At 38.0% G+C, this 72,089-nt stretch overlaps 1 protein-coding gene across 1 annotated transcript; it reads left to right on the forward strand.

The window, feature by feature from the left end:
- Window positions 1-8,967: 8,967 nt before the first annotated feature.
- On the forward strand, window positions 8,968-25,734 carry MCHR2 (melanin concentrating hormone receptor 2; the record flags this gene model as incomplete). Its single annotated transcript, XM_027726109.2, is given in 6 exon segments — window positions 8,968-9,146; window positions 13,850-14,066; window positions 17,480-17,539; window positions 21,981-22,022; window positions 22,025-22,102; window positions 23,154-25,734. Coding segments are annotated over 6 exon segments (945 nt in total), but the record flags the coding sequence as incomplete, so codon positions are not given.
- Window positions 25,735-72,089: the final 46,355 nt, after the last annotated feature.

The raw sequence follows: 72,089 nt of genomic DNA on the forward strand, positions 1-72,089 counted from the left end.
TAAAAGCATCTCACTTAATGTCTCTGAAGCCTTTCTCTGAGAAAAGATGTCTAGAAACAGACCTGTTTCTTTTGCATAATGTGCCATTTCTCCTAGACAATGGTAATATGAAAAATATACACTCAAGCAATCAACAGCTGCCTTGCCGTGAAAACTTTACCTCAAGAAATGTACAAATGAGCCAATACATTTTGAAGTACTAAAACGTTAATTCAAAAAAACCCAGGTAAGGGCACAGAAGAATTCATTAACATTTTGTACTGTGTTTTCGAAAAATATTTCTCCTCACATAGGATACTAGCACACACTTCAGAACGAATGATAGCTCCTTCAAATTAGATATTTAGAAGATATAAAGAGCCTTAGGAGTAAATTGGATATTTATTATGTAATACTGAGATTATATTGCTTTTTAACTCAGGCATTGGAACAGCAGGAGTATCTAAAAGAATCACGTAAGAATTCAGTCAAAAAAGTTCAATATATGTTTTCTCTAGAGTTGGCAACTCTTTTCTTTGTTCCCTTTAAATCATATCTACCTGGAGCACTGCCATCGGGGTAGGGTAAACTATTAACAAATATTTTATTTTATTATCCTTTTTTCCAAAATTGGGATTCAAACTCATTGTTATCCCTCCCTCTCTGTCCAAGAGAAAGTAGTGCCTGGACCCTGCACACTGTCTTGCCTTGGTAGAAGTAGTTGTAAAAATCATTCACTTTGTCTGTGAGAGTAGCGGTTATAATTTTTCTTTTCAAAAATGCTGACATACCAGGGAATTTGTCTCAGGCATTGATTCTTCTCAGGTACCCAGGCACAGAGGATGCTCTCCTGTTCTCCCCTCTCCAAAGAGAATGGCTGCTTTATAAAACTGAGCAAGCTTAAAGCAGTTGTTGGGTAGATCTCCTTAAGACTATTATACTCACACAGGCAATAAAGGGATGTGAAAAACTGTGTTTAGCAGCACCACCTGGTGGTAATGACTTCTCGTAGTTATTTGGTGTAGTCTTGTTATTTTGGTGAAGCATTCTGCCTGCGTGGCAGAGGCAAGAGAATTGTGCCAGGACAGTAGATGGAAACAATTTGGAGCTGTATTACTGCTTTAGTAGTCCATTTTCGTGGGGAAATGGGAAAGCAGACTACTGGCATTTGAAACTTTGTACTGAATGTCCTATGAAACAACAGAGCCTCCTTCTGTGTAAAAATGTGACTGCAAAGAAACAGGGTGTCAAGCATGTCATTCGTTAGGGAAAAGTAGATGTTTCAGCCCTATTCTCCAATCTGATAAAGAAATCTTAGTCAAGAAGATTATGCTATTTTCAGAGAAGTAAAATTTGGTGCTTTCAGTACCTTAAGAGAAAAAAAAAAAGAAAAAAAAAGGCAAGCTAAACTTCTGTGAATTATACATGATGTTTGCTATTGATTTCTAAAACATCAGTAAGTGAGAACTAGAGGCTAGAACCAAAACCCTAGATTATCCACTTTTCTTTCAAATAAAAGGTTTTTAACAAGAACTCAAGCTAATATGAATCTGTTAAAGCACTATTCTGATAGATAACCTTAGAGAAAGTAGAAATATTTAGCTGGACTTCAGCCATCAGGAAAATTCTGAACGAAACTGGGTTTTTCTCTTTTTTTTTTTTTTATTTTTTAATTGACTTCTTTCTTAGCCACTTCTCAAGTTAATATATTCCGAAAAATGAATTATTCACAAAAAGACACAATCCCCCTCCAACACTATTGCACACTATTTACATGCACCACATGAGGAAAGCTCTGTGCCAAACTCCTGAAAATGCAGAAGTCAGAAATGCAAAGAGAAGGGTTTATCATCTACTTCTCCAAGCGAATGAGTATCTCAGCATCCAAGGGAAGCAGCACCCTCCCACCAAGAAGCATACCTCTAATGCCATCTGTTCCTCTCCCTGCACCCTACTTCTGCAGTAATTTCTGGCTTAATTGCCTTTCTTGGAAAGCAAAGATAATGACCATGAAATTACTTCCATGATCATAGAGATGCTGTGGATTTAGTAGACTTGGAATAAACTAATTTGTGTTGCCCAAGTGAGTTTGTGATAAATGTGGGCACTCTACTATTTCCTGCTTGTGCTCTTCCATTTCTCATAAAGTAAAATTCACTGTACCAAAAGGAAAGCAAAAGAGAAAATAAGTACACAGAGTCCAGAGTACCAATCTCTGCTCTGGTTAAGTGTTAATTCAAAATACTTCCATCTCTTATGCTGTGTTCCATTTAAGTATCCCCCTAATCATCTGAAAGCCATTCTTTTTCACTGCTTGTCCCAAACCAGATACAACATTTTGTGTGCAGCTTAGATCAGTGAAGGGTTTGGTAACTTGCAAAATGTCACCACTTTTGAGTCAAAGATGTTATGAATCAATAGTAACTGGCAATTTTCTCTATGAAAGATTAAGAATAAAAAGAAATGAAGTAATGTATGGGCACATAATGGTTAAGACAAAAAAAAATAAAATCTTTCACAACCAAAAATAAATTCCCAGATTTTGAGCTTTATTTTGGTAAGTGATGAACAGGGTGTTTACTACCTTTACAGACTGACAGATATTAATTTTACCTTGGAGGAATTTGATAGAGATTTAAGGTTCCTTTTGAAAAGAAAAAATCTTTTTCAAATTGCTCTAGCTATACCATGTCTGGAGAAAAGAGTAAAGCAGTAATAGCTTCCAGTAAGACACAGAAATTGTTTGGTAGCCTGGTCTCAATTTACCTCTCAGTAGGTACTTCGATATTTTACTATTTTACTTGCTTTAAGGTACTCAGCATCACAAATTACCAGAAATCCAAGATTTCCATTCTGCCACTATCTTCAAAATCAGAACCCATGAATCCATATGCAAAGCTTCATCCAAAGCTGTAAATACCACACTTCCTAACTACTGCATAAGGTTTTTCATGGATTAGAAATCTAGTGCAGAAACTGTGAGCACTTGTCTGTCATCTTGCAAAATATTGCAAAATATGCAATTTACAATTAATAGCCATTTGAGCAAGAGCATATACAGCAGAATAATACCTGAACTGCTTTAAGAATTGTTTCAGTGTTGCAGAACCTGCCTTTCAACCTAGTGAGTTGTTCCAATGACTAAGTACCAAGCTCTTAGCTACAAATTGAAGTCCTATTTCCATCGCGGTTTTTCTCTAATTCCCTGTTCAGATTTTCACTTTAATTGTATTACCATGTCATGATTTAAGCCCAGCTGGCAACTTAACACCATACAGCTGCTTGCTGATCTCCCTCCCTCCATCCCCACCTCAGTGGAATGGTGAGGAGAATCAAAAGTAAAACTTGTAGGTTGAGATAAGAACAGTTTATTAATCAAAAACAAAGTTGTTGATAATGATAATGATGATAATGATAATGATAATAATAGAAAGACACCTACACTCCCTAAATGTGAACTATATATAGTCCTTGTCTTTGGCTGACTGACTACATTTGCCCAGTTTATCTGGACTTCTCCTCACAGAGGACTGACTTTTTTCCCTCCAGTGCACCTGAAGGAGAAAGTACCTTGATACTTTCCCCTTGAGCAGTTACCACTTCGACTGCCCATCACCTCCCTCCTGCCACAGATCACTTTTCTCACAGAACTGCGACTGTTATGTGTTTAATTACTTCTGTTGGCTAATTCTGTTGGAGTAACAGGCATTCATGTAAATTCTTCTAATAGCAAACTTTACTAATCCTGACTTTTGACAAGAAGCAGGTAAAGGAGGAATGAAAACTGCATTTACATTGGCACATTTGAGGAGGCAGAAATCTCTAGAAGGATTATCAGGAACAGTAAAGGTAAGTGGGCTGGTTCAGCCACAGGCAAGGGAAGGCAGCAGGCTGAGAAACTTTCTTTTTGAGACCACAGGGCTGGAAAGGGGTATATCACTGAGAAATATACCACTGAGGCTTTCTCTTTTCTTTGGATGTAAAACTTCTTTCACAAATTGATTATTTTTTCCTCGTAGCCTTTCTCATGTACCCAGTCTACTGAAACTGTTTCTGTTTCTCATGCTTCTATGTGTGTTGCAATTCTATCAGAGGGTATGGTGGGAGTGTTCCATTTTTAGAGACAATTCAGCATTTTGGAATAAGATATTTTTATTACAGGAGTTAAAATGGTAATGTTGATTCTGAATTTAGTCAACTGAGATGTGTCTTTAAGATGAGATAAATCAGGAATGTTTCAGAAAAAAATAGATTTCCACCACATTTGAAATATTTTTGCCAAAAATTCAGTTTGAAAGGTGGTTGTGACAATAGTCTTCAGTTAACATTACAGTACTGGGTTTTTTTGGCTTCAGAAGTCTTCCATTACAGTATTTATTTATGAAAATTTACTACCAAAAAATGGACTAACTCCACTGTTAAAAAAACCCCTATGAATTCCTGTACTTACATGAGAGAAGGAATTAAAAAAAAATATTTAGACATTAACCTTTGCATATCAGAACCAGAAACAGGTGTTATAATTTGAATAGCCTGAACCAGAGGTGTCCAATCATCTCTGCTTAAATACAGTTCAGCAATTACCAGGGTTCTTTGACAATTATTGTGATGTTGTGCAGATACTGCCATTTCCCTCTGTTCTTTCGTATTTCATAAGAAGGATTCCCTGAAACACCAAGGAGGTTTCAAACTGTGAAGATGTAAGTGTTGTGGAACTCAGGCAGTAAAATAGATGTCATAATTTTCTGTGATTTTTAATCTCCTTACAAAGATTGAGGGTTTGTTTATTTGTTTATTTGTTTTCTCCAGGGTAACTACCATACTGGGTCTTTGTATTTAATGTTTGTGTGTTTAGGAATGGGCACAGCAGCAGGTGTGCTGGGTGTGCCTCGCTGTTCCCTCCTGTTCCGCCGAAGATCGCTCGCCAAAGCGGCAGGTCCAGTTTCAGTAGGGGATGGGAGCGGAGCACGGTTGCAGATGCACTCTTACAGAGGGGTAAGCAGCACTTACCCCTCCGCTGTAGCAGGGGGAGCTTTCGGGACACCTCGGCGGGGGATCTCCTTCGGCGTACGGGCAGTGGGGCTCCGCGGGAGCGGGACGGGGAGATGCAGAGGGAGCGGGACGGGGAGATGCAGAGGGAGCGGGACGGCAGGATGCAGAGGGAGCGGGAAGGCTCCCGCGTCCCCGGGGACAAGTGGCGTGGAGGGTCGGCAGGTGCATCCGGAAGAGGGAAGGTTGACCGAGGATGCTGCAATTTTCTGAATTTTTGTGCTCTGTGATCAGCCATGAGGGATTTTTTTTTTCTGCTTTGTTTTTTGTTCGTTTGTTTTCGTTTGTTTGTCGGTGTGGGGGGGTTAACGATAAAAAAGAAAAATAATCTACTTTTGGATTGATGTTTGCCTTTAGTGGAAATGTATGTGTGTGACTTCAATTAATGCTGATGAAGGTTAGTTGCCTGGGGGAACGGTGAGAGTCAGTATCTCTCCAACCTGTCTTGGGGAGAGTGATGCTGTGGCACTATTTTAGACAAAGTGCTTTGGATTGTGTCTATAGAAAGAAGCAAGTAGAAAGACTAAAGAAATATTTGTGTGATACGACAGCTATGTTTTAAGTCATTAATTCAACTTTTTGAAAGAATTATAATTTTCTGATATTTTCTACTCATTGGAATGAGACAGGATGATAATTTTTGCTGGTCATTCATTGCCTCACATTTACTGAAGAAGACACAGATATCTTTGTGTCAGAAACTGAGAAAAAAAATGGAATATAAATGGGATTTTTTTTTAAATGCTGTTGTGCAGCCGAACCATCAAGCATTAACATAAGGTTTAAAAATTTTTTTGCACTTTAATATCAGACTCATGTGAAGTCAAGTCATACCATGTGAAGAAAAACGTCTTCCATTAATAGTTTAACTCAGGTTCAATAAATATCTGCTTTATAGTAGCAGCTAAGGAGTAGTTAAGGTTTTTACAGAAAAAAAATCTGTGAAAGCATTACTGTTATTGAATTTGCATTGGTCTTACATAGAAATCTCCAAGCAAATCTTCTGTTATGATGTCATTAAAATTCAATGACTTAATGAAAATGTCATATATTGAGGAAAATTTTCAGTATTTTCCAGGTTTCTGTCATTATATTCCATCACTAACCCACCCTCACCTCATCCTCCACCTTCCCAAAGAAAAGGATCTATCAAAAGGATAGATGTTTGTCTATACAACCATGGTTTGTTAATTCAAGGTTATTATTTTGGATAGGAGGTCTTATTAAGAACATGAAAATTTTAATGGTTGTTTTTGAAAGCTACAGTTGTTTTCTTAGATGAGTATTTGCAAAAAGTGTAAACCCAGATTACCTGCCATTGTCTCTAATACAACCATGTAGGCATAGACTACAAATAAAGTCAAGGAAGGCAAAAAGAATCTGTTGTGAGCAAAGGAGGAATAGCCAGAAAGTTTCATACCTCTCCTGGGGGTAGGCAGTGCGTCACACAGAAAGGAAAAAAAAAGGAAGATTATACTTGACAAGTAAATGTGATATCACTTAGCTATGACTTGGTCTTGAAGATTTGTCCATCAGGTTGCACAGGGGTGTAGCCTGCCTCTCCATAGTCTACACCATGGGCTGCAGGGGAATCTTTGCTCTGGTGCCTGTAGCACCTCCTTTTCCTCCTTTTCCACTGACCTTGGCATCTGCAGATCTGTTTCTCTCACATATTTTCACTCCTCTTGGCTGCAGTTGCTGTTGCACAGTAACTCTTTTCCCCCTTCTTAAATCTGTTATCCTAGAGGTGCTACCACTGCTACTGACAGGCTCAACCTTGGCCAGTGGCAGGTCCATATTGGAGGTGGCTGGCATTAGCTCTGTAGGACATAGCAGAAGCTTCTGTCAGCTTCCCACAGAGACCACCCCTGTAACAACCCCCACACTACCAAAGCCTTACCATGCAAACTCAATACAAGAAGCATAAGCAGCAATTATCCCAGTTCTGTGATAACATCCCAGTGAGTTAAAATACTAGGACAGACCCTAAGCAAGCCAAAGATTAACTAGACTTGGTGTCCAGTTACTGTTTGGTCTGAAATTTAGCACTATGTCCAAGTGGGACAGTGGGACAATGGTAAGTATCCAACATCCACCCTTATAAAAAGTCATGTCAACTGTTAAAGATATATGTGCTGCATCAAGGCCTTCAGGCTCAATGGATATAAGTGGATGACTTCAACAGTTACATTTACCTTACTCACCTTTCCAGCATCTTGTCATCATGGTGCAGATGGCCTTGTTGCTTGATGGTGAAAAGTCTGTATTAGTGACCATTTACAGAACTGAGGCAGGTATTCTGCAGTTCAAATTTCTTCTTCAGTTCTTTGGCCAAGTAGGTAAACCTCTGCTTAATTACTTTCCTTTTCCTCTTCTCTTCTTTTGAACAGAGCTGCCCTCACCCAATTGTTAATACATCCGCTTATGAACAATCTCATACATTAAATTTTATTTTATTTATTTTATTTTTTATTATTTTTTTTTCTTCCTAGAAATAAGAAACAAAATTTCATCACTTTCAAGAAAGGTGCAGTTGATACACAGGTAAACTTCTATTTCTCTCACACTCGTATCAGCAAATTAAATTGACCCATTCCACAGCTGCTATTCATTTTGGCTGCTTAAACAATAACCCAAGGAGTTACACGTCATGCTGCTTACAGCAAACAAGCTGTAAATTTTCCAAGAGAAACACAGAAACATGGTCAGGACACTTGCTAGCAAAGCATCCCAGCATCACCAGAGTTCTAGCATACCCATTCAAACTGATTTATGATACAAGATAACAGTTTTGTTTGTGTGTAAAATGACTGAGTTAGACAGTGCTCAGAGCACACCTATTTTAAGTAACTTGTAGGCAGATTTTTTTTAAGGAGCTTTAACAGTGAAATCTTTACATTGTTTCAAGAACCTTAGACAAATAACCAGTTAACACTTTTCCATCTTTATTGCCACATCAACAAAAAGGGAAAGATAGCTCTTGGCCTTTGTAAAGTTAGGGTTTAGCAATGAATCTCAGGAAGCTCAACAAGGCCAAGTGCAAGGTCCTGCACCTAGGTCTAGACAATCCCAAGCACAAGTACAGGCTGGGCAAAGTGATTGAGAGCTGCCCTGGGGAGAAGGGCTCGGGGGTGTTTGTGGACAAAAAGCTCGACATGACCCAGCGCTCTGTGCACTCACAGCTCAGAAGGCCAGCCGTGTCCTGGGCTGCATGAAAAGATGCATGGCCAAGAGGTCAAGGGAGATGATTCTGCCCCTCTCCTCTGCTTTTCTGAGACTCCACCTGGAGTACTGCATCCAGCTCTGGGGCTCCAAACACTAGAAAGATGTTGATCTGTTGGAACGAGACCAACAGGAGGAGGGTCACTAAGTTGATCAGAGGGCTGAAGCACCTCTCCTACAGAAACAGACTGAGAGAGTTGGGGTTGCTCATCCTGGACAAGAGAATGCCCTGGGGAGACATTATAGCAGCCTTCCTCCTAAAGGAGGCTTACAAGGAGGCTGGAGAGGGATTTTTCACAAGGACATGTAGAGATAGGACAAGGAAGAATGCTCTTAAACTGAAGAAGGATTCGATTAGAGGGTTTGATTGGAAAATTGATTTGGATCACCCTAGCCAAGAGAAGTTGCCACAGCACTTTCCGAGAGTAGAGTAAACACTCTGTTACTAAAAGGTGTATCTTGGATGATTACATGTTTGTTTAAATTGTAATGGAGTTATTACATAACAGATTTCATTTTGAAAATAACATAATCCAATTCTTTCATGTACAATCTTGAATATACAAAATCTTTCTGTGAAAATTTTTACAAAATTCAGATAATCATTAAACAGTAGTACACACTGAGATGTGAGACTTAACTATTGAGATCCAAATTATTATCCATCAATAATTAATTTTCTCTTGCTACTACAGAACTAAATGCTAAAATCACTGAAAAACGAGTGAATTTCAGCCTTTCTGTCAGAATGGTACACAAGGCTTGACTGAGAGATCTTGGAGTGGATGGCACAAGGTGATCAGTGCTGCAGAGAAAATCATCCTTCCTTCTCTGATTGGGATTATCTCTTCAACAGACTTAGTTGGAAATATCCTCATTGTGTTCACAATAATAAGGTATGGAATGGAATACATTTTCCCATAAGACTTATTGCATAAATAGGGAAATAGATTGCCCATCAAAGACAAGGCTAGCAAGTTTTTCATGTTCCTTTTATTCATTGACATTTACTTCTTATTTAAAAAAATAAAAGTTAAATCATGATTATAGATAGCAGTAATTTATGCCTGCTTACCCTTTTCAGCTATAAGAAAGGACTGAAGTGCATGACTGACTTCAAACATATTCAAGAAAACTGAAATACATGCCTTCTTCCTGGGTTTCCATTAGAATTGGCAGAAATCTTCCCTCTAGCACATGTAAAAGTTAGACTAAACTTTAAACTTTAGTTATGGTAATAACAAGGGATTATAATGTTCTACAGAATTCTTTTAAGATCAGTTGAAATATAGTCTCCTTTGAAAACTGTACTTCTGCCCCAGACTCTTTTAGTAACAGAGCTTTATCTGACTTCTGCCGATTTACGGCAACTTCCTAGAACTCATTGCTGTTTTCCAGCATCACCTTACTTCTGGAAATGGGTCTTAGTGCTAGTTGAGGTTTCTCTCATGGCAGGAATTAATACCTCAAGATATTTTTGTTGTATGCTGAGAAAGTGAAATTGCTGAACTTGTTTATTTTTGAGGAGTCATAAAATCTGACCCAACCATCCTTTATGGAAAAAAAAATACTTTCTAATATCTTAATTTTAACAGAAGGAGAAAAAAATGCCACAAACCACACTTACTCTCAACAGGCTGATGCTACCACAAACTCTAAATCCATAAGCATGCATCTTGCAAAAGTGGCTTTTATCTGTGGTGCAAATTTAACATGAAGAAATATGGCACATAAGGCTACCAATCATCACACTCTGCAAGGACTAATAGATGGACTCCACCTCAACATACCGTGCTTTCATAGGAAAGGTTTGCAAAGGCCAATGGAGGGCTAAGTGTCTGGGCTTTAGTATACCTCCCTTGAAACTAATAGAAATTCAGTGCCTGGTGCACTCAAGAACACTGTAGTTCATAATTTGAATGCAGAAGGGAACAAATGTGAAAACAGTATGTCTGAAGTGAACATAATGGCAATATGACTTTTGAAATGTACGAATGAATAGAAAGGGGGAAAAAATTAGTTGTAGTGTCTCTAAAATAATAGAATAGAAGGAAAATAACAAGGAACAAAAATTATTATTTTCCCTTGGTGAAAAGCCTTTGTCTAACTTAAATAAAAATATGAGAGGCAGAGAGAAAAGACACAGACAATGACTTGAAATAAAAGGAATATAATTTAAACCATATTTGCTTGAGAAAATTACAAGCATTCAAATGTATGGGCATGAACATTTATATTCAGGAAAAGAATTTGGAAATAGTGTGTTAAAAAGTTAATGTGGTATTTACCAACACCACAAAAGAAACAAACCTCAGATGCTGTAGATGAAGGTACATTTAAATTTTAGCTACATTTTGAAACTTAATAGTGTCGATAATCTTCTCATCTTCCACTAAACAGATCTGATTGTACTCAGTGGCTCTGCTTCAAAGTTGTCTTTTTTCTCTCTTTATTGAACACATTTTTTCATGCCAACATTTTACTTTTGTTAACATTACAGAGACAATTCTTTTAAGAGAAAAGGAAGCTAGATTATTTCTCTAATAAAGTAGAAAGTTATTTACTTTCTGGTAGCAAAAGCTTTATTGACTGTAGAAAACGATAAAGAAAAGACCTTGGAATTTCAGCTCCCCAATTTCATTTGCAAGTCTGCCAGCTAGGGACAGACATTTTTAAGTGTAAATTAAAGTTATATCATCTGCAACTTACTGGGAGGAAATAGCTGAAAGTCCTAGTGAATCTTGCATGTAATATATGCTTATGCAGTGAGATTTAATTTAAAAATTACTAGCTCAGTGGCTTTTGGCTGGCCCTCCTTGTGTAAATTACTTTCATCCCTTGGGAATAATACAGGGAATTGAGATATGCTACTATTAAGTAAAAAGAAAATGATGAAAAAAATGCTGCAAGGGTTCTGTGTTAGCCCAAAAGATGAAATAATCTTCATCCCAACAATCTAGAAAAGCTGGTCCTTAGACCTGCAATTCTGTTAGCAAGATTTTTATGTAAACCCACTGACTTTGGTGGAGTGGCTGCTGGGAGAACAACTGTGGCTTTGTACGGAGGAGGAAAATATAATCCAGACCACCCATTAGTCTGACTTCATATCTTTAAGAAAAAGTATGGAACAGAAGAGTAAAGGGAATCAAAAAAAATTTCAATTATCTGAAAGTACTCCTTTTCAGATTAACTTGATTTTGAATAAGATAACATAATAGTGAGTGGTAAAATAACATTTCCTAAAATGCAGAGATTGCAAATGAGAGTCAAGGCACTTATTGCATTCTTCAGCTGGAGAAGGTGTATTTGAAACCGAATGTAGAGTCACTGGCATAAAATTTTTGAAACCTCTACATAGAGCTAGATTTTGTGTTAGAAGATTTTTCATGTTATCATGTTGGAAATATTAACTCAGCTAAAGAACAATTTCATGAGTAGAACTACAACATAAGAAAAAATAGCTCAAGTGTGGAGGGTACTAGGAAATATTGATAAAAAAAACAAGTTTCATGAAAAAATTTTCAGGAGAAAATCAGTTAATATGTAATTTTCGGGGACTGGTTGTGGGGCTAGGCAGATACCATATTTTCCCTCAGAGACCTGAGGCAAAGTATAGGAGTGGGTCAATAGTATTCCTAGTGACATTCACTAGGGAGATGTGTCTGATGTGAAGCAGTGTAAGATTATCAAACAGAAAGAACCAGATAAAGAATAGAGGAGAGGCTAGAGCAATAGAAATGTTTTCAGACCTATAGAATCTTTTTCATACCAATATTCTTTTTTAAATAGGAAGCACTCTTTCCAGAAAACAACAGAAGAAAAGCTCCTAAGATTGCTACGGGCTGTTATTAAGCTAAAGCTGTGTGAGAAGCACACACAGCTGTAATACATGTAAGGCTTTGCCTTTCCAGGGGAAAGAGGAAAATGCTAATGCTATTTTCCAGGCTCATAGCAAGGTCTGAAATACAATTCTCACCAGCTGTTTCCAGGAAAAATAAGATATTAAGACTGCAATAAGAACAGGAAAACAAACAAACAAACAAAAAACCAACCAACCAACCAACCAAAACACAAAACAAACAAAAAAAGAACAAACAGAAAATAACCTAACAGAACCAGAAGAAGGGAGAACTATCCAAATTCACCTAAATTTGTTTACATGCAGAAGGAAAGGGGACTGCGATTAACATCAGAGCTGGAAATTTAAAATCACTTTCTCCTAGTTAGGCTGGTTTGCTGATAACAGATTTTGTAGAGGTAGATGGGCCTAGGTGGGAGGATGACTTTTGTGGCTGCAGGGATTCCATTTTCACCCTTCCCATGGGAAGAAAGGGTATATACTTATGATTTTAAATGTGTGATCCATACAAATTATCTTGTCTTTGACCTGAAAGATTGATTCCAAATTAATATTTAAGCTTCAAGTTAATGAAGACCTTTCTGTCCAGGAGGATCTCTATAAATTCTGATGACGGCACACAGTGCAGTCAGAGGGGATAAATACTGACTAATGGCAACACATTATGCACCTGTCATGTTTCTTGAATTTGTTACTGAAGAGACAGTCAGTATATGGATTATTATATTGTCATGTGTGCTCAATACTTCTTTTTATTATGGATTGGCAACATTCAGATCCATTTTTAATGCGTTTAATCTGTAGAAGTAGAGTTGAAGAGGAGGTAGAACAGATTTGACATATTCTCAGATTTTACAGAACAGCAGTTGTGCTTTTGTGCATTTTTCATAGGGTGTTTCAGAGACGAAAATTAACCTGGCATGGGTGGAAGGATAAGAAACTACTGAGATCTTTGAAGTCTGTGATGAGAGGGTAGAAAAAACCTGAAAGGATAAAGAGAAAGAAGTTTGAAATAGAGGCTCTAACTATTATTTTCAGGAGGGGAGAGAGGGCGTGAAGGTGTGGGTTACCTGGGGGTTATTCTTATTTGATTTTTTTGTTTTTCTAAAGTGATCATTTTAGCAGAAGACAAGCGTAACTGTCTTAATAAAAGCAAAACAGTTTTAAATTATAAAAGGTAGCAAATTTTTTTTGTGAATTATAAAGTTTACTTCATAAGTTACCATTTAAATATTGTGGCTCTGAGACACCACAGGCAACTGTACAAAAATCTGTATGAAAGTACAGATTCTTTTTTTACATTGAGCAGTCAAGAATGTCTGCATTTTTAAGCAGGATTTAGCCCCGGCCAACTGCATTACAGGAAGGCTCAGATATCTTCTATTTATGCTAGGCTGATATTCCTAGAGTTCAGATGCCCACCACACCTGTGTTTATTTTGAACACTTTATAGTTTTCAAAGGCGAACATGGATAATTTTGCTGATGTCAATAAATTAAGTAGCCTATTCAGCTTCACTGGAAAGCAAAATTATGAACAATATATTTTTGTTGAGCTTAAAATGTTTAGTTTGGGATATCTTTGGGTTGATAAACTTCCCTGACCCTAAAACAGTGGTTCCGATGGTGTTTTTATTTGTCTGAAGTTCAGTTTTGAGGTCTGTTCTATTGATAGTCTAGTTGAAAAACAATACAGTTACTATGTCAAGTAATCATCTTCATGTCTTCCAATTTATTACAGAACCCAGAAAAAAACTATCCCAAATATCTACATCTGCAATCTGGCTATAGCAGATTTGGTTCATATCATTGGCATGCCTTTTCTCATACCCCGGTGGGTATGTGGAGGCGAGTGGGTTTTTGGTAGCCCTCTTTGCACCATCACTACCTCCCTGGACACATGCAACCAGTTTACATGCAGTGCCATTATGACTGCAATGAGTTTGGACAGGTACCTAGTTTCCCATTTTCATTCTATGCCTCAGGACAATAATACCTGATTGTGTTTATGCAAAGCTGTTGTAATTCAAGAATGAGAATGCCATCAGGCATGGTTAATGATTTTTTGAAAACTGTACGAATTATTTCTGATGTTTGTGGGGGTGGCAGACAAATTGTAAGTCTCAACACAACATCATTCTTTGTACAAGGCCTTAAGTGATTCTAATCCAGTGTTACTCTTCTGGGGCTCATCTTCAGAGGTGCAGCTTCTAGTAAGGGTTTAATGTCACTAAAAAAACTTGTTTTCACCATTCTTGTTTAAGATAAAAAAATTGGCTTTTAGGCAGACTGAAGAAATCTTTTATATTTGTTATTTTTTAAAACCTTTATTAAAATGCCACAGGAGTACAACAAGAATTTTTTTTTTGTTGTTATTATTAACTAGAAAGTTCAAAAACAGCTTCTGCATTATTGATCTTAAGGAAAAAACTAACAAAATTCAGGAAAGAAAAGTCTACTTTGGACCAAAGTTATCTCCTTCCATATGTCAGAGTGAGCATAAAGGAAAACAGAAAGACAAACTTTCTTGCATAGCATGATGCACTGATCAATTGATAAGAAGACATGGGGATAAACAAACAGTGTCAATTGGAAGGACAGTTACTATTGAATTTGTAGCATAAAAGACAGCATGCTTCCATGGTAGTGAAACGTAGTTGGTAAAGAGAGGGAGAGAAAAATTACTAGAAAACAGAAAGAAGTAGAAAATTTAAAGTTATCCATAATTTTGAAATGGAAAAAGTATGGTTATCATAAAGTGGCTACACTGATGCATATTAGAAATCTAATTTGGCTGACATACAGTTAAAAAAGACTCAAGAAATTATCAATTCCTTTGCAGTTCATTTTTAAAAGCTTTGTTCTTATATATTCTTGTATTCTTGTATGAGTAATGTGACAAATGACATATATTTCTAAAGAATTTACATATAGCAGTATCTTTAATCTTTTTGTTTAGAGAAAAAAATTATGCAAAAGATAGTAAGTATTAAGGCAGGAATAAGACGTGAGGTCCTAATGAGAAAAGACAGAATATCAAAATCTGGTATGAAAAATAATTTATGTCCCAAGTAAAGCCATGTCTTAAAACAAATTTGTGGTTTTTCCAGAAAGAAAGCTTGTGCTTTCTTTTTTGTTTTGAGGCAGATTTTTCCATCTTATATACACTTGCCTAGGGAAAACTGTTCAAATTATTTCTCTCTCCTTAGTTTTATCACTCCTAATAACAATTATGACATTATAGCCAAGAGAAACAAAAGTTTTTCAGATAACAACCTCCCAAACTGTTTAGTCCTTGACAGTTTCAGTAAAGCACTTCTGAATCCACCGAGGAGCCTTTATTAAGTGAAAATATTAAACTAGCATTTTTGCCAAAAAATCAGCAATTTATCAGACTGTTTGACTGCAAAATCATCCTACGTTCACAATAAAAGACACATAATTTACATAATTTATATTAGTAAATGATGAGTAACATAACTATGACTAATGCAGCATTGAACATTTTCATGTGCTCTTTCATATTTCTCAAAAATAAAAAAACTTAGAATGGAAGACAGGAGCAGGTCAGACCTGAGAAGGCAGGTTCCAGAAGAAGCCTGAGCTAAATAAAATGAGTACCATATGCAAATTAATATCAGTCACATTGCTGGATAATGGTTTTATTCTCATAAAGCCTCTTCTTCATAATAGGAGTTCACAATGATCCAACAGAGACTTTAGTATTTCAACATTTCTTTTTGCAAATAAAATGTCTTTATAAGGTCTTAAGAAGTGGCAAAACCAGCTGTTCTCTCCATGGAGCTTTAGGGGTCAGTTTTGGAGGGATACAATGTATAAAAGTTTGCTTTCCATTACTCACTTTAATATGCAATAAAAAGCATTAAGGAAAGCTGTAAAAATTATGCAAGTCAAGTATGCATACTAAAATTTATGAGAAAGTTTCCTAAATTGACATCAAACACATTTTTTTAATACAGATTTATATTTATGCCACAGACAGACATAACATAAATTAAACCTGGATGAAACTTTGGTAGCACAACTTTTACTTATGGGTTAAAAGAAAATTTTGTAAGAAACAACTCACAGCATCTGTTCTCTGGACAAGGATTCATGTAGTCATGCATAGACAACAATCCTAATATAAATTACCCCCATGTACATGAAGAGTAAATCTGACTATTCAACAAAAATACCACTATGCAAATCTGGCCTGGGTGAAATCAGAACTGTGTGTGCTGCAGACATCATCTCCTCAAGCTCAAATATTGACATACTCTTATGTTGCTGTCTCTGGTGAAACAGGAGGAATGATAAGACGGGTGAAAAGATCCAGTATGATGTCCTAAAGTCTTCACTTTGCAAATTCCAATATGCCACTTGAATTTAATTGAAGATGAACACTGCAATCAGCAATGTTAGTGACTTTAAAATGACAAAGGAATTCTTTGGCCAATGAAATTTTTTAAAAAGAACCAAGACTTACACGTTCAAAATTACTGATGTAAGAAGCCATAGCATTCCTCGTTCCTTCATGGCACACAAGATGCAACTGGTAAAGCTTATACTGGACTTTCTTTCTATGACAGGAGGCTGCAAGGCACATCTCATTCCCTGTGGCATGAATCTACTGGAGCATGTCACAGGAAAATACCACCATTTGGGTCCCTTCTTACAGAGTTCAGCTGCTTCTGACTAATTTTAATACAAACTTTGGTTATAGGAAAAGGTGTAATCCCTTCATAGGTGTTCAGTTGCCTGTAATTTAAAGTGTACTTTTGGTATGGCCCAGCTATATAACCTTAGAATCCTGAGAAAGTTGCTAAACCCTAAGCTGTGCAGAAGAACCTAGAGCAGACCCATGTGTGCTAAGGTGAGATAGACTGAAACCCAAGACGAGATTGTTGAGGTGGAGACAGCCCCTCACAGGTTCAAGAAGATAAACACTGGCACAAAGAAGTATAAATATTAACAAAAATGAGGGAGTCTTAAATTGCCCCTTCGTTCCCATTGACATCTGCCCAGCAAAGAACCAAGAGTGCCATACTGGGGTGGTAAGAGCACTAACACTTATCCTAGGAGCTTGGTAGCTCTAAGTGTCTGCTGTCTACTGAAATAGACAATAAACAATTGCTTTTTGAGAATATCCTGTTTGCAAAGCATCTCTGTGCAGTGGAAAAGTTTCCTGAACAAGTTCCTGAAATATAAGAGTTACATGAGTACCAATAAATTTTGAGAGTTGCATAAACATTTATTTAGCCCGTACCCTTACGGCTGCAGACACATTAATGGAGAAGTGAGACTGGGAAGATAAATCTGGAGTAAGTAGCTCTGTGACAGCTGAAAAGAAGCAGACAGGTGTTCTAAGCATTTGGAGCAGCCGAGACTGACAAGCATGAGAAAATGTATTACTGGTTTGCCCATTGCTGCAATATTACTCTAAGAAATATTTACCAAGGCAGTATCACCGGTAGGGTGGAGCTGTAACCCTATAAAAGTCATGGGCTTTCAGTCATTTAGAACCAGAACCACTTGATTTGGCATGGACTAATCCATTTACTCATTCTTCACATGCCATTTTCAGTCGCTCCTTGCTTCACTTCAGTTACACACACCCCAGCCAGAGGAAAAGGTAAAAGCCTTTTAAAAGTTCAAACTCCTGAGCAGCCCATTTGCCCTTGAGTGTAATACATCCTGCTGTCTCTTGGGCAAGCCTAGCAGCAGTACATTTTAAGCCAATTCAGACAACATATTAACGTTTAAAATAATAATATTTCTGCAAATTTGTGATGATAATAATAATAGTGTCAGTATAAGATATTGTGACAATACGCAATACATAATAATAATGTTAGGCCCTAGGATAGGTTAAGATACATCCAGAGGCAGGAAGAAAAAAGTGAGGGAAAAATCTAATCTCTAAGACACATTTTTCCTCTCCATTTCCTATATGCATAACAGAAATATGAGCACGTTTGTGGCTTTGCTACAAATCAGACAAGATGATTTGTAATTAGCTAAAACATTAACTAGGATCACGTGCTCTTATGAAATATTTCCTCTTTCCAAGTCTTGCCTTGGCTTTCACAATCATGTACTTTGGTGGTGGCTGGTCTCATAGATGTTCCTCCAGGCAGCATTGTAACAGGAGGTTTGGCAGAAAGGCCACAAAGAACGCAGTAATAGGCACGGCTAACAAGCACCACATACCTGGTGCCTTGTACTTTTTGAGATCTCGGCAGGCTCCATCGCTGCCTCCTTCTCCCATTTTCTATGTCAGAGACACTTCTCAGACAATCCCCTTATTGCTTGTCTCAGACAAACACATTCTTCAGTGTTTTCCCAACAAAAGACTTTTATTACTGATAACTATTTCTTCAGATGAGGACACACCTACCTTTAAGTTCCACTCTCTGCTTGAAGGGGAAATTAGCCCTTACTTTCAAAACACATTTTCCCAAATGGAGTACTCATCCTTCATTTCAAAAATTTATCATCAGAAAACAGGCAAGATTAAAATTACATCCAAAATGAAACAACAAATAGAATCCCGCTGCTACAAAAGAATGGAGACAAAAGCTGCTTGATAAGCATTTAGGATGAGATTGATTTCTTGTTGTCTGAGGAAGGGTAAGTTGGAAAAACTGGAATAAGTTTTAGTTCTATCAAGAAAAAGAATAATGTACTTTCACATTGAATTGAATTTATGGTGTTGTTTTCATTCCATTTGGCCTAATGATTTCCTTTTCATCTTTCAGTTCATTAAATCATGTTTTCCTTTGGTCAGATGAATATTAAAAGTGAGAATTAGGAACCCAGGTAAATTTTCCTTTATAGACACATATTAGTATATGAAAATAATTGATCCAGAAAGTGTGAAAAGTCATCTTACAATACTTAGGGAAATACACATTTATGCAGACTAGATTTGAAGACATTGTTGTAACCTGCCCTTTACTTTTGTGACAATCCTTTGAAAATTCAGCACTGTATCCAGGAAAACTACGTCCACACAGTAAAAGCCAGGACCACCCAACAGATAGGTAGTGATGGGCATTCCTGGAGCAGGAAGATGTGGATTCAGCACCCATCCCAGGCTAGAGGGTTCCTTTGCATGTTCTGTTCCTTCCCTTAATGATCTTCTGTGCTCATTTGCACACTTTATTTTATCACAAACTGCATTAGTCTGATAACTTCTAGACTGCAGCTGCCTCTGAAAAGAGTTACGTTCACTGTTGCTAAGTTTTGGGCTGCACTGGGCTCTGGTCCTTTGAGCAAAGGCGATATCATCCGTTAAGCCACACGTCACATGGTGCCTTAAGAGCCTCACAGCCCTCTCTCTGTAGCTGAGTAGCCAGCTTTCTGCTAGCAGCTCTGGTCATCCAAGCCACCGTGGCAGCCTTTCCCAGAGTCTCTAGGGCAGCACTTTCCCCTTGTTCCCACGCTGCGGATCTTGCACTATTATCCTCCCGGCCCTGCACCTGCAAACCCCACAGCACTGTTACAGGGGGTTCTCATGGGAAGTGACTGCCACCAGCGTGAGAATCACCCCTGCTTCCCCTCCCTCTTCCTACTCTGTGATCGAAGCTTCTGGTTGACATTAGTGGACCCAAAAACATGCATGCCCAAAACTTAGCAGGTCAGCGCGCAGCCTCAGCAAAACACACTCTCAGCAACACCAACAGCTTCGTTGACAGGAGCAACTGGTAAGAAGCGAGTCCTGACAAAAAATGCATTGATACTATGGCAAAAGCATTACAGGGAAAACCATGTACTGCACTCTAGCAGAGACACAGAGGAGAATCCTTGCCTGAAGCAACCCCTATTGTTTCTCTTCCACTCTCTCTCCTTTAGTTTATATTTTTCCCCTAAAGTAAATATATGACATCAGCTATAGACTCTGCTAGTAAATCTATTTGCATATGAACCTGTCTTGAAAACATTTGTGCGCATAGTATGCACAGGTATATTTTTATATATATATATATATATATATATACGTGTGTGTGTATATATATATTCTGAGCCTGAACAAGTTGAAACAAAATGGAGATCTCATTGAAATCTTCCTACTATGGGAAGCATATGAAAGCAGTAACGAGTTTTTTTATCACCCAGCTGTAGGCACCAGATAAAGTTCAGTCTCTCATTAATGACAGGCAGTAGGCATGACTGAGAGGTGATTCACAGGGTGTACAGAGTGCACAGCACAGGATGGAATATCCTGACTCCTTCCTTGAAGCCAGTGGGAAGAGTGGGGGCTGACTCAGGACACTTCTTACCCCATGTCAGAGACTAATATCACTTTTCTGTGCCTCCCCCATGCATCCTATTTCCATCTTACACACCTTCATTTTCTCACAAATACTTCCTTTGACTTACAGTTTATTTCCTGATTATTTTTTTTTTTTGTAACCTCCTTGTAACTTTCTTCAGCATTCATTCTTTGGAAACAGCTCTGTTGACAATTTGAAAAATAGTTATCGTATTGTTCTGTTACTTTGCATAGAGATGTTATTGCTTGCACCACTTAAAAAACGAAAGCAAGCTGAAAGCTTGCTTACACTGTGCTTACATGGAGACTAAGAGGTGAAATATTGTGCAGAAGAGGAGCAATCACAAGTTTTAAGAATCTGAGAAGCCTGTAAATTACTCTCAATTACACAGATCATGTAAGCAGTATCAGTGTCAGAAGCTATTTCCGTGAAACAGCCAGTGAAACCAGAGAGCTAGCTGTACCAAGAATGGTACAAAGTAGTTCTGCCATGACAAATGTAGAGGATTTCTGTTATTTCTTGTCACCATCATGAGGACTGAGAATACTGCATGAAATCAGACATAGCTTTTTAAGATACCATATGCCAGAGCAGCTTTTTGCTGATTCTAGAAATGATGACCATTACTTTAACCTCATTTAGTGAAAGAACTTGATTGTTACAAAGCTTGAATAATGGGGGGAAAAAATCTATTTCATACTCGCACTCAGGCAAGACTGAAATACCAATCTTTCTTCATCTTATGTAATGGCTCCTAATCTTCATTGTTTTAAGAGCAATGATAACAAGCAACTAAGGTGCTGCAAGCCCTCTGTTCTGGCAGGCTGGTGAATCTATCCATGAAAAGCAAAGTACAGGACCTTGAGCAACGACCCAAGGTCTTGCAGGCAACATGTTGCCAGCACCTACAGACAAGGATCTTCTGATTTGTGTCAGATATTTGCATTGTAAGTCGTGGCAGCTGGCCTGTGCAGCACCAAAGTGAGGTCGGCTGGTTATTGTTCCTGGTTGCCTCGTGTGATTATATCAACTCAAAGCTGTCACAAGGCAGTGCTGCAGCTCCCTTCAAACCACTTTACAGAGCACAGTGATTTTAACAGCCACAAAGCAATACCAAGATCCAGGACAATTGAAATCCTCAGCCTCTGTCACATACTGTCTGCACCCAGTACCTTTTGGCCAGGACTATGACTGGTCCCAGAATGCCAGATTCAAAAATGTTTGAAAAAGCTCTGCTCAGAAGGTGGTCATCACTGATCTACTGTCAGACTAGAAAAATATTAAGGGGCTAATCAGACTGTGCCCTGCATAAATGCTTGCAAGAATTTTCACTAATTATACAAGTGCTGGAAAAAGCACACACATACAGAATTTGGAAAACTGAGAGGTATAATCTTGTAGTCAGCCATATTCCTAGAAGTGAAGACTTTAATCCTTAGAAGTACTTGCAATTCTAGGTACTTGCTGTTACCACATATCTCTAATCAAGAATCACAACTTTATGGAAAATGTTGTTTATAAATTTTCACATTTATGAGGTGGTCTTTGTCTAACAACTTTGTTTATTCTTTTTGTGTTTCGTTTTACAGGTAGACACTTTATCTTACCATAACTTTCTTTTTTCCTTTACCATTGATATATTTATTTGCTATATTTTAGTTTTATATTACACATGGAAGATGTATCAGCAAAACAAGAAAGCAGGAAGGTAAAGTATTATTCATGCCTCTCTCATACTGCTCAGACTGTAAAGGCTTTATATGTAACAGAGCAAAAGGAACAGTCCTAAAAGAATATTTAGGCACTGCATCATGTAACTTTTAGTCCTCCAGACACTGCATTAGGCTCCCAGGAAACAGACTAGGATTCAAGGAAGGAGCCGAGATAAATCATTTAGAAGGAAACACTGTGGAGAAAGTTACACCTGGAGTCCTCAATTCAGGTCAACAAAAAGGCACAACTCAACCCTGCACTTCTAGCTGCAGGAGGAAACCTGCCTATATCATGGCTCCAAGCTCTCAGTTCAGGGATTAGGAAACTCTGGGAGAATGTGGCTGCCGCGTCTGGTATCAGCTGCAGTGCCCCAAGGAGCTGCAGGTCATCCAAGTTGTATTGCCCCTTCTGTGGGAAGGGGACTCCAAGCCCCACACTAATCTCTAGCTGCTGTTCACAGTCTGAGAAAGTCTAGGCAATAAAAGAAAATTGACGCTTGAAACAGATGAAACATAATTCCCAGTTTCAGTCAGAGCAGCTCCTGGCCATGATGTTTTAGATTTAGGACAACATACTTTGGATTTTGGCTCATACCAATTTTTTACAGAAAGGAAGTTGATTTCCATTTGAGTGTGGGTTTTAATTCTTTAGGCAGGAGAATAGTTTTCTTCTTTGCTCGAAGTCTTCTGTAAGCTCCTAATAGTCATGTTTTAATTGGATATTTCTCTTCTAGTTGACAGCAAAAAAATGCACTCAGATGAAAAGGGAATCAAAGCAATGTAGCTCACATGAAAGAGATTAAGAATTTTTAATTAAAATATTTGTCAGTATTTCATCAAATACACATGAACAATTCTCAGGGTCTCCTATGTGTGGCATAGGATCATAGCAGAAGAAAAAATAATGTATAAACAGCAAAAAAAATTAAGCCCTTGAGAGGTCACCTTTGCTTGCACTGCTTGGTCTCAAATAACTGCCGTTCATTACCACACTCAATCCATGCCATCAGTTTCTCACCTTGACTAAGAATTCTTATTTGTTTTACAGTTACACCACCATATCCCCAGGCAGAGAGTTATGAAGCTCACTAAGATGGTGCTTGCTCTGATCAGCACTACCCCCTTCCATGTGATCCAGCTCATGAATCTTCAGGTTTCTCAGCCGACCCTGACCTTCTATATGAGCTACTACATCTCCGTGTGCCTCAGCTATGCCAGCAGCAGCATTAATCCCTTTTTATACATCCTGCTTAGTGGGAACTTCCAGAAGCATCTCCAGCGATGCACAGATATGGAATTCAGGATGGCAGAAGGGATGACAACATCATTGAAAACACCCTCGAGTCAAGTTTTCAAAAGGAGGTTCTTCTCCCAAGAAAAAATACCATGTCTATATGTAGATTTTATTTGTTGCAATAGATAGGCCTGATTTCACTTTCTTCATGAAAGTGAAACTCAGAAGTGACTTTATTGCTGGAAACACCTCAGTGTTAAGCTGATGGAAGGGGGTCTGCACCACTGTTTTCAAGGTAAGAGCTCCTAGAAGAGGGATTCTCTGCAAAAATATTCTTTGTTATTGTGACATTGTCTTTTTTATGATTTGTACATAGATTGGCTTTGAATGGATGGAGACAAAAGTAGGTTTTAAAAACTGTAGTCCTCTGGTAATAAGATAGAATGACAGCAGGAGGCATTTCAGATCTGGCAGTGTGTGAAGTCATAGAAACTGTCAGTTATTCACAAAGAAGAGAATCAGTTACTGATGACTCAGAAGGGGGTAACTATTGATTTTTATCCTATCTACAACTGTCTCATCTGGCACTCACTTATGCAGCAATCAGAATCAGGGGAGAGACACGAAAGGCTCTTTTGGAGGAAAGCTACTTTTGAATTAACCTTTGCACATAATCTTGCAAACAAAGAAGTGAATTCACAGTGTGTGTCATTGGAAATTATTAAACATGAGTTTTGAAAATAACTGTATGTGTCAGGGATATGTCTTTGCTTCTCTTTTCTCAAAATCCCTGTTTCTGAGACAACCTGGAGAAGGGTGTTCAGTCCCGAAAGAGTTCAGTGCTGGTCTCACTACAAGGGCCAAGAGGAACTTGGTGCTTGCCCAGGATGCACTCTTCCTCATCTCAAGATGGGTAGAAGAATGCCTGCTTGTTGTCAACACTTAATCAACAAGTTTTCTAATAGTAGGATGTAACGAGGCAACCTTATTAGGATCTTGACAGCTAATAGAAAAAAATTGGGGAAAGAAAATTCTGTTGAAAAATCTAGTGTTCTTGAGAGTTGTTCATGTTTTTGGCAATCACTACATTGTGGGTTCATCTGCATCATGTACTCTTCTCAGTCCACTTTCTCTTGTCTGAGGACTTCACTTATCACTCTATTGGGTGAAGAAAATATGTCACTAGGATCAGAGGTTTTATGGCTACAGTATTATTGTTATTCAGAGACCTGATGAATCTGAAAGATTCAGGATACACCTCCCCACACTTACAGTTAGCTTCCCTCTTGTTGATACATCCCAAATGAGCCTTTTACTCAGTTATTTGCAGCATTGTGGAGGTCACAGTTAGTGATTATACTCCGTGATCTGCCAACCCACTGCAGGATTCATGACACAGGAAAGAAGAAAATGTTTTCACAAGAGTAAGTCTGAACTCCACATTCCCAAGCTGAGAACTGAGGTATTGGTCTGTCTTCTCCTGCTATCATATGAAATCTGCAAGTCCCATAGAGTCTGACACTGAAAGAGGACATATTAAAATTAGATACAGAAAAAGAGATTAAGGGGTCTGAAATCACTATTAATAGTTTAAAGCCAAAGCTTTACATAGCAAATGCATCACAAAACATTTGTGATGGTGTTATTGTACCCATAGGAGTCTAAGGGAATGCTCAAGATAAACTTTCTGAGTGAAAGAAATATCTTAATTAAACTCTGAAGGATAGCCGCATATAAAGGTTCGTTCAGATCTAAAAAGTTTATCTACTTTTCCCAGCTGTACAAATTTGTCTATTAGAAGCCTGATCTCTACCTACAGGCCTTGTCATTTAAAATAAATTATTTAATTAACAGTTTACACAAAAGGTGGCTTATCAAGTATTACCAAACTATGGCTGTGCCAAGTGCAAGTTTGTTAGTTCACTGTTCCAGTCAGTGCCTGCATGTGTCACCTTTTCTTCTGAGTTACAACTGTTGTCTTCTTCTTTTCCTTTTTTCTATTTGCCTGGCCTTTTGAATGAGAACAGATCAATAATGATATGATATTTAACACTTATAACAATAGTAAAATAGTCTTTTATAACAGCCTTGGTGTTTTTCTCTTTTGTCTGTCACACCACCATTTTAAAGTCACTCTGCTTCCGAGGTCATAGCAATGCAATGGAACCACAGAAGCATAACTTCATTAAATTTTCCCAACAGCAAGGACTACAGGGCATTGAATGTCCTCTTCTGTGAGACACCAATAAAGTAGTTTATAGTTCTGCATTTTTTTCATCCTGTCCATATTGTTTTAATCTTCTGTATCTAAAAATAAAATTGATGTATTTCAGAGAAATTTGTGTAAATATTAAAACTTTTTATTTACCAGTTACTAAATTGTCTATGTGAATGGAAGTCCATAAGGGAATATGATAGAAATAAATATTTTCCTTTAATGTTTTGAAGCATCTGATCTTGTTTATATTGTTTCCAACACAAACAGAATAAGCAGGTCATTGGAAAATAAAAACAGCCTACAGATGGGGAGGAAAGGGAAGATATTGCAATCCTGTTGGATTTTAAATAGCTCTAAAAGCTGAATAGCAGGTGAATTAGTATATCTTTCAGTTGAAATCAGTACTGATGAAGAAAATCTGGATCTGAAAGAAGAATGTTATTGTGTGTCTAGGGGAAAGTGTAGAAGGCTATGTAAAGGCAAAAGAGTGTTGAAATCAAACTGGAATATTCCCTAGTGATGATATGTATTTTCTGTGTTGTTTCGCCACTACATCATCACATATAAGCTACACAAAACCATAATTTCAAAAAGGTTCTTTCAAGATACTTACTTGTAATCTGGTGAGTAGTGTCTGTGTACAGGTAAGGTGTACACCCATACCTTCAGATAATTATTTTTTATTATTTATTTTGCATGAAATGCAGCATTTCTGATCAGGATTGTCAAGGCTGTGCTGCAACTATTATTCGGTCCAGCATTTCAAGTTTTTATTGCATTTAAACTTATGATAATAGGTTGAAAGGGAAAATATTTAGTCATTAAATCAAGAGTATTCTAGCTGAAAGTTTCCAAACCATCAGGAAACCAGCCCTGACTGTACTCCAGGGCACTGGGGAGCTGAAACTGATTCCAGAAAATTAAATGTCAAAGCTTTGGGATTTAATATCATATCACCTGTTACATACATTTTAATGACTATTTAATCCCATCATCCAGTTAAAACACTGACTGCATGAGCAAGCTGGATGCCTGAGCGAAACTGGATACCTTAAGAGTTGGTAATGATATGATATATGCAGTATTCCCTATCCAGTAAAAGCACTTAACAGACTTATTGCATTTTAAGCATGTAGATAGTCTAACAAAAGTCAATGTAGAACATGTAACTACATGATTTGCCATACTGGGACCCAAACCTTCTGTCCAAATGCCAGTACCACCTGTAGATGAATTTACAGGGCATAGTTGACTTAAAGGTATGTGCAGAGGTGGAAAAGAGAGAGGGTATGTGTGTGCACAGTTCCTAGCAGGTAAGTGTTAGGAAATGATTGCAGACGTAATTAGCACTTCAGAGGTGATCTTGCTGAGATATATGGTAAGAAACTATTCTTGCCTTTGGAAATACTTCCTGGAGCTGGATTTCAAAGGGCTGAGTTTATACCCATGTATATATTTGGCCACGATCCCCTACCATGGCCATGATCCTGTAATGTGGTGATTTCCTGTTTGTCAGTGCATACAACACATTTGCACATGGATATTTGCAGGGAAACTTTCCACACAGTTGAATGTATCATGTAAAGCTAAAAGTGTGCTTACTGCTTAGTATGAAAGAAGCTCCAGTTTTGTCCTTATGCAGAATGACTTCATACTGCTAAATCTTTACCATGTTACTAACAGTGATCCAGGCCTGTTCCTGATCCTAAATAAAAAAGTAATAGCTTTTTTTTCTCTGACTGGTTCAATTGAGATAATAAAATATGTTTCTTAATTGGGTATCCTACCATAAAAATTGAAAAGAAACACCACTGAAAGTAACATCAGAACCATATGAACTGTTTGGGCCAATAGCTTCAGTCTCAGCTTAAACTTTAAACTTCAAACTTCATCAACTTGACTTTTTTGTACAATGTTTCACATAACAGGAGGGATATAAAGGCTAACATGCTTTTGTTTTGTTTAGGTCATTTGCACTGAAAAGTAAAATATACTAAAAGTCCTATTAAAAGAATTTTTCATAAGGTCTTTAAAACAAAAATTATGGTTTCTTCTCTTTTATCTATTCTAAATATACTGTACTTGCAGTTCTGATTCAGCAGATTCTGATTCTGACTATTCAGCTCCTCTGGATTTAGGAGTATGCTCGAATATTTTGAAAGGCTTATTTTCTGATCTCTTGTAGAGAAAAGAGGATACCAGAACTATTTCCCTCACTATTTTGTAAATCACTCCTTGAAGACAATGAAAATTTATCTCGGCTTTGTGATATGATGCACTGCTTTGTCTCCTGCAAGGTTTGAGATTTAGAGGGGCTTTGGCCAGCTTTGCAGCCTCATGCTAAGAGAAAAGAATGAGGACACTTAAACCTGCACCCATCAGTTCAGCAAATTAGTTGGATAAAGCTGAAATTTGAGCAAAGACGCACCTCACCAGATTTCAAGTCATTTGTCTGACTTAAGATGTAAGATCAAAGTAGAAACCTCATGTGTGAGCCTGGATTTCCAAATTCCTTCACATACAAACACCTTGGAGAATGGTAATTTAGAAATAGGGCCCGTTGTCAAGAAATTAAAAGCAATGTCACTGTGGTGTAGGGAAAGGAGCACAAGTGAGGACCAACAATATTAAGTATCCCAGGAGGACAATCCTTCCTAGTGCTTCCTCCAACCACCGAGGGGTGGTGAAGTTTTTCAGGACTGGGAATAGGGCCGTGGGCAGCAGCACCAGTATTTGGCAAAGAAGGAGCTGGGGGCTGGCACCTTTCCCTGGGCTCTGGGAAGGGAGAAGTGAGAAATGACTTCACATTCTGTTCATCCATCACCTTTTAAGCTTCAGCTCCCAAAATTTATCTTCCTCTCCATTTCTGTGATTCAGAAATCATGGCAAGGGACAAGAGGGAGCAGATAAGACAAAGTAGAAAAATGCAATTCTTCAGTATTGGGAGAACCAGAGCATGGTTTTCTTGAAAGCATCCTCGCTAAGGAAGAGGGAAAATACAGAGAGAAAATAATTAATAACAAATGTATTCATTTAAACTTGAGGAGGCTTTTTTTCCATTTTTTTCATTAGTGGTCTTTTAACTGCTGCCATTCATTACACGAGCAGCAAAAGAGAACAAAAGTAACTTGAATAGTCTCATAATCTGCTCTATTTAAATAATTTGGGGTAAAGTCTTACCAAAAAAAAGAAAGAAAAAGAAAAGAAAAAAATTTATACCCTTAGTTTTAGCTGGAGAGAGAATTGCATTCCTGGGACATAAGCCATTTTCTCTGAAGTTTATATGTATACTCTAAAAACTCAGTAAGCATTAGTGGCATAAAGAAAATTGAGAGGAGGGGAAGGCCTGACTTTTGTCAGCACCTTCTATTTCATTCTACACCTTCTGATTTGTATGGACATAAAGTAGCAATACAACTAGTGAAATAGAGATATAGTAGAGCTATACAAGCAGAAAGAGAAATTAATTTACTTTTTTCCAATGATATCTCATACAACAACTAAGGGTTTGGACTTAAAGGTCTAACACTTAGAAATTTACAGTTACATCAATGAAGTATTGCAGTTTTTCCACCTGATTTTAGAAGAGAAATGAAAATTAACTGCTGAATTGTAATCCAAGATTAAAAAAAAAATGTACATGCTGCTTGATGTTTGCTCATATGTTCTTATGAAGATATATTTGCTTGAGTTTATCCATATTTTGACTTGTAGTACAAGAAGAGATAACTGGACCAATGTGAGTGCCAGTCAGCTCTAGTCTAGCAGCATGGACTGCACTCTTCGGCCATATTTACTATGCCTTTTGGCCCTCTGCACTACTTTAACAAGGTCTCTGATAGAACATATTGGGGAAAATTCAGATGACTTTTCCGTTGTAACAGGAGCTCCTCCTTTTCACTGTCATTTTACAGCATAGGGTAGCTTTGTGTATTTACCCACATCCTTCAGCACAAAGTACTAATAAAAATGTTCTAGCAAACCTTTTTCTAAATTTCAATATTTCACTTGTGAATTTTGAAATACGAGTTTTTTAAATAAAACAGTCTGGAAGCATATTTAATTCACCTTTAGTAAGATAAGCAGCCACTTATCATTTCAAGAAATATTTTCAATGAGTCTGCTCAAAACTCCAATAAAGCAAAACATTCCTGTAGCTTGAGGAACTGCTCTGCTTTCCTAGAACAGGTTCCAAATTTTTTATAATTTTTTAGTGTTGAAAAATACCATCTGTTTCTTAGAAAAGAAACAAATTGTGATGAAATTCACTGCAAGTGCAAGCTGCAAGCAACAATAATGAACAGTCTGGTGAAAAGCAACCAGTAGGTCTGTGAAAACCTTGGTGCAACCCCAGTCTTCAAGATCTGTTGTGACGGACACAAGTTATTAAGCAAGGGAGTCTGTGTTTTCTATTTCATGTTTAAATACTCTTTGAACACTTAATTTCCTCCAAGGAGACCTGAATTTGTAGTTCAATACCTAAGATTCCCCTGGATGTATGGGCAAACCATCCTTAACTTGTGACCACTGCTACACAGAAAACTTAAACCAGGGTGTCATGCCCAATAAAAAGGGTGACTAAACCAACAATAATGAGTACCAGTATGTAGCTTATTCTCAACTGCAGATCAGCAGCATTTTGTGAGTAACCTAATATACCTGTCCATAAGTTAATTAATACTATATTGCTTGAATGATCTTATTTACATTAAAAGGTCTGTTCAAACTACTACTCAAAAGCAGTAACACTGGCAAATAATTACTTGCTCCTAGAAAAGCAGCAGTGCATTTTGAATCAAGCCACTATTTGTTATTTCACATCTCACCAGCATGTAATTTAACATATATTAGATTTGTGGTGAAATAGGCAATAAGGTTCTGCTAACCCTTAAAAGCTAGGGGGAAAATCTATGTCTGGGACAATTAATGTGATTTACTGTAGGCATCTGTATTAGAGCGAAATGAATCATACCCATTTACTGTGTTTTCCATTGATTATAGGCAAAGGGATCCGTTCAGATTAGACACATCCATCACAAATGCAGCATTTTGTTAGATAAATCACATCTAGTATGTCAATTTATTAGTAGAATATGTATAAACTACCCATATGTACTAAATATTATGCCATTTACTGCACTGTTAGCATTCAGATACTACCTTGATGACATTAAAATCTAAATAGAATAAAATGCAATTGATGATTTATACTAGTTATGCAGTTGTGCTAATAAAATGATTATGGTGATTCAATTTTTTTAAGCAAATTTTGGGTCCTGAAAACAAAAATTGACTGTTTATCTGTTTGAAATATATGATCCTTAAAGGCTGGGATTGGAATTAAGCCTGAGAAAGCAGATCTTGTAACATCACATGTCACTTTGTGAAATGCATTTCTTCATGCACATAAAAAAGACCATGTAAAAAGTTTTGACTAACTTACACAATACAATATGCAGTGGTTCAAATGGACTCCTGTACTGGCTAGCATAAAATAATTGGCTTTAAATGAGAAACTGGATTGAATGAAATGCAAATTTAGGAAGTTCATTTAAAATCTTTTGTATGTTATTACAAGTTTGGATGAAGTTCATGAAAGTGTAACAGAAGAGAGGACATATGTCAGTCCTTTTCACCTGGACACCTAGAAATAGACAGGTCCTTTTTAATTGGTTATCTAATTAAAAAATAGATTGATTTTTAAAAGCTGATATTTTATACCAATTTTAAACGCTTCCATCAACGCTGCCTCCATACAATCTTAAACATCCACTGGTCAGATTTTGTGACCAATACATCTGTTCTAGAGCAAGAAGCAGTCACAAGTATTGAGGCCATGTTGATGAGAACACAGCTGCGATGGGCAGGGCATGTCTCCAGGATGAAGGACCACCGCCTCCCTAAGATCTTGCTTTACGGTGAACTTGCCACCGGCTGCCGCATGAGAGGAGCCCCGAAGAGAAGATACAAGGACTCCCTGAAACAACATCTCAACCTTGGCCATATTGATCAACATAACTGGTCTACTCTGGCCTCAAATCGGGAGGCCTGGAGACACACCATCTATAATGCTGCTGTTTCCTTTGAGAACACACGCAGGATCACTCTCGAGGAGAAAAGTTCTTTCTGCGTTGAAAGAACCGTGTATTGCAGAATACACCATCTAAGGAGTCTTTCTGCTGTACCTTTTGCAATCGGATATGTCTGTCTCGTATTGGCCTCATAAGCCATCAGCGTGCCTGTAACAAATGTGGATAGAGCCTTCCCAGGTCTTTGTTCACGAAGCCTAGCCATGGGGATATTATTATTTATTATTAACTCTAAGACAATCTGTTGTGGTTCAGGACCTACCCCCCCCCCAAAAAGGAGCTAGCTAAGCATAGACTAAGAAATACACGATTAAACAGAAAGTATTAGATCACATGATAAGTAGCGAGCTCAATACCAGAGCTCATCTGAAAATCAGTCCACGTTTTCTGGAGGTCTGATGTTAGGCACATTAAGCCTGTGAAAGTCAGACACTCACTTTTGCCTCCTCCACATTGCATGATCACAATGCATATGACAAGAGATATTCTTCCCTCTGTCTGAGCTATAAAAATATCTTGAGTTAATGGGCCATATGAATGAAAGACAGGTCTTAATTTGTTCAAGCAATTCATCTCTAGCCCAGAACAACCAAAATATTAAGATACGATCATTAAGGTGAGAAATAGAGGGTAGATTTATAAAGGAGTTTTCAAAGATACCTGACAGTCCTATTTTAGAAAGACTTGGGTTGTTCAGTCAAGCAAAATGGGCTCTGAGAGCAGGGGATGCAGAAGTGGAGGCAGGGATGGGGGCAGGCCAGGCACTGGCCCTGAGGCTTTAGCATTGGACTTCTAACAGATGAGGAGAAGGGAAAGGAGTCACCTGTCATACGTGGACAGCCAAGACACTAGGAGTGTGTGGAGCAGTTTTCCAGAGGTTATTTCTTCACAAATGCCTTGGTAACCAAATGCCGTATTAATAGTCCAAAACACCTTCATCAATGTCTTGAGTAAGGGTTTCAGGATTTAGATATCCAAATCCTATTGAGGTACATCCTGTTGACTATTGAGAAAAGTTATTCTACTTTCAAAGGTTTATTGCAGCTGCCACTTCTTTAACTAAATTTGATCTACTGGACAATCCTGGCTCAATTTAAATTTATCACTGTTCAGCACTGGAAACCTGAATTTGAGATCTGCACTGCAGTGCCATCTTCGCAACTGTGCAACCTGTATATATAAAAAATATTCAAAATACTACTGTGAATCTGAGAAAGAAGTTTTTGTTTTCCCAATGCTCTGAACCATGATGGTGGTAAACCTAAATTCCCAGTCCCTGGGCATAGTGATAAAAAGGAGTATAGCAAATATGATTGTGTAAGCCTACTCACTTTTATCAGTGCTGCCTGCAGGTCAAGGGAGGCAATGGACACAAAGTGAAATGTAGAAGGCTCTACCTGAACATCAGGAAACAATTTTTTACTCTGAGGATGACCAAGCAGTTGCACAGGTTGCCCAAAAAATGTGTGGAGTCTTGATCTTTGGAGATATTCAAAACCTATCTGGATATAGCCTCAGGAAACCTGCTCTGGGTGGCCTTGTTTGAGCAATGGGATGGACCAGATAGCCTCCAGATATCCCATTCTGTGATTCTAACAATAGAAAAAACTGGATAGACCACAACAATAAGATAAAAAGATAAAGTAATGCAATTTTCAGAGTCAGAGACCTTTCTAATCGGAAGTGAAGATTTAGCAGTTGAGATAAAAAGAGCCTGTATTCCAGGCAAGCTATACTGGATATATACAGAACCATACCCTATAACAAGATTTCTACATGTTGGCTAGGCTTGCTGCATCTCAGGAGTGCTGTTATCTTATATTCCAGCATTCCATGAATATTCAGTTACTTTACATTCAAAATCTTCACACAGTCACAGTTTGTTTATTCTAGTCAGCTTTTATAGTCCTTCCAATGGTCTTTTTGGCATTGATAAAACACTTTTCTCAGTTTTTGCTTCACCTGCCTTAGCTATTACATTCCTTTTTTTCCTGTTTCCAAAAACACTTCCCTGAGTTCACTTTATTTCATCCTGTTTGCTTAAGGAATCTTGAATCACATAATGACAGCTACTCTTCTGGTTATTAACAAAGATCGCAGAGGAGTTTAGTCATAAATGTTTTTGTGCTATAGCTGTAACTTTTATGCCAGTTGCAGGCTCCTTGCCCAGGTGGCTACTCAGAGGAGAAAAGAGATTCACAACATCTGAATAGCTAGAGCAGGAACTTGGCAACTATGGGTTTTCTATGTTCAGCATCAGAAATACAGAGGTCCACTTCAAATATGTTGAAGAAAGGAGGGTATAGTAGGTGTGCTGCAGGGAAGGCAATAAATAGCAAAAGTTGCCAGGTTAGATGGGAAATTCCAGCTGGTCAGAGAGAGCCATAGAACATCTATCAGCCTCAGAAAAAAGAGGTTGAACTTTGCATGACAGCTTTATAGCATTAATATCATCATTGCAGTGGCTTTCTACAACTCTTAAATGATTTATTCCCGCAAAAACCTAAAATGAACAATTTATTTCAATACAAATTTCACTATCTAAAATCTGTCAGCTTTTGATGAAAAGATGTATGTATTTTGATCCTAATTTAAAGAGTGCACCCTGAGAAGATTACTTTTAATTATTATTATTTTATTACATTATTATAGAAATAAACCTGCTTTGTCTCAGGATATTAATTACTAGATACTCTTTACCCATATCCCCAAGTAGAGCAAGATGCAGGAAGATATACAATTGGAAGATTTTGTTGTTGAAGATATTTTGTTGCCCTTCTCTATAATCCCAAATCTAAAATCCCAAACCCTAAATCAAGGCTGTAAGTGTAATATAGCTGAAAAAACCCACGTTTAATTTTATAACCAAAGGGACAGTGTTTTATGGGTAGTTAATGATCCAGCATCAGTGTCATACTCTCTATTGTATTAGATCATGTAATTTCTCCAACAAAAACTGTATAACAAAGAATACAAGGGGTTTCGGGATCTGCTAGAACTTCTCCTCTCATGTGCTTAAAAATTGGTGGCATACCTTTGGACAGATCTGTATTGCAATAAAGCATAAATCTAGTAACAGTGCGTTCTGCTTTCTCTAAAACAGACATCTCTATGTGAACAATTCTTTAGAACGCTTGCACTAAAGACATCTTCAGCTTCAAAGAGCAAACCACTGACCTGGGTCGGTGCAGAAAATTTGAAGGATTTATTATACAAGCCTGCATAGCAGCTTTAACTGAGTAGATTTGAAAACTCTTTTTTCTGGAAGCCAAAACAATTAAATATTATATGAGAAAATCTCTATGACTGAAAATTACAGGTGTAGAACATCCCTTGTATTCTTTGTTATACAGCTGAGAAAAAAGCTCACCAGTTTTATGGTAGTGATTCTTTCGTACAGTTCTGCTTCTGACTAAAATCAAAAACGTAAGGATTTTCACTGGCAGCAGGAAACAAGTGTAAGATTATAGAGCTATCTATGTCCCCTGCATGCCTAGTCTTTTAAGTCTTGCCTTGGTTTAGTCTTATACCTGAAAATTAGTCCTTTTTCTATTTTTAAAACACAGAACTGGTTGAAAAATTTGTTGCAACAGCTTTCAGTGTAAAATTATTGTATTCTAAACATCTGTGGGAAATCTTTGTAACTTATTAGACAAATAAAACCAAGCCTCTATTATTATATATATTTTATATATTTAAAAATATATATTATATATTATATATTATTATGTTTATTCTGCAGGATGAAGAGGGGAAGATTTTTAAATAAAACCACCTGAATTTTTGGTTTTCAAAAGAATACACAGAAATATACAGCTGGTTTCATATACAGAAAACAAGAAAAGGGTCAGGGACAAATGGAAAAGGTTGACTGAAAAGGTGGCAGCGTTTCACTTGAAACCAAAAAAGGGTTTTGACCATCTATTTTCAGTGGTATCTGAAATGCAGACATCTGCTGCAAACATCCCTCTTTAATTATGTCTTTGGTTATTTTTAACTAGACAAACTTATCTCAGACATCCAGATCCATGCTAAAGACTTTCCATCTTAGATCTTTGCTCATATCCGTACTTCAAGGGCACTGCAATATCTTCCCCACTTTTAATACCTCTACAGTTATAATGATGCTTTGGGGTAGGGAAACCTTCCCATGTCATTCAGTAGCTGATTTCTAGTCAAGATTTTAAAAGAAAAGGCCATTTCTAAGAGAAAAACAGTTACGGAACATGGCATAAGCAAAAGGATGCAAAAATTAACATGCTCCTGTGTTACAATAGTCCAGTTAGTTATGAGATGCAGTAATCCCTCTGCCTTTGAAACTGTTGCTGTTAGTAGCTGAGGTGCACTTTACGTATCTATAATTATATTTGGCCCCAAAAAAACATCATAGGCCAATACATGCAGTTCCTTTCCTACTGTCTTTACAAAAATATCTGAAGAGGAGAAAAGCAAATTCAATGTAATTTGTGTCATTCTCTTAAAATTATGAGTTACCCATGCATCTTTTTTACCACACTTGCCATTTTTATTAGATTATGACAATTTTAATCCATCTTTCAATGTCCATAAATTCATGAAAGGCATAAAATTACATTTCCCAGAATTAATAGTTTAAGATTTCTGACATAAGATGTCTTTTCGCGTATTGCGCCCTCACCTACCTGCAGTTCCCCTAGGAGCGTCTTTCAAGCCTGTATAGAACGTTCGGATCAACGCTGCCTTTCATATGAGTTGCCTTTCATAGGAGTTGCGTCAGAGTCTGGTGACTCTCCCCTCTGGAGCAGTGTAAAGAGGGCTACATCAAATTAAAGATCAAATTTAAGCCTAAAATTAATATCAAACAGGAGAAACTGTATTGCAATGACAATGGAAAATCTAGACAGACTTCTCTTTACTAAAAAGTTCAAGATGGGTCAGCAGCAACTGAAATCTCTGCTCTTAAACACCCTCTGCAGCAGTTTTTCCCCGTAGTCAGTGTCTCTTTTCTGCTCTAGTAAACTGCCACACTTTGTTCCACCTTTCACGACCCTTTCAACTCTCTACCCCACCCTTTCACTCCTGGAAACCCTGTCAAGCATGTATGTTTCATGAGCTCTATGGCTTCCCTTATGAATTTTCTGTATTTCATAACTTAAGACTTTTGATTATTTCCATCCCAGGGGAGGTTTTATAAATATATGTATCTCTATGAATATATTTATGGCTATAACTGTGCAATGACTTAGAACAACTGTGTTCTTAAAAGACTGGAAGTGCATGCTATCTGGTAAGGAAGTATCTGATGATTCAATAACTGCAAGGAGCTATCCTAACATAAATGGCTGAGAAATTTTTGTCCAACTCATTTAAGATTACCAAGAAAATTAGTAATATTTACATTATAAGCACTGTATGTATTTAACATTGAGTGCACATTGATATGCATAAATGAAGCAAGCTAGTTGCTTCATTTCATAGGCAATCTGCATAGCTTTAAATACATATGTAAAAATAAGAATTTTATATTAGAAGTTTTCTGTTGAAAATTGGAGAATGTTCCCTACTGCGTTCTGTAACTTGAGGGTATGAGAACTTTAAACAAATTTGTATGCCACAAGTATGTATCCAGACCAGTAGTGTTTGATCAGGGAAGTCAAATAAATTTAATTCACTTCAAAAAGGCCATTTGATTTTCATAATTTTCACACAATTCAATAACTTACAAAAGTTTTAAAGATTTAGAAAAATAGAAGAAAAATAAGAAAAAAACACTAGGTACAAGAATCCAAAGTCCAGTTTCAATAATGATTAATAGTAGCCTGTATGAATTTCAGAAGACACAGCTGGTAATTATTTCAGACTTTATAGAAGCAATTTTTCATGTACAGACAAGCTTTTGGCAAGGCTCACTTCTCAATAAAGTGAGTTGGACTGCAGATGCAACAGGAAACTCCTCAGTTAGATGAATATTTTGCAAAGCATGAACAAGGTGCGGCAAAAATTGGTGTGGAATGTCAATAATGATCTCCCTATGACTTAGTGGTAGAGCTTGTTGAAAAGTAAGACTTTAAGAACAGCAGGCAGCTGCAAATTCCTGAGTTGCAAACCAGGTTATAGGTAGAGTCCTCCTGTTTAGCAAAGTATTTAAAGACTTCTTCATAAACAAATGAAATGCTCATCCTGAATTTTAACAGACTCTCTATCAGACTCCTCACTAGCTCTTCAGTTACAAAACATGAGTAATCCCACTAATCTCAGCTAGACAGCTCTCACTATTGTTTAGAGTCTCAGTCTCATCATATGCCTATTGATTGCTGAAACCCTACAAAATGTCTTACTCCATGAAAGACCAATTCTTATATTTCAGCATAAGTATGTCATTTTAACTAAATTATTACCATTTAAAGCTTAATTCTATAAAGGAAGTATCTGAAATTTCTGTAAAAATCAAACCAACTGATTTTAAGTGCTGTATTTAAATGATATATTTAAATCTGATGCATTTAAAATGGAGATAAATGCTCTGTATCATTTAGCACTGAGGAAGAGAACAAATTATTTTGTCTTTCATGCAACTCTAAGTGACGGATAGCTGGCAAGTTTAACCCATTCTGTTGTGTTGAATCTGTATTCAGTATATTCTTCCAGGAATGGAGAAAGGAGTGCACAGCTTGTGAAACCAAAATGTTGTAGTTCTTAGACAAAACAGAATCCAGGAGTCAAGTCAGTCTCTATGTTGCCGAGAACTTCAGGGGGTTTAAAATGTTTGTCTTAGAAGAAACAAAAGTGTGTGGTTTTGCTGTGAAAGAGACTTGATGAAAACAACAGAGAGAAGTTAAATTGCAAACTATTGAAAAGTTTAAAATATTTAACAATGTTTGTCCTACTTCTGTGATTGCTCAGGTCTCACAGTAATTTTGACATTCATCCCAGAGCAGTTCCTTTGCTGATCCTACCAGAAATGAGTCTGCTGCTCAACTGGAGAAAAAGTTCGAATATACAGTGATCAGAGAAATCCCACAAGATTATGGTTTTATGCACATCTACTAGTAGTACACAGCTAGATGCAAGCCCACAACTAACTGGGTGCTCTAGTCTAAATCTTGTATATCACAGACTATACAAATTTAGCCAGACACCCTTGAATGGAGACTCATAGGTTCAAATTGACTGATTCTCTCCATCCACACAAGCTATTCAAACTTTCAGACATGTAATTCAGAAGCCAGAACCAAGTAAACCTGCCTCCACTGTCAACGCTAATTTGCCAAAATATGTCAAACACTGGTTTTGTGGGTGTTTCTGTGAGATACAATTATTTGTGGTGAACTGCTCAACCTTTCTAACCTTTGCACAGAATATCTTGTAGGACTTCTATTGCAGTGTATCATACTAACTTAGTGTTCTACATTGCACACAGATGTACTCTCTCCCCTCTCCTTTTTTGGTCTCTTTATGTAAGTCAAACTGAAGCAGTGGCTTCCTCATAAAGAGATCCAAATGCCTTACAGTATTATGAGAACACTCAACAGTGTTCTCAACCAAGGACAAAGACAAATGTGTCAGATACCAAATTCTTCCCTGCTCTTGTAGATGATACATATGCCTTTTTGGAGCAGAAGACCTATTGCACAATGATGTAATCAGCCCATCTAGAGGAGAGGGGATGGCTTTCAGTGATGTCAGAACTATCATATGAGGGACTGGAGATTTGCAGAGCTGTATAAAGAGTCTGTCCAAAGTCCATGGTCCCACAGTACAGAACTAAGGTTCAAGACCAAAAATAGAGATATTTGCTTTTGTTCTCTGGCAAAATGATGAACTGTGTGTTTCTGTCTCTAACAATTACATCCAGTTGACCAGTCAGCTGGCAAGCTGCAGGCTGTTGGGGCCATTATCAGAGCTGTTTCCTTAAGGGTTTTGAGAACAAAAATGTACCTCAGATGATAACTGTCTTTCAGCAAATGGGATTGCTCGTGGTAGGTCTGCGTATTCCTAAGGCCACCATATTTATTGTGCATGCTGAGGAAAAAATGCATTGTGACTGCTCAGCAGACCCAGTGGTTTCTAAAAACAATAGATCAGTGCAGAAGTATGATACAACAATTCTGTACATATACAGCACATGTTGCATTTCCCACTCATAATGGATTAATTAAACACACACAGCAAAGCAGTATTAGAACTTGTGCCTGTCAGGCAGTCAGCATGCATATGGTAAATCTGGTGCTTGAAAATGTACTCTGCCTTTGCAAAATGTCTTCTTTGTATGTATAAGAGTAATATGATGTGAGAGGTATAATGAGTAGAAAGGAATATAAAGAATATAATTGAGCAAATGACACTACAGGAACAAACAAGTTAGCTTGTCAATGGGTCCCCAAAATTATATCCAAGAAGGGAAGTTCTCTGGCTGAACTAAGTGTGCTCATTGTATTCGTGTTGTCTGCTTTTTGTAGGCTGTCTTTAGGTCTCTCTTACAGTGGCCAAGCACAAGCTGCTTGGTACAGTGAACAAAGTGCAGGGCAGATTTTTGACATTATAATTCTTTTTCTTAAGCAAATCAGAACCCTCTTCCCTTAGAGTCATGCTGGCAGGGATGGGAAAATTCAACCATCTTTATTTTGGGGAACTCCCCTTTCTTGCCATGGGTTCTGGTTACTAAACCTAAATAACATAGGACAAACTATTTGCCAGGAAAACTGCCTTTGGATGGTTTATCATGACAGCAACTATTTCCACTACTATTGCCAACCTTGTGACTCCATCATCAGAAGCCTTTACGTACTTCCCATCCCCCACTTCCACACATTAGAAACATCTTCAGACTGGTAAAGAGATAAGGATTTAAATATGGCATGATAAAGGGCAATACCTTCTTCCAAGAAGTAATGGCATTGGGACAAAGGAGCTGGAAGTGACAGTCATTATACCAAAACATAGGATATCACACTGTACTTACTATAATAAATACGAGAAGGAATAGAAATAACGGAGTGTTTTGCTCAAAGGTATGTGCCCAAAAATTACATGTATGTACACAGAAAAAAATTATTTGAACATTTCAAAATAGTTTAGTGGTGAACTTGGCAGTGCTAGGTTAACAGCTGGACTTGATGATCTTAGAGGTCTTTTCCAACCTAAGAAATTCGATGATTCTAAGGTTTCCGCATTGCTTCTCTCAACAGATTTTTCAACTAGTGATCAATTTTGCTATGACTCCTCCACAGTTTTTAATGAGCACAATGCTAGAAAGTTCTTTATAATTTTCTTGTTTATATCAACCTCTTATCTCTAAATACAGAACAAGAATAGTGATTGAACACTTCCGCCCTTTGAGTCTTATCATTAACTAGAATTTCCTTTATTATTTTAGGGTTGGTTTCATTATTCAAATCTTTCTCTTCTTTCTTTTTGGTCCCATAAGCCACTGATGGTTTTTTCGTTGGTTTTTGGTTTTTTTCCTGAAATCCTGTTTCCTTTAACCAAGCCAGAACTGTATACTGTGAAAAGCATTTGTATAGTTGTTCTGTTTTTTACAGCATGTTTTTAACCACCTGCTGTTGGTCAGTGGAAGAGCCCTGGACTATGTGAGCCTTCATCTGAATCAAAACAATTTTTACATCCTGTTACATTCTTAGCAATTTTGTGCATATCAAAACTACTAAATTACAATGTCTTCTGTTGATTTCTCCTACTTCTGATTGTGGTACATGGATTTATATTCAAATTTCTGTCAAACTGATTTTATTAAGGGTCTTATTGTCATAGCTGCCCTCTTTCCCATAGGAGTTGGAAGATAACACAGAAAGATTTAGTTGCTTTCTACAAATTTTCCCAATTCACATAGTTCAAAGTTTTCAATGACATCAATCTTCAAATTTTCATATGCAAGAGAAAATCAGTTAACTGTGAGTGGGAGGGACCATGTAAATCTGGTGAATCTTTTCAGATCCTTTTGGGCATCCTACAATTCACCTAGGGGTGGGGAAGTTCATTACTGCTTGGAGTGCTACATTTATGCCAAAGGTATAATCCTTCCTTCTTCTAAAATCACTTGAAAGGGAATTGATCTAGTTTTGTATTCTAATTGCTTCTTGACAAAACATTTTAAGAGCTCTCACAATTACTCTAAATAGACTTAGCCTATTTACTTCTGATACAAGAACTCGCAAACATACCATTTGCAACACATCTACAGACCCTTTTTCTACAAATCCCACTGTTAAAAGCAGATCTGACAGTACTCAGCCTTGTGATGCTTTGTGAAGGGTCTGATGATGCAATTTACACAAGTTCCAGTCAGAATGAGATTGGTGCTTTGTATGTTCCCATTTCTATGTCTGTCCCATTTTACTTTGGCTTTCAAGTGGGGTATTTGAGCACTACTAGGTAAGAAGAGCAAGCTGTTTTGGATGCACACAGAGGTTTGTTGGCTAATTGCTTTTATTTCACCTCTTTTCCCTTCTATTTGAAGGTATGAACCAACATCTGTGCTCTAAATATGTCACCATTGTAAGAGATGCCTTTTTCAGCCATTAGAGATATAAAAGGTAAAGGCGGGAGCAGAGGTACTTTTCCATTCTGAGAGTTTTTCCACAATTGCTTCAACCTCACAGGTTGGAACTCAAACACTTGTCAAGGAACCGAGACCCAGAATCAGCTCTTCCTACAACCTATGGGGACAGAAGACAACTGCTAAGAGGGTGCCCTAACTGCCAGGCTATGCTCTCTGCATTAAAGATTCTCCATCCTACTTATTGAAGCTTTGTCATTACACAGAAAAAAGTCATGATTTGTTGGGCCAGAGTGGTATGGCCTATGTATAAATATAAGGCAGTATTTCTTCTTCCAGAAGTCTTTTAGAAGAAATTGGCTGCAATCACATTTTGCAGGAGATCTTGTCCTAGTGGCAAGTGTGCAGTTTATTCTGCAAACAAGACCAGCAGAGGGCCAAAGTGAAGATGAGTCTGGATTTAATTCATAACTTAATTAATAATTTTTGGATTATAATTAGCCATGGATCTGAGCAAGGGACTGGAATATGTGGACTGGGGTGCAGCTGTAATGTCAGTAAAAATGGGAAAGGTTTGTCTATTTCAATGTTCTAAGGATAGGCAGCAGCTGAAAAGGCAATGTGGATATTTTCTTTCCATTTCCCCAGTTTTGGACTTTGGTTCAACCAAATCTCACTTCAAGACCTAGAGGACAGGATTTGAACTGCTTTATTTGGGGAATATGTTGAATTTAGATGCCTAAATCCCGGACAGCTGTTCAGCAAGTCTCTCTCTCATATACTGGTGAAAGTTAACCGGACAAGGCTCAAGATTAGAGAATACTTGACTGCATGCAGTAATCATAGCTGATAGCACTTCAGGCAATTGCAAGAAGGCAGTAAGTGTGACACTCAGCAGTTGGCCACTAGGCAGGCTGAAAGATGTGAGAGGAAAGCCATTTTGGAATCACAGTCTTGTCACTTTGAATTTTGTTCTTTCCCTTCACTGAATTAGTATGAATATTGCTTTCATGATTTTTCTGACTCATTTTTCTTGCATGTTTTTATTCTAGATTTTATCAGTGTTATCTTTCATGTGCCTTTTTGCTCTTCTCTAGTTTAGATTTATTTATCTAACAATATAACAACTGCCTTTTACAGTGCTAGCACATGTTATTTTTTTTCTTAGAAAGCTGTATAATGGCCTTCTAAATTTCCATTTTAAAGCCTGCAATATTTCTGACAGAAATAAATACAACTCACCCACATCTCTGGAACAGTGACAAGAGATCAGCTTCCAAACACTGGATTTTGGTTTAGTTCCATAGAATTTACAAACTTTTAAGGCTCTGAATGTGTTACAAGAGTTCATGCTTTTAGGAGGAAAATGAACACATTTGTACCACTCCTTGGACAAATTAAAGTAATATATTGCTGGAAAGTGCAAAAGCAACACATGCTTTTACAAACACATTTGGTCTTGCCAACATCATTAAAATAGCATCATCCAGTTAAACTGCAAGTATACAGGGTCCAGTGACAAAAATGAAAATAAAACCCATTAAGATTCTTACAGCACCAGAAGTCTAGCACCGAGTATAGTTTACATCATCAGAGTCAGCCTGTGACCCAACATTCGTGCTGGCACACTGACATGTATTATGTGAGTGAAGTGCTCCATCTGCTGCATACCCTGGCAGGCAAGCCAGGCACCCTGTGATATATATTCACCCACCCATTAGGGCTCCAGCATTCTTTATTAGTTGCATTTGCAAGGACAAAACCTTCACCTGGTGTTCAGCAAAAAAAAACAAACCAAAGCCAAAAAAAAAAAAGTAGGCACAGATGATAGGGTTGCTTGTCTTGTGTACGGAGTTCCTGCAATGCTTTGCAGTTAGCAAGCAGGGCACTTGGAGGCATCACCTACATGTGTGAGAGAGAGGTTTTCACATTAACAATTGAAACAGTATGTCAATGTGCAGTGATTTGAATATGCTTATGTGCAGAGAACTATTTGCCCACTAGATGTCATTGCACCATCCAGCACATCAGGTGTGCGACAACCCAAAATCCAACTAGTACTTGAGCTCAGCAGAAGTTCAGGAGGCTACATCCTCAAAATTTTTTTCTTTAATTTCTCTTTTATAGTTCTTTGTGTTTGAATCTAACATATATTTCAAGATAGATTCTTTGTCTTGGTTTATTCTGAGATTCTTATTTCTACACTAGCAACTTCTGAACTAGCAATTTTTCTTCTGTCACATCAGGTTCTACTACATTATCCCCTTTGGATTGGCCTTGGTTACCTTGCAAACACTCTTATTTGGTCTGGAGAGAAGAAGGAGATCCTTTCATCTTTGCGGTATAAACTGTTTTTCCCATTTGAAAAAAAAATAAACTACTATCCCTCCAAATATATACTTGCAGTATCAAACACTTAAACAAATTGTTGTTTTCATTGAAGTTAAAACCGTGTTAAAGTAACAGCATTTCATGTTGGACATAAAAGATGCATTCTGTGTTTTGTGGTCGTATTGAGGCTTGGGAAGCAAGACCCACTTAATAAGGCCAGAACTGGCAAATGCCAGCCAGTTATTCCAGATTTTTAAGGTTTTTTGTTCGTGGAATCCTAGGTGATGCTAAAATATGTGCTGAGAAAGCAGTTAACACTGCTGAAGGCTCATTTTTCTAGCTTATGAGAAAGAATTGTGACTTTTCAAGTAATCAGTGTATTATTTTTTCATGAGCCTGGGTAGAGTTTATGTTTTAAAAGTCCTTGCTGTGGTTATAGTTACCTTTTTGCATAGTCTTAAACTAAAAGAGAAGAGATTTAAATTAGATGTTAGGAAGAAATTTACTCAGAGGGTAGTGAGGGTACTGGAATAGGTTGCCCTAGGAGGTTGTAGATGCCGCATTCCTTGAAGTGTTCAAGACCACGTTGGGTGGAGCTCTAAGCAACTTGATCTAGTCTGTGGCATCCCTGTCCATGACTGGGGGAAAGAAGGTGTGAGGGGAGATGCATTGGACAGGGGCAGTTGGAACTAGATGATCTTTAAGGTCCCTTCCAACCCAATCCAATTGATGATTTCATGATCCTGTGATTTCTCTCTGTTTTCCTTGATTTTCCCTTTTATTTCCCTCTCCACAAAAAACAAACCTCTAATAAGTCTTCTGTCTTTTGAGAACTTAGAGGGATCAGAAAGGCACAGGATGTTAGATAATATCCAAGACAGAGGACCCGCTTACAAGTCAAAAAGACTGAAAGAACTGGATCAGGAAAACTGCAATAGAAGGTTCTAACCACACCTAGATAAGAATTGCCTATGAATTTCAACAGGATTCCAGAGAAACTCCCTCCACACATAGTCTCCCACCCTTCTGTCAGACCTGTAGTCTGCAAAACTCCAGTGTTTCAGTTTCCCACTGTGAGTGCAGTACAGTTTCACTGACATGGCAGAGCAAATTCTGCTCAGATTGGCTGAGCTTGGTACAGCTCTCCAGTGACTTCAACAAAAATGGATTGAGTCAAACCGACCTAGTATCCTAAGGGTTCTTGCTGGGCCTGTCACAGTGTTGGCATGAGAGGTTTGAGGTTACCTGTGTAACATAAGCACCTCAATCTGAACACTGAGGATAGAGGAGCTAGCCAAGTTTTGGATGAGTCTTTGTCAATGAATATGGTTTCAGAGAGCAATCACAGGTACTCCCCTCAGAGATAGCTGTCTCTGGTTCTACAATCAGGTTCTATTCGTGTTTGTTACACAATAAATCAGATATAGGGAGAAGGAACAACAGAACAACCTGGCTGGAAATCTAGAACTCTCACTTTTCTCCAACACCACAGATTGCACTTCATCCCTCTTCCCCCTCATGCAGACATTACCAGCTTCCAGCAGGCTTGAACTCCTTTCTCATGTGTCTGTACATCCCAAGAGTCTGCAAGCTGTCACTTCCAAATGGTTTAGCAGGATAACCAGCAGGCTTCTTCATCCACACCAGAGAGTTCATGTTGGTAGCCAGCTGGTCTGTCTTCCTAGCTGAGCTTCAGAAAAGGGTGGGAATTTCAGAAATGCTTAGCAACAGAGGAAATATTTGTACATTACTTGTCCATCCTAAAAGTGATTTTCCTTCTACATATTATCCTTTTAGATTCACCAGCAAGATCCAAATAGCTGTATTGACTCTTGATACCGACAAATAAATTATTCTGGGGCTAAATAAGCCACAGAATATGTCACATATAGTGATATATGTATATGTATCACAGTATATCACAGTATAGTGAACTCACCACAGTGAAACAACTTGTTGGAATTTCCTAAGAGCTTTTCTTGGAGAGCAGTAGTCCAAAACTGAAGGAAACATGGGCTACATCTTAACAGAAACACAGACTCATTTTAACTCAGATTTTAACAATTTGACTGAGGGACTCCTCAGTCAAATCCTCAGGATAATTGTGATCTTCTCGGTAGATCCATAACAGCACAGGACTACTAGACATGATGAGTTTGCTGCTTCCTGAATTCCTAAATCAGGTAGAGACCTGGAGTCTAGATCTCAGCTCTCAGGTGTTATTAATCTCACATTTGTATAAACTACATGGTTTTCCTGAGGGTCCTTCTCTAATGCTAGTGTGACCCAGCATTCCCTCTTGTTGTCTCCCCATAAAGTTTTGGCTTGAAACAGATCCCTACATAGAGGAAGATACCAACCAAAAAAAAAAAAAAAAAATATATATATATATATATATATATATATATATATACACACAAATAAAATCATGGCCACTAAGAGAAACTAAATAAATAAAATACACAAACTATCAGGCACCACAGTGTCTATATGCTGTTGTGCCTGTCCTATGACTAACACAGTTGTGAGCTGATTGTTGTGAAGCCATAAATTTTTCATGAAACAAAGATTTGTAGGAAAAATAGTAGTCCACTGACTCAACTTGGGAGGGGGGGAGGAAAAACTCAAACAAAAACAAAACAAGACAGAGAAGTATTTGGATATGCAAGCTTTCCTTCAGATTTAAACATCTTTTCTCTGTTTCAGTAGAATTTTGTCATATCCAGTAAGCATCCTCAGGGAAAGCCTGGGGTAAACATCTGAGAACCACAATCCCAACACTGCATTCCCCGAAGTTAACTGTGTTTGATCACAACACTATTAAAGTCAAATGGGCACACAACGCATGAATGGAACTAATTCTCACCCTGTGCAATAGTGGTAGAGCTGTATCCTTCACTTTACAACAGAGATTTCTGTCCTTTCTGGATCTACAAGCTTTAGATAAAATCTCCCAGTGGCCAAGACCCATCCAACACCACATGCTTCAGAGAGAAGATAATCTGGACACACTGCACTGGAAATCGTGGCTGCATGCTGTAAGCAAAGGTGTCCCACCACACCTCTGACAAGCTGTATTTTTAATATAGATTCATTATATACTGAAGAAATTCAGAAGTCTTCTATAACCAGTGTGACTGAGAACATGTATGCTGTAACTGAGACAGCACATGAGTGAATGGAAGATAATATTATTGATGCTATTTGTCTACCTTATTTGTTTTGAAGGGCTGAAATGGAGAGTACAAACATGATATGAAAAAACTGTTAGACAACAGTCACAAGAAAACTTCTGAAGAACAGGGAGTGTGATTCAATTTAAGGGTAAAACACCTAAGATTATATTTCCACATTTAGATATCCGTGTGTGATTCAAGTGCCTAAACTGCATGATCTGCAAATAAATGATCAACGGCATTTAACAGCAATCAGGCAGAAATTCAGTTGACCAGCTACTAAGAATCTTGTCCTAATATTTGATCCCACACAATGAGTTCAGGAAAAAATGGGGTTTGTTGACAGTGATAAAAAACTGGACTCCACTTACATGATACCTCCAGGGACCAGGACCTCACAGCAGTGAAAATGCAATAGTAATCACCATTCCTGAGAAAATACTGTGTGCTCTTTGCCTCATTGACAAAAGTCCTGTGACAGGAACAGAAAAAGATACACAGTGTTTTATGCGGGGATCTGCAAAGTTGGCAAAATTCCCAGAAAACAGAGATACTCTGGGCAGAGACAGCATTGCATGGACATGTGTGCCATGGAGCAGAGAGTCCCAAGGGATGCTCTTGGGGCAAGAGGCCCTGCAGAGCCTTGAAGGCCAGCCCCTATCTGAAGTAACATAAGGCATCAAACCTGCTACAAATCTGATAGAAATCAATGAAATCCTTTCATTTTCCTGGATTTGACATGCCATTGCTGTCCTTGTCCTGTTCCTACACACTTCATCCGGCCTTCTCCCTGCCTCAACTTTATCCACCCACTGATGCCTCCCAGGAAAAACAAGGTTGTATTAATTTTCAGGCTCAAACTTTGTGCAAGGAACTCAGATATTTAATATACAGCTAGCAGTCATTGCCCCCAGCTTCAATAGCCATCTGGAGAAAAGTTTTGAAGCTCACTGACATACTGAAGAAGTGGACCTGATTGAGAAATTATATTCAACAGCTGCCAAAGGGAAAGGGGATTGGAGCTGAAAGTTTTCTCCGATGGCTCCCACATTGCCCCACAGTGCTACTAGCAAGTAAATATATGTCAGAACGTACTGATCATGCCCAGTTTGCATTTCATAAACTAAAATGTATCAGCTGTTTCTTAACATTTTATTTTCAGTCTTCTTTTAGTCATAATTTGGCCTAAGGACTACATCTGTGATGAATTCCTTGTAACAGGACCTTGCCATTTGGAGTACAGTTGTCATCAAAATATTCTAGCGTGCTCACACAGGCTGAGAGAAATACATTTTTAAAAATATTCTATCACTCAAAAATAAGTTTAAAAAAATCAGTATTGCTTGTTGAGTCGAAAAATAGTCTGTATTGAAATTCAGTTTCTGCATTGTTCTGATTAGAAATGTCTATGCATCTCTATGTATATATATAAATATAAGCACAACCACACAAAAGCAGTGATATGTATAGATAGTAAATATACCCATATAATGTAAAGTTTTCCAATATGCAATCTCTCCACAATTTTAGTATTACACAGCAGGTTGAAGACAACTCCAAGTCTTTGTTTTGAAGCACTTTTTTCTCAACTTTGATTCTTGTTTTGAGATCAAGAGTTGCTTTTATCAGGCAGCTGTATGCTTGATGCCACAAAAGGTGGTAATACAGATGTGAGGTACTGCAAGACATTTTCATTTCACATTGAAAGGTCCCATCTCCCCTCTGAACATGCCTATGTCCTTTCACAGCCCTATGCTGGACCATGTGCATACCAGTCTGCCCAGGCTGAGGACAAAGGTGACCCACCAAGGCCAGCACCTCAGGAAGAGGTGGTACCACTCCCACTTCCAGAAGCTGTAGCTGAGGTCCTGCTTCAGATGAGCAGTTACAGGAAGGACAGGAAATCTGCATGAAATGGAGGTGGACAAGTGAGAATATCATCACTACTGAGCATCTGATGGGCTTCAGGAGGGCTGTCCTTGTGGAAAACAAATGACCGAGGTTGTCAGGATATCAAAGGAGAGCATTAAAACCAAACAAGGATGGTTGTCTAACAGATTATTGTCTAACAGACCACAGGCTGAACCCACCCATTGTGGTGTCCCCATCGGCTGTGATCATACCGACACAAACATGGGAGCTGTGGTCAGTGTGAAATGCGGGGCAGAGGCCATTGCCTCGCCTGTGTGTAGCAAGGCGAGTAGGCTGTCGTCTAGCTTTAGTATGATTCCCTCACACCTCAACCCATGTTTTCCCTGAGTATTGGCACCACAAGAGACTCAAAAAGTGTGTGAGCTTTCTCAGTCCCCTTCTTCCTATCCCCCCATTCCTGTCCTCCTTGGCAAAAAGCAGGGTGGAAGCGAGAGTCTGTGTTGAGAGTTTGACTGCCAGCCAGGGTCAAACCACCACACACCGGAGTGGAGGTTCCAGAAATTTGATCGACTGATCCCTAGACAACAATAGTATTTCAGGTATCACCAGTCCTGCTCCAAGCATAAACAAGCAAGTCAGCCAGCAAATATTAGCTTTTGCTTTTCTAAGTGCTTCTTCAGTGCAGTGTCACTTCGCTCATATTCATCTTCGGACCTCCATAATGAAGTGTCAAGGAAAACCCAGCATGATGTGGAGAAGGGCTAAGAACCAACATCTGCTCAAGCCCTGTTCTTCAGCTGCTTACCATAATACCTCTGCAGAACAAGGAGTATGAGTTCACACTGACAGCAAATGAAAATGAGGCAGGAATTGTGCCTATTTCTTTTTCTGCAGGTAATAGGTGTCCTTGTAGCAGTGACAGTAGTGGAATGGGACAGCATCATCCCATTGCTCCAGGGGTACATTTACACCACTAGTTAACTCTGTGATGTCTGTGCTAGGTCTTCACAAGCTAGTTCAGGTACTAGTTCAGAGCTCTTGAGCTGTGACTACAAGATTAGTGGGATAGATTAGCCCCATGGAGCTCTTTGTTGTGCCTGTGTTTACTTGAAAAAGACTCCAGCTTTTCCCCTCTGTTGCATGCTTTTTAAAGGCTTCATGCTGTCAGTGCTTTTCACAGGGAAGTCAAACTCCATAAAAGCACAAGTGAGAAGGAAAAGACAAGAAGACCTAGGTCCCAGGGCACTTTCTAGTAAGTGATACTAGAAATACTCTTCTGATGAAGTATATTTTTATTTTAAAAAATCGACAGCAAGAGAGACCTGTTTGTCTCTTCCAGCCCCCGTTCACTCCACTAACCATTCCATATTTTTCATACTTTGACAACTTTGCTGCTGTCATATGCTGGTATGCACAGTTTTCCACAGGTAATAGTCTCCAGTTATCCAAGGTATCTCATGCTACTTACCGGTATGTCAGCAAAAGTAATTTATATATTTCTCAGCCCTTTCTCAGTCCTTCTGTGAGTAAATTGTTTTCCTTTTGTCCTCCTTTTGGCCAGGACAGGATTAATTTTTGCAGCAGCCAGGAGGTGGTATGGCTAGGACCTGGAAGTTATTCTGTACCACCTCCCATCACTGCCAGGGGTGGGGGGAAGGGAGTCTCTTTCAATTAGAAGGGCTTCCTTGAAGCCAGGGTGGCAAGGGCCTGGATCCAAGCCAGAGGAAAAGGTTGAGTAGCCCAGGTTCTAAGCTGGGGGGAGGAGTGGGGATAGCATGGCAGAGGGAGTGGCTGGATATTGTCAATTGTTGGGGGCTTCCACAGTGAGCAATAGCTGTTTCTTTTCTTGTACCCTCTGTCACTAGTATTGTTGCTGTTAGTGTTTGTTTCCTTATCTCATTGCTGTTTCCAGAGTAAATTGCTCTTATCTCAGCCCATGATCTTCACCTTTTGTGCCTCCAATTCTCCTCTCCATCCCACCACAGGGAGAGGAGGGGAAAGTAGGGGAACAAGTGGTTGGCGCAGGGTTTGGAGAGTCTCGGAGGAGACACTGAATTGGGATAGTACCATTTGTAAGCCACAACACCTTTGTAAGTGAGAAAGAAGCCAATGCATGGGAAGAAATGACAGCCACCTCAGGAATCCTCATCCGAGACACGGAAAGCCCAGTTACACAGTTTTCCTCTTTTGCCATCGTCACCTCCTCAGCTAAGTTGTGTCAGCACTTTCCTGTGGTTTACACTAAGATTCAAACATCCTCAGCCCTTTTGCTTCTTCACTGATACATCTTACTGCCTGCAAGAAGTTACTTCCACGATATCAAATGACTGATTTTTCTTGGTTTCTCACTGGCAGTGAATATTTAACATCTTGTTACAAACTATTTTTATTACCTCTCCAAGAGGAGGAATTAGGTAGATACACCTTCAGGGCTTCCATTTAGGAGTGTCAGGCTCAAGTCTGAGTCAGGTGAGAGTCAGACAGTCTGGCCACTCTAATGCTGTTCTGTCAGATAGCTATCCTAGCACTGAAACTACTTCCCAGAGAACATCACTACAACTTCAATATTCCTGTACGAATTTGAGGTGCCTTTTAAAAAAAAAAATCCTGACCAAGTGCCTCTGCTATGCACTTCCACCTTTCTGGCCTTTAATAACTCTTGGCAGCTGGGAATTGATTTGGAAAACCTAAAGGCAGACAGAATTGTTTAGTTGGATTCATGCTCAACTTCAGCTTCCATTTTTTGGTCAAGATCTCATTTATCCTCATAGTCTCTGAAGTTACTTATTCTTTGAACCTGACTGATATTCCACATGAGCAGTGTTTTATGTATAATCAACTTCTTTATTACATAACAACCAGTAACATCTGAAAGCTTTAAACATATTCTAAAATTTTAATGATAGCAAGGAAAGATTTATGGGCAGAGTAAATATTTTTTATTTGCCCAATGATGTAGTTGGAAAAATGCAGACTTGCTTTTGGGCACCCAAATCGTTTTCCAAATTTGAAACAGAAGCTGCAAAATTGTGTCTTGATGCTTGCTGTTTCTTTTGGTCCTGAGGCAGATCATGTATGTCTGAAGTCTTGCCTGGTTTCCCTGCTGTGTGAGTAGAGAAAGGAAAGTATCAAGTCCCTGTGAACCTTACTTTGGTTATACTCTCAGATCATCATGATTACATTACACAACTATATAGAATATCATCAAATTCATTATAAAGTGAAATAGCTATATACTTGTCGATCTTGCCTTTGAATTGTCATATTATATTACCTTATGTAATTGTTTTCAAGTAATACCTTATCTCAAAAGTCTTTCTAACCAGCCTCTGTAGATACATAATATTTGATGTTATTGTCTAAGTTGTGTTTCCTTTTTTTAAACCCGTAAAAAATGTTTACTTGATTTTAGGTCCCTTCTGTGAAATTTTCTCCTTAAAGAGAAGGAAAACGCACCATCTGTGGCATAATTTGTAGCTGCTTATTTGAGGCAGACTGTTCAGAAGGAAGTAAATCTTTCCACATTTTAGAAAGCTTATAAGGGAAGGAATTTATCCACATTTAGCAGACATTGGGGTAAGTACATTCTTCTAGAAGCCGCAGGTTTTGGGAACAATAAATCCTTCCACTGCAATTAGAAAAGAGGCAATAAATCCTTTGATCTCTATCACACTCAATGATTTTACCCCATTCAGAATGTATATTTCACTGAGGTACTGTCTTCATTTTGCCATTTTCCTGGGATTAATTTATCCTCTTTTTCTTGGTTAGTACCCCTTTTTTAATTAATTGGTTGTACTTCTCAACTGTTCACTATGAGGGCATGGCACTCAGTTACATTACCTGTTAAGAGAAAATATTTTATTTTCTATTTTTCTTTCATCATCTGAGTAGGAGATTCTGAAGTTGTACCAACTCTTTTAAGAGTACCAAAGTGTTTTCTCTTTTAAATAGGCAAGCATCCTTAAGCTTCTTGAAAGAAGGTTTGTCTTTAACAGCTCTTTTACATATTTGGCCAATTTCAGATCCGACATTTTCCCTTGCATGTAGCTACAAGCCTCAGTAGGCTCTGTGTTGTCCTGAAAAACACTAGGAATCTAGCACTTTATGTTGAAAAATCTGGAGGAACAGGTTTTACCTATTAATTCAGCACTATTTTTATTTGCAGTTTGAATTCTGATGCCAGTAAATAAATCTTATTGACAAATTGTAGCAGTACAGTTACTCCCAAATATTCAGAACTTACCTTATGTTTCTCATTTTTCCCTTACCTTTTGTATTTTTTTAAAAAATATGAAAGCATTTTCCAAAATCCATTTGAACTAAAAGCACCCCACTCAGAAATATCCTTTAAAATTCCATCCACTGAGGGACCAGATGGGGAAAAGGATTTTAGAATGAAATTTGCAACTTCTAGACTACAAGTCGAGAAAGTATCCCGAGGTTTTAGCCAAAGTTTATTTCTGTCAAACAGTGACACCCGGTGGTCAGTCAAACTAACCTAGCACGCGACCTTACATCCCAGCGCCCGCCTCTGCCCTTGAGATAGGGCAGAAAGGAAGAGGGTTTCTGGCAGGCAGGTCCCTAACTGGGAATGAGAGGGACCGAGTAGCAAATGAAATAAGTACATGATCGGATAAATAAAGCCTAAATACACTGAAAGATCCATCTTGCATTTTTTTTTTTTGTTCTGGTGTTTAATAGCATCATATTAGACTGGAGATGCTTATCTGTTTTGCTAAGAATAGGAAATAATTTAAATTTTGTTTATAAATATGTCAATTATTCCCTTCTGTCACTGCATTCTTGTGCAGCTGTTAGGGTGGGGACTGTTTTGAAAAACTGCACTACAGGGTGAAACAGTGTTGTCAGACTTTATAAAACATCTGGAACAGCAAGCTGCTTTTCATGCCCTGAAATCCCTAAGCCCTGTTTTTCTTACAGTATATGTAAAATTGATATCTTCCTATGAAAATATAAGACTTAAGCTATGAAAGTATAATAAGAAGTTCCAGACTTTTAATTAAGTCTCTGATCTTACTACTGAAGTAAGAAGGCATGTTTGGCACATGAAATATGGGACCAAATGGCTTGCAGCAGCCCTAGTAATGCTGCAGCAGTGCCAATTTCCAGCTCCCTGTGGCTCTTCACTGCCCATCAGTGCCCTGACACATGGCACTAGCAAGCAGCAGTTTTACAAATGAAACTGAGTATCCAGCTTACCATCTTCTCAAGCAAAAAATTTTGAGACAGAGACACTTCATGACCTTTGCCAGAGCATTTTCTATGAACGGTTTGGAATAGGTAAGACTCTTTCAGTCCATACATCCATGACTCCTTTGTGAAGGGTGCTCCAGAGTAGGAGTTAGGTCGTTGCTGGCAAAAATTCCTTTCAAGTACAGCCAGAAAGAGGACTAGTGAGAGGTAGGTGCAGGACTGGTAGGGTTTTGCATGAGCTCTGCCCACACAGTCAGTGGATTGTTCACTTAAAAATAGAAAGAGACTCTTCCCTGGTTCATTCATTCTTCTAACAAGCTCTGTTTCTATTCCATATGCTAAAAAAAAGTTGAGAAATCCTATTTCCTGGTTTCATAAAAGAGGAGAGTTAATATTCTGTTAATTCTGCTACACTATTAACTCTGCTTTTTCCTTCTTTTATATCCCTAAATGAATGGCAACAGCAAGTGAGGTTATAAAATTTCTCTGCTATTGTAAAAGATCTACCTCTTTCTGTTATTGATGCTTTTCCAGCTATCTAATCAAAGTTGTGAGATGGAATTAAAGATGAGAAAGCAGCCGAAAATATATAACTTTTCTCATAGTCAAGATTCTGAAGCATACTGCTATGCTTCAGAAGAAACTCAAATATCACGACATGATAAATGCAAAGTCACTCAGCTAGCCATAAATGCTTCATTTCATGAATTTCATGAATGATGTGAGACAATGCCATGTTACTGTAAAAAAGATATGCTTATAGTCTCTGAATGGATTTTACTGATTTAGAGAAATTTCATGCAAGGCATAATCTATATTGAGAGTGTTTTCATTAAACTTCAGGAAAAGGGGAGGTCTATTTGACATTAGTACTGTTTGTATGTGCTTTATTTAACTCTTTCTGACCTATATACATTAAAATCATGTTACAGCAATAAGGAAAGCCAGATATTCAAAACTGACTGTCAGTTAACACTTGAATTTAGTCCCTGAGGAAATAATTTGTTGTATGACATCAGCAGGGCAAATGAGGTAGTTTCTAAAATTACTTGCAAATAAAATTCTAGAGCTGGTTGCACCAGTGCTTTGAGGTCCAAATGTCCATCGAAAGTAAAACATCGAATCAATAAGAGGCCGATTATATCTGCAATCAGAAGAAAAGGAATGCTGATTTATTTTAGTTTGTATGTGTAAAATCACTATGGTCTTACTTTTAAGATAGTAACACTTCTGCATGGAAATTAATTGCTTTCAAGGAAGACTAGAATATATATCTGTCATATTCATTCCTCATTTACTTTTTTTTCAGTTCTTTTCTACTCTTCAATCTCCTTTCCTTCCTTGTTGCTCTCCTTTCTTTCTGCTACCAGATTCCAAATCTGTCATCCCTTTAGTCCCTATACTGCAAGTCTGTCTTCCCTCGTTTTCTATCCCTCCTCCTTCTATCCTCCCTTCAGTCCTTCCCCCTTGTATAACTTGTTATACCTCTTTTTCCAGCACTACCTAATGCTTCACCCTTCTTTCATTTTTTTTCTAAATCCTGTGAGGCTACTACCTATTTAGTTACTTTGAACGTCCACCATTACAGCCTCAGAGTTTCTAAAGTTTAGTTGGTAGCTTTTCAAATGCCCTTAGTATCGGGTTTTTGTCTTCACTTCTTCCGCAGAAGCTGAAGAAGGAAAGGTTCTTGCACATAGACTGAGCACCTATTCAGTCAGGTCTGAAAGAAGAGCCTAAAAAGAATTGGAAATTTCTACAGCTACTAGAAATATTTGGAGCCCTTACATGTGAGTATGCCTGTAAGTATGGTTGATACAACCAGCATAGTTTCTGCATTAGTCTCCCGCCTTTTGTCTTTATTTCTACTGTCATTTGGTGTTAACTAGTTGGTTGAAATATTTTATGTAATTGGACTAACCACCTATGTTGATAAAAGGACAGAGCCCTAAATTCTGTAGCCTCAAAATACTTGCAAATTTTTCTTGTTGCCAAATGCTGCCCCTGGCAAACAAAATTCATTTTGTGCTCCATTAGACTCTGCTGTCTTCAGTTTTCTCTGTCATGCTTGCTCCTTTCTTTCCTTAGTTGCCTTCTACAGGAGCTTCTGTAGCACTTAGCATCAAAAATGCAGTTCCTCAGAAAAACCTGTCAATGCAAGAATTTAAATCTGCAAAAATTACACAGTAATACCAGCTTGGGGCAATGTACCCTGTACATAAAGAGACCTTTTTATCTTTGGATGTTGGTCCTTGTGACCAATTACCAAACCCATCTTTCCAACTTATTTTTATCATGACATGATAACATAGTGGCTGCCACAAAGACCTGTAACATTTCCAGCATTAATTCTGCTGATGCACAATTTTACTTTAACATGCAACTCTAAAATTCCTAAAAGATGTCAAGAAAATAATACATATTTTGCTGTAATTACAAGGAAACATGCCTCCCTTGGATCTATCTTTCTTTCTTTCTTTGTTTCTTTCTTTCTTTTTCTTTCTTTCTTTCTTTCTTTATTTATTTATTTATTTTCTTTTGTTCTTATAAAAAAATAAATAGTATGAAGTATTTGTACACAGTGGTTAGGAATTTCATGTGCACATTTCACTGCCTTAAAATGTCAAAGAATTTAAATTGCATCATTGGGCAACCAAGTACTCTGCTGAGCTGACTGTACGTTGCTTTCTGTTCATGATGTTGCAGCAATCTTAGTTCAATGTTGATTTTAATCAAGAGGTTAAGCAAAAATGGCTGAGAGTCCATGATGTGCAGAGCATTTGTAATGTGAGAATGCCAGGGTTTAATAACTTTGTCTCAGTTACAGAACAGAAGACAAGGGAAGATCAAATAAACATTTTAGATTGGACAAGAGGATTTATATATATATATATATATATATATATACACTTTTTTATATATATACATTTATATATATTTATATATATGCATAAAAGACACTATACAATGTAGAAAGGTAGTAAAGTAAATGGCTAGTAAATATTTATTCACTGCTTATAATACTGAAAAATTGCTGGGTACTTAATCATTGTTTCTCATTGCACTGGAACTAGGAAGTACTAAATTAAACTACCAAGAATCATTTTTTTTTAAATAAGAACATTTCAAATGTGCAGTTTGGTCATAGTTACTAAACATAGTTACTAAACAAAGAATATTTGTATGTTGAAAGTACAAGTCGATGATCAGAGCAAAGAGACAAAAGTAAGGCCCACCTGGAAAAGTGTAGATGCAGCATTTTGTTCAATAACTTGTCGTCTTGGAGTGGGTATAAAGGCAAGTCTTTGTTTACCCTGTTCTTACAGTTTTTTCCCTAAGGATCTGCTCTTGGCTAGAGAGAGAATATTTGGTACTTGCTAGATGCAACATGGCCTTCCAACCATTGCTATGACTTCAATACAGTTGTTCTTGTTTAGGCATTTTATCAGTATAGGTTTTGTTTGTGTCATTAAGAGTTTGAAAATTGTTGCTTTTTTAAAACACAGTATTTTAAACGCCTTTCAAATTTCAAAAATATAGGAGAGAACACTACGCATGACTGTTGAACAAGGTCAACGTCAAGCCAGTGAAAAGTTTCCCAAATCCAGAAAAATAGTGTACGAACAGGATACTTGTCCTATCCTTTATACATCTTAAACCAGAGGGATGTTATGCCAGCAGAATGAGACAGAAATCATAGTCACAAAAAAAGGTGTTTCTATAGGCCATTGCTATCCTCCACCCTAACAACAGATGTTACCAACTCCTTTCCTTAAGAAAAATTCTACTGTATTTTTTAAGAGAACAAGGCTCACAAAGTGCATAGAGTGATATCTCATTATTACTAGGATTCAGTTCTATCCATCTAGAAATATGTTATTACATTAACAAGAGCTTTTAGCTTAGATTGAGTTGGAACTTCTGAATTCCTTCCTTTACCTTTGAAACCTACATAGAAAATCAATTAGTACAGAAAAAAATCATCCTGCGTCAGTCTATTCTCTCTCCAACTGCAGTTCTTTGGCAGATCTGTGGCAGCTGCAGCAGAAAGCAGCCCCTAAAGTGCAGGTTCTGTAGAAACCATGATTTCCATAGGCTAGACAGAACTGCAGACTTGTGTGTGCAGATATGCCCTGTCAATTTTCCAGTGAACTCAGGGTGCCCTGGGTTACACAAAAATTCTGGTATCCACCTTTTCTATATGCTTTTTGGGCTTTTTTGTGTTTTACCTTCTTTAAAGAGACTGAACTGCTAGTGGTTAAGGACTCAAATATTCAATCACCTGCAGTGAACAGCCAGGTGCTGTAAGAGACTGGACTATGGGTGCTCATGGCTCAATCAGCAGTGTGCTTTGCTGACAATGTGCAGAGTGGCCACCCAGGCCAGGTGCTGAAGACATGCACATCCGACACCTCAGGCTACAGGCTAGCCTGTAGCCTCTTAAACCAAGACATGGAAAGATGCAAATCCTTCGAGGTCGGGTAGTGTTTCCTAACACAGATGACTTAGCTGTAATAACTCCCTGGAACATTCACACCTAGCCTGAAGGTATTCATGTCTTGTCGATGAGCCACAATGGGCCACAATAGACTCAGCCACACTAACAGCTGCAACATCTTAAAATTTGTAAAAGACTCCCCAAGTATCCCATGACTCACAGTATTACATTATCCAGTGTAAAACTCCCCGACCTAGAGGAGGTACTGGAGGCATTCCCACTTAAACCTGAGGGTATTTAACTCTGAGTTAAACACCACCCAACCACCTGGGCCTTCCACCACCACCTTGACAGATCTGGACTGTGACCACCACTTTGACCAATGAACATCAGAATTGCAACAACCAAGTCTAGTCACTGGATCCAACAAATGTCTTGCAGGTCTTTCCAGTCACCCAGGGGCTCCACTGCCCTACTTCAACTGCCTGTACCAGCACCACATAAGTGTCTGCTGATACCAAATCCTAGCTATTCACTGTTTCCTGCCAGCGCTAACTCTTCAACCATTCCTACCAGGTTTTCTGAGTGTTGGGAAGGTGAACCACATGGAAGGGTGGCTATCTTGTCTCTGTCCTGTGGCTACATGTGTGTTTTCTCAAGTGGGGGAGGCCAGCTGTTATTTCCATTTGGTCCGGTGGGCAGAGCTTGGGAATTTTCTCCTCATTGGTTGGTTTAGCAGTTTTATCAGTGTTGTTATTAACATTCTTCTCGCTAAAAAGTTACTTTTTCACATACATCCTGGCATATTTGGTCTCTCTCTCTTATTGGTGAAACCAGGGGTATTGAATCCAAGTGAGGAGACTTCTGCTAGAGGTCTCCTCCCTCTGAATTTTCTCAAACCTAGACAAGGTGTTAAGTGAAATATTCAGCTTCTTCCACTCAAGTCAACTTCTCTGTCTCCAAAGGAACTTAATAGATGTGCTGATGGACTGTGCAGAAAAGTGGCAGATGGCTTATGTTCCTAGCTCATGTAAAAGACTAAATTCAGTCTGAGGAGGCACCACATCCTGCTAAAGAACTGGGGAGGGTCTTCAGACTTCATGGTGGGAGGTACAGCTCCCTTGTTGAGAGCTGCACTTTAAGAGGAGTTTCCTTACCACGGTAGACATGACCCAGGATGTTACAGTGCCCCCTGCTCCCTAAATAATGAGTTCTCTCACAGCCGAGAAAGCTATACCAGTTTTCACAGCCACAGGGCAGTAAAATCAGAAGACACATAGACCACCAAAGAGCAAAGACTTCAGTGAATAGGCATAAAGGCACCATTTGATCCTGCTTTGCTGTTCTGCATACCCTGTAGAAGAAATGTCTGCAGAAAAGAAAGAAAAATAGATATGCTGTAGCTGGTTTTCACATCAGGAATTATCTCCATCCTCTTAAATTGAAGGCTGTGTGTAAGCAGTGTCTTGGACTAGCATGTATCTTGATGAACACATACTGATCAACTCCGAAGAAGCAGTTCAATGAAGATCTGTGTCTCCAAGGTCAGCTAACAAGGTCTCACTTTTTCTGTTGGGAGGCAGAGCTGAGAACAGGTAGGTATGGTCTATGATTTTCTGGCACAGACTTATGCTGTGATAGAGCAAGAGACTTGTTGGGTACAGACTTCTTGCTATGATAGAGACTGTATATATAAAATATAGATCTCAGGTGTCATTCACATAAAGAAAAACATAAGTAGAACCAATTTTCTGCTTGTGTGGTTTGCTGCTACTTTATGGTCATCTTCGAAGCAAAAATTCTTTAGTAAAAATCCTTTCAAAATCAAGTTGGGTTTTCTATGATAGCCCACTATTTTGTCACATCAATTCTTATATTTGAAGAATCTTGACTAAATTTCCAAGAACATTTTCTCTGTTACATTCACTTTGTTTTCTCAATTTAGGTGTCTGTGACTGCAATAATAGTGCTCTCACAGAGCAGGGAGAGAAATTGTGATGTGATTTAGCTTCAGCACATGGACTCAAAGAAGGTTTTGGCAGCTGCTGGTTCCAATTTAACTTCCAGCCATCCCATTCCTCACAGGAAAGTTTTCAGGTATACATAACTCCTTTTATCACAGAATATGCCGAGTTGGAAGAGACTCACAAGGATCACTGTGTCCAGTTCCTGGCCCTGCACAGGACTATCCCCAAGAGTCACACCGTGTGCCTGAGAGTATTGTCCAAATGCTTCTTGAACTCTGTCATATACAATTTCTTACAAATTTTCTTCCTTACATAATTAAAACAACTTTTTTAGCCCAATGCTCTCATTTTCTACCTTTATAACAGTTCTTGTCAACTTTTATTATACATGAGTACAAAACAACCTAGAAGATATACCCCAAAGTAAAAACAAATCAAAGTTTTCCATCAGAAGTAAATTGATCATAGGTAGTAACAATTGCATTTCTGAAGAACAATACATAAGGAGTCACTTCATAAAAATTAAAATTATGGAGAATCCACTGCTTTTCTTAGTATTCAATTCAGTGTTATTCACTGTCACTGCTTGTGGTCTGCTATGTTTCTAAATTAAATTTCCCTGGTTTCAGCTTCCAGTTGTTAATTATGATACTTTTCTCTTCTGGGTTTAAAAGCTCTTTATTAAAGTCTTCATTAGTCCTTCTCCCTGAGGAAAAACACTTCTCAGTCTTCTTACTGATACAAATAGATTGAAATGCTAAGCTGTAAGAAATAATCAAGTCGAATTGTTTTTTTCTCCTTTTTTTTGTGTTCTGTATAAGTTTGGGTTTTTTCTTGTGTAATGTCCAATACTAAGGTAAACTGCCCTGTTTGTACAACTGTAGATGTTTAATGGTGTCTTAAGTTTGCAATAGGGGTTCCCAGTCAAGTTTGCTACTTCGAGGTGTTTGGGAACTGGGCACCTCAGGTTTTAAGCAATGGAACAAGGTTAATGGTACATTTCTATTTACAGGGATGGGAATTAATAACATATTTGGTTATGTAACTTTCTAAACATATTCTAAAGATCAGTTGTTCAATAAAAGGAGGCAGTGTGAAAGAGAGAACAATGAGAAAACAATAGGATAAAAGAGCATTGAACAATTAAAGTGAAAAACATTTTCACAATTTTGAAGCTGAACGAAATGTTTTCATAGACAAAAATAGAAACACTGACTACTAAGTATTGACCAGAACTGTGTGGAATCACAGCTTCCACAGTGAGAAATTTTACTTCGAACTTCTGAATTAGAGTTTTTAATGAAACAAGTCTCAGAAACATGATCAGAATTGCCTTAGAGAAAAACAATTTGAGTCAGTTGATATAAATCATTCAGTTTCTATTCAGTGACTCTAATATATGAGTATTGCACATAGATACTGGATATGAAATATATGTGGCCTAAAAACGTTGTGCACAAAATATGCACTTATTTTTTCACACAGGGAAAATTTAGTAAGATAAGAATGTGCACATGAAAGCATATTTCTTAGAGTGGAAACAGTCTTGGAACTGAACATTACTGAAAAGAGCAAGAAGCACAGAAGCTACCACTTGAAGTCTTGCAAATAGCCTGTAAATTATTTAAATATTTTGTGTATATGGATATATAAAGTGTATATATAAATATATTTAAAAGTGTGTATGATGAAACTAATACAGCAAACTAAGCAATTACCATCATTAAGGACGATTGAGCTCAAAGAGACAAAATCTTGGTGTCAGTGATAGGTGTTCCATCTATACTGAGCATTATATCTCCACTTGTCTTCTCTAGCTGAGTACTGATTAAACTTAAATGAAAAAAAGTGAAGATTATTTGTTTTCTCTTGTAACATGAAAAGACCACACAAGGTGCAGAGTGCGAAAGAGAATCCACGTTTACACTTAGGAACACAAATAGAATTGAAATACACTGTAGCACATACCCTGCAATGCGTTATGCCTATCAAAGTTTTAAAAAGACTGTTTTTGGAATAAAATGCTGACTTTTTCAAGTGGAAAGTTTAGCTCTGCATCCTTTTAGTTCATGGATTAGCATTATAGTTCTCAACAGAAATGTGTTTTTTAGGTGACTCTCCCAGGCATCCTGACTTACCACCTTGTGGTGGACGCCACAAAGCTATCTCAGAGCACTTCTTAGAGTGGTTTGGTTTGGGAGGGACCTTTAAAAAAAGATAGTCCAACTCTATTGGATTAAGAGGACACCCTATTTGAGTGGGTTTCATTTGAATGAAAACAAATAAGAGAATTTCCTTCCAGCAGTGACTTAGTGTGACACAGCTACTACCAGGCAGCCAGTCCACGGGAAGAGACTAGAGCCAATCTGTGGCCAACACCCTGAAAACTTGTGTAGCATGAATTTAGAAACCTCAATACTGACTGTGTCACCCTAAAAATCTGTTGGGCCACATTAAGAGACAATATAGACCTAAACAAAGAAAATGTCCTGTGTTAACAAATAACAAGGCTAGTAAATAAAGCTTTATCTCTCCATAAGGTCCACTTTGAGTGAGTATTTATAGTTAAATCCAGCTCTGAGAGAAAACACTTTATGAAAATCTTCTTGTCCTTTCTCTTCCTTTTGACCCTTAAGATCAGCACCTTCTGATTAATGCCTGTTCCTAAATTTCAGATTGCCACTCTCTATGTATTCAGCTGTGTTTATAGTATAGCATGAACTACAATTTATTTTTCTATAAACCATATGCTTTTCTAAGATTATTGTCAGAGTTTTGAAGTCAGCCTTCTGGTCACTTTTTAGAATGCAAGGAGGGAGTCACTTGTAGAGATACAGAAGATTCTCAGTTTTGTACTGTATCTGGCAAACAGCAATACTGCATTGTCCTTAATATGTCCTTATTAAGCAAGGTACTGAGAAACCAAGAGGCAGAGGAGAGAGATGGTGGTGAATGCAGAGTATGAGAATAGCAGACAGAATATCTGTCTACTGCAGCTTTTACCAAAGACATTCACTCCTGAAAATGCAGAAATAAACTAAAGAGACAGTTAACCCCAAGAGAGTTTAGGTTTATGTCATGGAATTTTGTGGGAAACTTTTTCTCATACATTTCATTATACAATAATATTATGTAAGTGCCTCTAGTGTTCTCGAGGTGCCAAGCCAAAACCAAATCAACAAATAAGAAAAGAGGAAAATTAAAATAAAGGGACTGAAAGAGAGGAAAATAAGCTTTATTCTATTCCTATAAGTATATATACCTATAGCTGTTCCTTAAAAGTATTCCTATTCCTAAATAACAGACGCATCTTTACAGCTTTAAAACATCTTTAAAGTAGAGGGAATGTTGTAGCAGCAGGGTACCAGAGAGCCCCCCACTCATGGCTCGGCAGCGGCTGAGCCGCTTCCCCACCTCAGCCCAGCAGCAGATGGAGCTCTCGGCTTGCGTTTGAGCTGCCTTTTTCAGGCTTAGTTTTTCCTCTTTGTACCCTTTTTTTAAACCTTTCCGTTTGCCAGTTGAATACATATATAACAGTATTAGTCCGTTGAAATTCAGAAATAAGTTGAAATAGGAGAGAGAAATTCAGAAGATATTTTTCACACTAAAAAACCACATTTCCCCTTGGGCTATCACGTCATATATGTCTTTTACGAAGCCACTGCTGCTCTTGTCCAACAACCATAAAAGTTAAAGTTGCTCATTCTATATCTGGATCAAGCACTAAATAAGATCACATCTGTAAACATATTAGTATATGTATTTCTAATTAAATTTGCTTTTTTATTAGGATTTAATTAATAAAAAGTAACTATATTATTGTTATTATATTATATCAATTCTATTATGCAATTGGTTTCATGGTAAATTTCACCCAAGGTTTTTGAGTTGATTTACATTTAAAAATACTGGATTTAGACTCTTTTTTAGTGCAGAGGATTTGAATTACCGTTCTTATCTGGACAAAATAGTCTCCATGTCGCTATAAAGTTAAAGAAATCAGACACATGTTCAGTACAAGATAGCTGATGGAACAAGTGGCAGCATCCTTCAATATGCCAGTTTAGCCAGCAGGAATCCTGAATTTTGGATGCACGACAGTATTATCACCTGATTGTTTGCATCAGCTGATTTATTTCCTAGTAAAATGCCATGTTCCTCAGCTCCAGCGATATAGTCTGACAGAGGGAGTTTGGAATGGAGAAGGTAGGATGTGGTGTTTGCAGGTAGGAGAGGTGCAGAACAGAAACCTATGAGCTGTGGGACAAGGTAAGGAATAAGTACAAAGCAGCTTGACTGTGATGCTTTTACTAAAGCATCCAGAAATGACTGAGAAGCATGGTGTCAAGTTTCTGCTTACAATGGTATTTAGTTTCCCTGTTTAATTTTAATCAGAGATACATAAGCCATATTCAGGACAAGGATTAGAACCCGTGATTTCTACCTTTACTAGGGGAGATAAGGGTTTTTGTTCCTGATGTGCAGGGAAGCTTATGCAAGCTAGTCTAGTATCACTGGACTGGTTTCTGCAATAAAAAGAGTGTATTAATTCCTCTTTCTCTGAGAGTTGTGTGGCTTTACAGAATTTTTAGAAGTACTTTAGCAGACCTCATGTTAAAGCACCCTTGCAAAGCACGTTTGTTCTTGTTTAACTAAATGCAGATTGTGATCTCTGAGGAAAACAAAACTGCTTCCTTTTCATTAAATTAATCATTTCAGAGGTATAAGGATAAAATCCATAGACACATCATTTTGCATTCCAGCAACATTTACATTTTTACATCCTAGATCTGGTAGCAGAGTGTAAAATGAAGTCATTCTGTGCTGGGGGAGCAAGGTTACTGCATTTTGAAGCTCCTTACTTCAGTTGCAAATAAACTATGGTCAATCTGTCTTAATACAAACTCTGGTGTTCTCAAGAGCAGAGCTGCTGGGAGCAGTACCAGCAGTTTTCTGGGAACAAGTAGCAGACAGAAGTCATCATATATATAATCATATATATATATATCACAGAATATACTGGAGATGTCCCTTAGCTTAACCATTTTGATTTAAATTTGTAAAGAAACCCCAGAGTCTCTATTTTGACCTCCCAGGCAATGATCTGGTTTAAAGAATTTGTGAAAAGAAGAACCTAGCACAGAGGGAAAATCCTGCCATCAGGAGCAGGCTGCCAAAGGTTGACAAACTCTGTAATGAGTAAAGGGTACAAAGAGAGCATGACTTGTAGGGAAATAGAGCTTTTCGGCCTAGAGAGACAGTCCTATGAATGCTGAAGCCAAACACAAAATTGAAACAGGCAATTCGACTCAGAAAAGCCTACTTAAGTATTATTACACTAGATCCCCTGAAAGGAGAGTTAATTTTGAAAGTACCTACAGTGTGGGGGTTTGAGCCTGAAAAGGGAAATTCAAGCAGCAAATGGGCATGAAACAGGATTATGTATTTTCTCTATTGCCACCATGCTTGTGCTTTCCAGCTTAGTCTGCTTCTCTCTGAACAGTATTAGTTTCTGCACTACAGTTTGCCTTCATGAAAAGAAGCACACACAACAGTCAATAGCTGAATATCACGTTAAAGTAATTCAACATCAAGTTTTCCCTTTTTTCTGGTTTCAGAAACATTGAGAAACTGCATAGATCTTTGAGTTATAGCTGTGTTTGTGACTTTGTAGAACAGAACTTCACATCTGAAACCTTTGAACGGAAACACACAATAGTAAATTCTACAATTCTAACTTGTTCAGAATATATGAAATATATTACAACAGTCAACAGGTATCATAACATTAGAACCGTTTTCAGAGTAAAACTCAGTGCAGGCAGGGATTATTTAATGTAAGACTTGCTTAAAAATTATTTTAATACATTTATTCTTCAATATGTTTCCCAGTCCAAGAACCTGTGGTTAAAAACTCTAGGCAGTTTTCATACAATATTCTGTATAATTTCACAAGCACTGCTCCATGTGCACAGAAGACCCTTTAAAAGCTAACCTAAAACATACCTGTAAGTATTTAGACTACATGTTACCAAGTTTTCACTGACTTCTACATTTTTTACCTGGTGATCCAACCAAGCTGTTTGTGTATCTGCAGTAAGATAATGCATCTACATTTTAAAACTTTTATTTAGATATAGATACAGATTAGATATATCAAAGAAGAACTTCAGACCTTAAATAGGGGGCAGCAAAAGGATACTGTTCAAGAGAGACAAAGAAGCAGCATGTCTAACTCCAGGAGTCTCACTAATATGCATTGCTCCCTTATGAGCACCTGGACTGATTTGTCTTATACCAGAGGCCAAGCAGGTTCTCAGCTAATCCTAGGACAGACAATGGCTTGTAGAGCTGCCTCTGACCTCCCACAACCATGGGTAAAGTCTTTGGACATCATTAAAACTCCTTATATTAACATGAGAGTGAATAATACAGTTATACAGTTTAATTCCTTTGAGAGTCTTTCTTGATTAATTCTGGGCTGTCCTTAGTTTGTGACTTTAATGTGCAGTACACCTGATCTGAAACATCAAAGGATCGGTAAAAACAAACAAACAAAAACATTAAATTAACATCCATAATGTGCCTTATGGCTAATAATACTACATCTCATGAATATGAGTGTTTGAAAACTGAGAGTGGCATTCACAGGGAAGTACAATAATAAAAAATATTCCCATTCTTCTTCACACAGGGTCTTTTCAGCTTGCCATGGAAATGCACACTGTAGTACACTTTAGTCCCCATTAATAGCTGGCATGGCTTTCATCTTTCTGTCTGATGCACAGTGGCTTCTTTCTCTGCTTCACTTGTGGCAGAGAAATGTTGCCTGCGTTTTTATTGCCTTACCTGCTTGAAAGTGGTTGGTACCATTTGCAACAAGATCTGCCAGCACTTCAGGAAATTGACCAGTAAGCTTGTAGGTAGCTCTGCTTGAAAGAAATAGGAACTCAATTGCATAATCAGTCGAAATCACTGTTCTTTTTGACAAAACTGAAGAGCGGGAAAAAGCAAACTCGTGAAAGTACAAACACACTGTCAGCATTCACCTCAGTGTTCACTGAACTTATCTCAATTAAAGGAAAAGCTCTGGTGATTCTGCCTGTACTAAGGGCTCGCCCAAGCAGTGAGCCAATGAGAAACTGGGCTACTAACCTCTGTGTTAGGAGGGATGGTTTCTCAATACATCCCCAAGGCTTCTCCAAGTTCTGCCATCACCAGGAACTGTTTCCCCAGTGCTCAACCATGGAGCAGAATTCTGCCATTCTACATCAATTTCTCCTCCTTGTGTTTTGAGGATAGCAGCTGTTATGAGCAAAGTCTAGAGCTAGAATTCTGTGCTCCAAGCAGTGACATTCCCCTTTAAGCATTTAATGAACACCCACAGCTTTTAATTATGAGAAGAATCTCGGACTGGCCTAGAAAACACTCACAAAGGGAGGAAAAGTATCTGAGAAGACACTCAGAAAGTTTCAGGGCTAAGGCTAAGGTCACAGGGGTAGTATCATGTTTTAATCTTATCTAGCAACTCAGATCCACACAGTCACTCACCGTTCACTTACCCTCACTTGGGACAGGGGAGAGAACTGGAAGAACAGGAAGAACTGTAGCAAGGAGAAACTCGTGGGTTGACACAAAGACAGTTTAACTGGTAAAGCAAAAGCCATGCTCACAAGCAAAGCAAAACAAGGATTTCATTCGCCACTTCCCATGGGCATGCAGGTGTTCAGCCATTTCCAAGAAATCAGGGATCCATCACGCGTAACGGCTGCTTGGGAAGACAAACGCCATTACTCCAAACATCCTCCTGCTTCCTTCTTGCCCCACATATACATACTGAGCATGATCCCATATGGTCTGGGAGACCTGTGGTAGAGAAAGGAACATGGCACTCTTCATTGTGGCAACAGAGCATTTTTTCTTCTCAGTAGATGGTTTTCGTTTTAGCATATTTAAAATATTTTAATCAACTAATTTTATTACATAAATAAGAGTTCTAGATTGAAAACACAAAAAAGATCTTGAAAGGCGTAGTAGGTACGCCAGTTGTTTTCTACCTCTTTTTTCTGTCATAGAATATTTCTATAATTTCTTCAATTGTCCATGAAATGGAAATGCACAAAGCACAGACAAAACTCCATACAGTAGTAAATAAACATGACTTTTGGTGGAAATGGATTTGTACTAGAATTGGAATTTTAGTAACAAATAACAAGAACTCTTCAATGGGACTGGGGAAAACAAACAAACAAAAATTACTCTTCTAATTCTGAGTTTTTCAGTATTTAATAGAAAATTATTATTCACAATGTACATGTCTTGAAATATAAAAGCAGTTGAAAAGAATTGTGACAACCTGAAAAACAGCATTATAGGGAGATAACTTTAAACTTAACATTGTGCAGATATTTACCAAATTTTTCAGGACATGCTGCAGCGCAGATTTTCTTACATTCACTGCACTTGTTGCCCTCAGCAGCTGCAGTAACTTAGACTGTGCCGTAGTATATGCAACAACCATATCCTTGTTACACTGTATAGACCACCTTTAAACAACAATTTTCATTGATTCACAGAAACATAAAATCGTTTAGGCTGGAAAAGACCTTTAAGATCATCAAGCATAACCATTGTTTTCTGGTTTTTTTTTACTTTTATTTCAATTTGGATATCAATTTGAATTGAAAACATGCATTTTCTGGCCAAACAATTTAGTTTTACAGCAGTTGCTCCTTTCATGGAATAGATCCTTGCAAGTAGGTCTACAAAACAGAGAACATCATGGGCCCTCCCCATACAGGTGAGAAGATGGTGTACAGTCATTTTGGTTTCCTAGACTTGAGGGAAAACTGAGCAACATACTGCTCTGCAAGAACGTGGAGCTGCAGTAACATCTCAGCTATATGAATTGCTGCAGCCATTCAAAATTAATCAGCACAGATATTTTATTCTTTGCTGTTACATTCTACCCCAAACACAGGCTTAGAAAGTGATTAACTAGAGTCATAAAACCACAGATAATGAAGAAACCTCATGTGTCCTAACACACGGTCTCTTTCAAGTCCTGTGGATTCCTGTAAGCTGCGATTATACCTGACATATTAAGTGTGATTCTTACTTCAGTGCAAATGCCTGCTCCAAGTGCCTACTTGCCTTTCCTGAAATAGTGCAAGTACAGGAATGACTTGAACAGCATTGTGGCTTTTTCCTCCTCTCTCTAGAAGAGAAGTTGCTATTATATAGACCAGATTCTAAGTTTATCCTTTTATCCTATACTCTTTTTTTTAATTTTTTTTCTCATTGGCCAGGAGGAATAGTGCTCCTTTCAAACTCTGCTCTTTAATTGATTTTTTTTTCTGTTTTATGCCAAAGTAAATAAGCAGACATGGAATCCCTGTCAGTAAGAAACAGCACACACTGATAATCTCTCTCCTGCTCTTGGAATAGCTCTAGTTGATGTCAATGGCATTTGTCTGTGAGATGAAGATCCCTGTTCAGAGCCCATCCTACTATCTTGTACCATAGTGGGTAAAAAGCTATATCTCTTGACAAGTTCCTATCACCATTGCAGTTGCAAGAGCTTCTGCAGCCTGCTGGTGCCTGCTTGTTATTTTTGTGAATGACAACTGGACACAAAAACAGTGTTATGTTCATAATCATTTTTTACATATATAACCCTAACAGCCTGCTGGAAACCACCTACAATTTTCAGTGAATATTTATAATCAAAACCAGCATAAAAAAATTCACCATCAGAATTATTTCCAAGCTACTATGAGAAAACTTTTGTCCCCTACCTTCAGTTCTTCATTGAAATCACTGCTTCTGTCAGACCTTGAAATTACTTAAGTCTGAAACTGAAGCCTAGCAAGATAATTATTATCTCCTATCAATTTGCTACTTGTTCTTTATCACTGCAACTGACACATTTGTGTGAAAGGAGAGCAGAACACAATGCATCTAGGGAATGCTGCAACAAAGGTCTGCTGCAGCTCATTTCCCAAGGCTGTAAGTGAGCACCCTGAAACAAGGCTTTAAAGGCATTTGAACAAGGAAAAATATTCAAGTACTGTCCAGCATACAAATGGACTCACATTTTGGATTCCTGAATAAAAAACTTAAAGCCATGTCTGTCAGTGTCTCACTGGTTTGAAGTTTATAGTTTTCAGTCTATTTAGGGACTATTATGAGCATAAATCAGGAAACAAATACAGCCTTCACAGAATAGTAATTTTAGCCAGTCCTCAACCTCCATCATATCCACATATCCATAAATTTTCAGGCACCTCTCCTTGCCTGTAGTCTGGAGAAAGGTAGAGAGAGGCTGGATGGAGATGATCCACTGTGAGAGCAAACTGTCAGCATGGCAGCCCTGTATTAGCTGGACTGGGTAGATGGTAAGTTGGGGTGGGTTTCACCTCCCTCTCCCTGAATTTCTCCACCTCTTGATAAGTGTTATGGTAGTAGAGACATGAGAGACAAATACTGCAACTAACAAAAAAAAAGTCTTCTGCTGTCAGAAAGTTAGGGAAGGGTTTTCCTCCCAATGCTTTGAGGTATCATTAATATAAGCTGTCAAGAAAATCTAAACTGAAATGTTAAAAAAAGATGAGGCATTAAATGTGGTAATTTCACAGGGCCTCAGGGAGAAGTGTGTTTGTTCTTGACCACTGTACAAGATTCCTGTTTACTGTCAGAAGGACTAATGGCTGGCACTTACATCCATACAGATTTTAAAACCTTTCCTTGTGCAGTGTTAGTTATCCACACCATGACCAGCTTCTGGCTCCCAACAGGGAGGTCAAGTCCTCTGGCAGGCTTCATCACTGCACCAGCTCTGGTTGTGCAGAGAACTGTGCTGTACTGAACCACATATACCTCTTAATGTCTGGGCTTGCATTCCTGCTCAGAATTGACCTAAAATGTGTGAAAAAATACTTGAGAAATTTGTCTTGA

The sequence above is a fragment of the Pipra filicauda genome, unplaced genomic scaffold (assembly GCF_003945595.2).
Source record: "Pipra filicauda isolate LSUMZ 115617 unplaced genomic scaffold, ASM394559v2 scaffold128_size5466820_pilon, whole genome shotgun sequence".
NCBI classification, from domain to species: domain Eukaryota; kingdom Metazoa; phylum Chordata; class Aves; order Passeriformes; family Pipridae; genus Pipra; species Pipra filicauda.